The 72,089-nt window shown below is 36.7% G+C and overlaps 1 pseudogene across 1 annotated transcript; it reads left to right on the top strand.

The window, feature by feature from the left end:
- The first annotated feature begins 27,115 nt into the window (after positions 1 to 27,115).
- LOC149196909 (alpha-bisabolene synthase-like) lies at positions 27,116 to 65,045 on the top strand (annotated as a pseudogene). Its single transcript, XR_016255151.1, has 12 exons — positions 27,116 to 27,284; positions 60,107 to 60,293; positions 60,813 to 61,021; positions 61,275 to 61,396; positions 61,464 to 61,576; positions 61,706 to 61,935; positions 62,043 to 62,155; positions 63,035 to 63,133; positions 63,247 to 63,462; positions 63,622 to 63,760; positions 64,207 to 64,464; positions 64,582 to 65,045. The product of XR_016255151.1 is annotated as an alpha-bisabolene synthase-like (transcript).
- Positions 65,046 to 72,089: the final 7,044 nt, after the last annotated feature.

Here is a 72,089-nt window from a genome sequence, read left to right as displayed (position 1 = left end):
GGGAAGCTAAATAAACTATGGTTTTGTTTGTAAGGAAGAAATATGGCACCCTAAGACTTTGCACTGATAATATCCAACTAAATAAACTAACTATTAAGAATAAATACTCGTTGCCTCGAATTGATGATCCATGTAACAACCCTGGTGAAAATTCCATGTAATAAAAGTTAGTAAAGGAAAAATAATAACCATAGTTATGGGACACTTAGTCCAAGCTGAATTTTGGAAAGACATCCTAGTGTGGGTGTTCATTTGGTTTATTATGGCTAAGGGAATTGGCAAAGGCAATGGCAAAGGCTATGGAAAGGAAAAATGACATTTTCGGCAAATTATTTATGAAAATAAAGGAAATTACAAGAAAATGAAGGTGAAAGGTCACATGTTGCATATGACGAGGAAAATGAAGAAAATAGAGGCCTCATTAATAAAAAGGCTTGTGAGGATCAGTTTGTATCTTTTTGGGATCCACCTTGACACCTTCACGACCCACAATGTGGCCCAAATACTCGACTTCTTCCATGCCAAAAGAGCACTTGGACAATTTGACAAATAATTTATGCTTCTGAAGTAGTTGCAAGAGCAGGTCTACATACTGAAGATGTTTTTCCCAGGTGAGGTTGTATATGAGAATGTCATCAAAGAAATCGAGGACAAATTTTCTGAGATATGGTTAGAGCAGGCGATTCATGAGGCTCTAAAAAGTGGATGGGGCATTACAGAGACCGAATGGCATGATCAAGAATTCATAGTGGCCTTCATGAGTTTGAAAAGCAGTCTTGGGAATGTCTACTTCTTTCATGCGTATTTGGTGATAGCCCAAACGAATATCTAGATTAGTAAAGAATTGAGCACCATTTAGTTCATCCAACAAATCATCAACAATCGGGATAGGATATTTATCTTTGACCATGAGCTTGTTGAGGGCCTTGAAGTCTGGACACATGCACCATTCCCCATCTTTCTTTAGCACCATGACCACTGGTGATGAATAAGGATTGATGCTAGGATGAATGACACTGACTTCGAGGAGTTCCTTGATGATTTTTTCAATTTCATTCTTTTGGGGGAAATGATATATATATGGGCACACGTTCGGCGATTGTGCCCCTGGGACCAAAGTGATGCTATGATCATGTTCCCCTCTAGAGGGTGGAAACTCTTTAGGTTTGTCAAAGACCTACTAGTGGAGGTTTAAGACCTGTTGCATCTTAGTATGAATATGAAGAGTAGTGGGCTTGATGGCTTGAATGGCATTTAACTGGGCGATAACTCCATGATGGCCCTTTCTCAAGAACTTTTCCATTCGATGTGAGCTAATGATAGAAGGAGCACTTGCCTGGAGTCCACAGAGGGTATGCAAGTGGTCATTCTGTTTAAAACTCATATATAACTCCTGGAAATCCATTGTGATTGGGCCTCGTGTGTGAAGCCATTCAGCACCCAAGACAATGTCACAACCACCCATGTTGATGGCAAACATGTGGGTCTTTAGGTGGTAATCTCCCATCTGAAGTTTGATATTTTTGCAACGGCCTTCACATTTCATTGTCCCCTCATCAGCAATCTGGACCTGGAAATTAGAGACTACCCTGACAAAACAATGAACAGCTTCAACAACTCTTTGATTGATAAAGTTATGAGTGCTGCCACTATCAATCAATACTACTACAGGGCAATGTTTAATAAAACCTCTGATTTTGAGAGTTTGGGGCGCAGAAATGCCTGCCAAAGCATGTAGCGACATAACTAGTTCTTCTGGCGTAGCTGGGAGCTCATTGTCCTATTGGGTGTCCTCATCTTCCTCCTCTGGTCCCTCAAGGGGTGGGGCTTCCTCAAATGAGCTGTGATCAGTAACATCAATTTGAAAGAATTTGGGTTCCTTGCATTTATGCCCCGGGGAGTATTGGTCATCACAGTAGTAACACAATCATTGTTTTCTTCATTCAACCATTTCTACAGGAAACACCTTTTGAACCTTAAGTGTTTGGGTAGTGCCCTGAGCCTAGGTGGGGCATCCCTTGGCTATGAAATTTGGACGAGGTGACTGGGCAGCTAAAGCACGTTCCACTTCGATAGCCTTTTTTTTGTTTTTTTTTTTTACTCTGGAAGGAGTTTTACTTCTCACTTATCAATACTGCAGTGACCAATTTCTAGAAAACTTAAGCCTGCCCAATGTCCTACAGGAATCACCCTAGGGTATAGGAGCTACAAGCCTCCCTGCACAAATGGTCAAATCTTCTTGTTAAACCCTTACTGCTGAATGTGACTTGGATTGCCGCGGCGATAGAACCCTAGCTGCTAGATCTAAATGGTATTGTGGTGGTAGACCCTCAACTAGTGGATCTGATTGTTGCGGTGGTGATAGAACCCCAACTTCTAGATCTCATCTGGTAAAGAAGATAATGGGCGATCTTTAAAGAGACGAGGGAACTATGGTCTCAAGGAGAGTCAAGTGCTACAGATTACAATATACATAAGTGTCCAACAGTATTACTCGACCCAATCTTTCATGGCACTAACTAAGGAGGATCAACCATACCCTTAGCTGTACTACCCGACTACCCTATCATACATGCAAGTAATCTCCATGAGTGTTGTTCTCAGTGTACTGTAGCAGCAAGACGGTCGACGATTTATCTAAGGCGAGGTTTCAAGTGAGCCTAGGGGGCTTCCAATATACCCAGAGGGTACATGGAAGACAGTCTGTGTGTGGTTCTGTCTAATGTGCTACTACTTGAAGGGTTACCCACAGGGGCTACAAGGGAGTCCAACAAGCATGACCACCTCTTGTATTTCTTGCGTGCATGCCTCCCCAAATCTGTAGGTTTATGCACTCAATGACAGATCCTGTGGTTTAAAGACGTCAAAACACGTCTCTAACCTAAAAGAAAATTCTGCAAAAAATGGAGCTACCACTGGCCCTGGAAAGTGCTCTGATACCACTTTTTATGCTCTTGACTTGCGAGAAGATGCCATAATACCAAATACGAATAAATACAACCCAGAACACTGAACAAAATGAGAAAAACAACAAATATTTTATTATTCAATGATGAAAGCAATGTTCACTTGCCTCTTCGAGGGGGCAACCTCCAACAGAGCAGATCTCGATTACAAAATAAGACACGATGCTCCTCAATGGGGAGTCTCTATCCTTCATATAGGATTCATACATAAAATACCATGGGTCAGTACCATGGTTCTATCAATACCATCTATCTAATACCATGCCCCGTTTCCAACTAATTGTGGTCCCTTTCTTCAAATCCAGATCAACCACTTACAATTATTAATATGAGATTTCTTTACTCTTTAACTAATTATAACTATGACTCAACCCTATTACATAAATAAGGGGGTTAGGGTTGGACCCTAACATGTCACCATTGAACTACAAACTCCTTAGCAACAATAGCAGATTTAAGGCTCTCACCATTGAACTATAAACTCCTTGGCGACAATAGCGGATTTAACATTTGTTTATCTCATTAGCGACTACATTTAACAATATTATGGGATTCAAAAGGAAAAATTTAAAGTATAACAAACCTCATAAAAATTACGACACTTAAGTTACACAAGTATCATCTCGGCTAAAGTGAACTCATTTAAAACAACATATTTTAAACTCAAACAGACCTCAAAAAAATCACCACAATTCACTTCAAATCAGTGTAAGCCAGTCAAAAATAGATGAAATGGAGTTAGCCCCCCTCTCAATTTAAAGTGACATTTTGGAAAGAATTGGGGAGGATGGTTTAGCGAGCAAAAAATTATGTGAAACTTGAGTTTTGTTGTGACATGTCCTGCACATAAAAAAAAAACATAACTAAAATAAACATTATTTTCTAGAAACCTTGGTTGAAAAACAAAAGTAAACATTATTTTCTAGAAACCCTCATTGAAAACTATAGAGCATGGGCTTAAGCAAGAACAACAAACCAGAGGTGGAAGAGACTCAACAACCTGCCTTTTGAGAATAGAGAAGCCCCCGTGAGTGCTTGTGTCTGAGGTAGTGAGAGTCTTGCAAAACAAATGCACATTCGTTTTTGGCTTGAGCAGAGGAGGAGGACCCTCCTGAGAACAGAGAAGCTCCATTGAGTGCTTGTGTCTGAGGTAGTGAGATTCTTGTAGAATGAATGCACATTCATTTTTGGCTTGAGCAGAGGGGGAGGACCCACATCATTGCAAGATACTTGGAACAATGAATCTACACCTAAGATCTAGTTATTACAGATTTTGTATTTTACATATTTTCCTATTTCTAGTGAGAATAAAGCACTCACTCTGATTATTCCAAAAATAAATATTAACAATTAAGAGAAGACAAAATAAACTCATTAACTGGGCAGCTCTTTCATCTCCCAAAGAAGGATTCATAGTTGCCCCAGTGAAAAGTGAAAACATATTAATGACAAAAACTCATTTGTTTGAACCTATGTTAACTAAAATATGAGTGTCATTTTCACAAACCTGCTAAAGTTACAATGCATATTTTGATTTGTAGTAATAGTCCAATTAAAGCATTTCTCTTGAATTTCATCAAAATTTCTTTCCTCACTGAACAGGAAATCCCACTACCCAAATTCCATCCCTTCAAAATTCAAAACATCTTCTTCTCTACAACAGTTGTCTCTAAATTATTCTTGTGCTTTGGTACATGTAGAGTGAGTATATGCAAATGCCCAATGATATTCAAACCCTGCTTGTTGTCTTGAAATGCCATTATTGTCACCATTGAACTACAAACTCCTTGGCAACAATAACAGATTTAATGCTCTCACCATTGAACTATAAACTCCTTGGCGACAATAGTGGATTTAACACCCGTCTATCTCATTAGCGACTACATTTAACAATATTATGGGATTCAAAAGGAAAAAATTTAAGTAGAACAAACCTCATAAAATTACCACACTTAAGTTTACACAAGTATCATCTCGGCTAAAGTGAACTCATTTAAAACAACATATTTTAAACTCAAACAGACCTCAAAAAAATAACCACAATTCACTTCAAATTAGTGTAAGCCAGTCAAAAATAGATGAAATGGAGTTAGCCCCCCTCTCAATTTAAAGTAACATTTTGTAAAGAATTGAGGAGGGTGGTTTAGCAAGCGAAAATTTTTGTGAAACTTGAGTGTTGTTGTGACATGTCCTGCACATAAAAATATAACATAACTAAAATGAACATTATTTTCTAGAAACCTTGGTTGAAAAACAAAAGTAAACTTTATTTTCTAGAAGCCCTCATTGAAAACTATAGAGCATGGGCTTAAGAAAGAACAAAAAACCAGAGGTGGAAGAGCCTCAACAGCCTACCTTCTGAGAACAGAGAAGCCCCCATGAGTGCTTTTGTCTCAGGTAGTGAGAGTCTTACAAAACGAGCACACATTTGTTTTTGGCTTGAGCATAGGACGGGGAACCTCATAAGAATGGAGAAGCCCCATTGAGTGCTTGTGTCTTAGGTAGTTAGCGTCTTGCAAAACGAATGCACATTCATTTTTGGCTTGAGTAGAGGGGGAGGACCCACATCATTGCATGATACCTGGAACAATGAATCTACACTCGAGATCTAGTTTCCAGATTTTATATTTTACATATTTTCCTATTTCTAGTGAGAATAAAGCACTCACTTTAATTGTTCCAAAAATAAATATTAACAATTAAGAGAAGACAAAATAAACTCATTATTTGGGCAGCTCTTTCATCTCCCAAAGAAGGATTCACAGTTGTCTCAGTGAAAAGTGAAAACATATTAATGACAAAAACTCATTTGTTTGAACCTATCTTAACGAAAATATGAGAGTGTCATTTCACAAACCTGCTAATGTTACAATGCATATTTTTTATTTGAGTAATAGTCCAATTAAATCATTTCTCTTGAATTTCATCAAAATTTCTTTCTTCACTAAACATGAAATACGACTACCTAAATTTTATCCCTTCAAAATTCAAAACATCTTCTTCTCTACAACAGGCATCTCTAAATTATGTTTGTGCCTTGGTGCATGCAAAGTGAGTATATGCAAATGCCCAATGGTATTGAAACCCTGCTTGTTGTCTTGAAATGTCATTGTTGTCACCATTGAACTACAAATGCCTTGGCAACAATAACGGATTTAATTCTCTCACCATTGAACTATAAACTCCTTGGCGACAATAACAGATTTAACACTCATCTATCTCTTTAGCGACTACATTTAACAATATTATGGGATTCAAAAGGAAAAATTTAAAGTAGAACATACCTCATAAAAATTACCACACTTAAGTTTACACAAGTATAATCTCGACTAAAGTGAACTCATTTAAAACAACATATTTTAAACTCAAATAGACCTCAAAAAAATCACCACAATTCACTTCAAATCAGTCTAAGCCAGTCAAAAATAGATGAAATGGAGTTATGCCCCCTCTCAGTTTAAAGTGACATTTTGGAAAGAATTGGGGAGGGTGGTTTAGCGAGTGAAAAATTATGTGAAACTTGAGTGTTGTTGTGACATGTCCTGCACATAAAAAGAAAACATAACTAAAATAAACATTATTTTCTAGAAACCTTGGTTGAAAAACAAAAGTAAACATTATTTTTGAGAAACCCTCGTTGAAAAATATAGAGCATGGGCTTAAGCAAGAACAACAAACTAGAGGTGGAAGAGACTCAACAACATGCCTTCTGACAACAGAGAAGCCCCTATGAGTGCTTGTGTCTTAGGTAGTGAGAATCTTGCAAAACAAATGCACATTCGTTTTTGGCTTGAGCAGAGGAGGAGGACCCTCCTAAGAACAGAGAAGCCCATTGAGTGGTTGTGTCTGAGGTAGTGAGAGTCTTGCAGAACGAATGCACATTCTTTTTTGTTTTGAGTAGAGGGCGAGGACCCACATCACTGCACGATGCCTAGAACAATGAATCTACACTCGATATCTAGTTATTCTAGATTTTATATTTTACATATTTTCCTATTTCTAGTGAGAATAAAGAACTCACTTCGATTGTTCCAAAAATAAATACTAACAATTAAGAGAAGAAAACATAAACTCATTATCTAGGCAGCTCTTTCGTCTCCCAAAGAAGGATTCATAGTTGTCTCAGTGAAAAGTGCAAACATATTAATGACAAAAACTCATTTGTTTGAACCTTTGTTAACTAAAATATGAGAGTGGCATTTTCACAAACCTGCTAATGTTACAATGCATATTTGATTTGTTGTAATATTCCAATTAAAGCATTTCTCTTGAATTTCATCAAAAATTCTTTCCTCGCTGAACAAGAAATCCCACTACCCAAATTTCATCCCTTAAAAATTCAAAACCTCTTCTTCTCTACAAGAGTTGTCTCTAAATAATTCTTGTGCTTTGGTACATGCAAAGTGAGGATATGCAAATGCCCAACGATATTGAAACCCTGCTTGTTGTCTTGAAATTCCATTGTTGTCACCATTGAACTACAAACTCCTTGGCAACAATAGCAGATTTAATGCTCTCACCATTGAACTATAAACTCCTTAGAGACAATAGTGGATTTAACACCTATCTATCTCACTAGTGACTACAATTAACAATATTATGGGATTCAAAAAGAAAAATTTTAAGTAGAACGGGCCTCATAAAAATTACCATACTTAAGTTTACACAAGTATCATCTCGGCTAAAGTGAGCTCATTTAAAACAACATATTTTAAACTCAAACAGACCTCAAAAAAATCACCACAATTCACTCGAAGGCCTTCTTTGCAAGGATCCAAAGAAAAGGATGATCTTAGAGGTTGTTGCAAGACATCCATGAGTTATGAAGGATTTCACATCAACTGTGCAAGTTTTGGGGAAATGTAAACAAGGTAGCTTCAGATATCATTCTGATCATCATGCGAAAATTGTAGCAACCTCTGAAGTATTTTCAAAATAAATTTAACATGGATGGTTATGTTTTTTGCTTTTACATATTTCATGGTTGTTCGTTCATGATGGAGAACTTAACGCTGAAAAGCTTGATAATTGGATAAGACAAATTGAAGTATATTTCAGGGTGCAGAAAGTTGTTTAAGAAAGAAAGAAGATCCATTATGCTTACACATGTGCATTATTGGTTCTCTTGCTATCATGGGCATGGGTTTTTCCAGGTGTGACAACGTTTTTCAGCCTAGCATTTCCATTTCTGGATAGACATGGTGTGGTGGGTTCTTTTGTATGTGGTTGAGCTGGATTGCTAGATGGACTCGAAGTTGAGTGGGGTGGTCTCAGGATTATTCACAAGGCCTAGGAATCCTAGGATGGGATACATGGTAATGCCTGAATGTGAACACCTTGATTGAGCATAAGAATCCCTTGAATGATGAATGACGGGATACACGGTAAAGCTCATTGGTGAATACCCTTGATTGGGCCTAGGAATCCCAGGATGAGATGCACGGTAACTTCCCAGAGGGTGGAGACCTCATAGGCCTAAGAATGCCTTGAACAGTAATGGTGAGATACATGATAAAGCCGAGAGGTTGGGACAAACAAATAACTCATGGTGTAGGTGGAGAGATTCGATGGCATCCATTCTCGTTTTTGGCCTAGTGATCTTGTGAGGATTCCGGTAAATCTTGGTATTGTATGTTTATTGTTTATGGCCTAGCAATCTGAAGGAATTTCTTGATCGAGAAGGAAGGATCGTTCAACAGGTTGTCTTTGACAACCCTATAGAAGAACAGTAGAACAATGAGACCCCTTGGACAAGTAGTCCACCAACATCTACCATGTTCCAATACCCTTGGTCCACACCATAATTAGCAAACCCTAGTGGGTACCTATCGAAAATATGGAACATGTAGATGGTGAGGATAGAAACAATGACGAACACCACGAAGAAGTGGAAGGCCCAAGACAGAATGTTAACCTATTTGGAGGAAACCAAGAAGAAGAAGAAGTCACTTTCGGGTTCCCTATCCTGGATGTGACTCGCGACATCAACTTGAAGAACATTCTGATGGCATCTCTACCACTATTCTACGGTAAATCATTCAAAGATCTTGATGTTTTTCTTTTCGAATTAGATATTTTATGTCATAGTTATAATTACTATGAAGATGCACATAAACTCAAATTGTTTCCTGCCACATTAAAAGACATAGCCCTTAGGTGGTTCATGAGTCTAGGACAACATACCATATACACATGGGATGACATGAGGTCAACATTTCTTAAAAAATATCAAGATTTTTGTAAGAGTAGGGACATCAGTGATATCCTTAAGATGTAGCAAACTGAAGACCGAAACCTAGAGGAGTATCTTGAGAGATTCGTGTACAACTTTCATAAATCCCATGGAAGCACCCTAGACCAAAAAATCATTAGAACTGTGTTCCTAAAAGGGATAACAGACGATTGCATAGAAACATTGAACTTGTTTAGTGGTGGGGACATTTACAAGAAATCCTTTGCTGAAATAATTGACCTTTGTTGCACCTACTCTAGAAGGCAAGCTAAAGTAGGTAAAAAGCTTCGTGAACTTTGAGACAATTATCGAGACTATGTGCAAAAGAATACTGCAACTAATGTTGTCACTAGAGTTGAGCTAGGGAACCTATTAGAGAATTTCAAAACTGTCATCTTGAATACAATCAGCAACCAGCGTGACACCATGAAAGTCAACCGAAAGCATGAGGTTGAAAGGGCAGCCATGGGGATCTTTTGTCCCAAGTGTAGGCATAAACATGTAGATAGGGAATGTCCTCTGAATTCCATAGAAGTCTGTGGGATCTGCACTCTAGAGCACCCAACCAAGAAGTACCCATCACTTCTCGGTCTACATTTACAAAGGCAATACCGAAACCCTTGACCAAGCTCAAATAGCCAAAAGACCCACCTGGAAAGGTTAGAGTCAGAGTTCATTCCTATACTTGAATTTTCAAGGATATAGCCAAACCCAGCCTTGGACGTTTCCTACATCCTACCTCCCTTGAGTTGCTCAACAACCACAAGGTATTACTTGGAACCAGAATTGGAGAATGAGTCCTTATGTCACCAGCTATCAATCCCAATCCCAATTCTACGCTCCTTATCCAAATATGTCAAGCAATTCATATAATCCACCCATGCAAACTTATCAATAGCCATATAACCCTAACATGTATCAACAACCTATACAACTACCACCTCGTTTGCATCAATTATTACCAGCGCTTGCCAACACAACACCTCCTATACATCAATTATTACCTGCGCCTACTAACGAACCCCACCCCCCCCCATAGGCACCAGCTAATATAAACCCACCACGACCTACACTGCTGCCTGCACAACCCATACCTAACCCAAATCACAACAGGACACCTCAACCTGTGAAAAACATAGATATCCATCCCTTTCCTACATACATGATCATAGACATTCCTATGAATGAAATCCAATTGTGGTCAGGAAAAATAGTTAATAAAGGGAAATCGACTGTGGTTATTCAAGAAGAGGTGCCCTCCCTGTCATCTGAAAAACATTCACAAAATGAAAACCAACAAACAACGAAAAAAGAGTTGACTGAACCACCATACCCGAAGAGACTAATAGTAAAGAAAGGAGAGGTCCCGCTTGAATATGAGATGGAAAATGAGCTTAGGAATGTCTGTATTAAAATTCCACTTTTACAAGCAATCCGAGACATCCCTATATACACTAAAATTGTCAAGGGTCTCTGCATCAAGAAATCGAGGAGAAAAGGGCATAAAAACCAGAATGTCAAGATTATGAGTCAAATGTCCACGATGATTTCCGATATGCCTGCCAAGTACAGTGACCCTAGGAATCCCATTGTCACTATCGAAATAAATGGAGTACTTAGACTGCCAAATACTCTTGTAGATTTAGGGGCTCCAATAAATGCAATGACTTATGAAACAATGACGTCACTACAGTTGCCTGGATTAAAAACCACCCCTATCCTTTTAGAGATGGAAGATAAATCCATTATCAAACCAATAGGATCCTTGGAAGATATAGTAGTCACTATTTCCTCCTGGCAATATCCTATAGACTTTGTAGTCATTTCTCCAAAAACCTCTAGACTTGGACACCCTGTGGTCCTAGGAAGGCCATGGCTAGCAACTACGGATGCCGTCATCAGATGCAGAAATGGGGAAATGATTATTTCAAATGGTTCTCACAATCAAACGTTGTCGATATTTCCACTTGCTCAAACAACTGTCAAAGTACCATTATGGCTTGAAAATCCTTATGGAGATGCAGACTGCATGTTTCCATTATTAACATTAGATCAGTCTAGAGGTCTCCAGGAATATTCTAATGAGCATTTTTTGCAGCAGTTCCTAGCTGACAGTTCTTGCATCAATTATCCCATCTCGTTTAATGGTTATCAACATGTGTTTAGTGATGAGTTTAAAGAAACCTGCCATCTAGCCATTGTACATGCTATAGGAAATTTTAGACATTATATTGCTGATTACGAGACATTTATTCGTACGGATCATTCAACTGTTAGATTTTTAATGAATAAACCAATTACTAACGGTAGGATAACTGGATGGTTGTTGCTTCTATAAGAATTCAATATAACTATAATTGATAGGCCTGGAAGGGATAATTCGGCAATCGATTTCTTATCTCATTTGAATCTTATGCAGGGAAGCATGCCAACGCGAGTGCCCGATGAATTCCCAGATGAAGCTTTATTTTCCATTTCTACCATTACCCCTTGGTTCGCTGATGTTGCCAATTATTTGGTATTAGGAAAGCTACCTCAAAACATGTCGGCTTGGGAAAGGGATAATATAGTACAACATAGTGTTAATTACTCATGGATTAAGGGAGATCTATTCTATACAGGGCCAGACTTGATTATGAGGCGGTGTGTGTGGGAAGACGAAATGCATGACATACTAAGCGCCGGCCATAATGAGCCTTGCAGTGGCCATTTTTCCGATAAGAGGACAACATATAAAGTTCTCCGCATCGGATACTATTGGCCTACGCTCTTCAAGGACACCAAGAAGTTTGTTTCAAGTTGTGACGTTTGCCAAAGAATGGGGAGACCAGTGGCCTCCGATGAAATGCCCCTTCAACTGCAAATTGCTATTGAGCCCTTTGGGAAGTGGGCATTGGACTTCGTAGGGCCCATCTCCCTAATGTCAAATAAGAAAAAAAATATTTTGATATGCACTGATTACGTCACCAAGTGGGTGGAGGCTAAATCATTGTACACTGCCACAAAAAAGGTAGTACTGGAGTTTTTGTTCGAGGACATTTTTACAAGATTTGGGGTCCCTCATGAAATTGTCACTAACCAGGTGTTATAGACATTTTTGTGCCTCGCGACATGGAGCATGAAATGTCAATAATTACAGGGATCCTCAGTCCCTAAACATGTTGTTCTTACCCCTAAAAGAACAAGGTCATCAAACAACAGCACTTCCAATCAGTTCTCCACCTGAAAACACTTCAAAACAGGCTTATTTTGGATCATGTCAGCTGCTCCACTGAGCATCTGCGCTGGAATGCAACTGCTCCTCCTTGTACCTGCGCTGGAAGTCAAATCTAATGAAGCCTACCTGCGCTGGGCGAGATTGGCCAAGTGGCACAGTCATTCTGCAAGGTGTCAACTGCCCAGGAAGCTTCCAAACTGACACTTGGTTCATGAGATTTGCCCTGTGATGAGTAAGAGGAACTTGATCACCATGTGTAAGCAAGGATCTCCAAGTGGACTCAAGAACTGAAGATTAACTGAAGAGGGAGAGGACACAAGGCAGCTTCATGTCAGTCTCAAGCTGACTCATCCTCTCTTCTTCTCTCCTATATATAGAGCTCTTCTATGAGGTCTAAGGAGGCTGGAATTTTGTGTAAAGCAAGGAGGTGCTGTTGGTTTACAGTTAGAGCTATTGGGTGATTGTTTTACTAGAGGTGAAGAGGAGAGTTCTTGCTGCTGGGGAGGTGCTGCTGGATTGGAGCCATCATTGGTTGTAACCTTCTCAGAACCCTGTTACTTCTATCAATAAAGTTTTGCATGTTCTCCTATATACTTGTATTGCATTGATGTATTGTATTTACATGTATATTTGATTCATCCTAATCCATGCTTCAGTTATGAGTACATGTATCTTGTAGTTTGCTCTCTTGTTTGTGCAGGATCTGTGTGTAGCTGGACCGGCAAAGAGAGCAAGGAGCTGGGAACAAGAGACAAAGAGAGAGGATAAGGATCGACTAAGCGAAAGACACCAGGTTGGTTAATCTTTCTTCATTCTCTCTGTACTTTCATAAAGGAAATCATCAAAACTTTACTTTCAGTTGTTGCTAAAGACTGTCACCTTTAGAGTAGGGATAGGGTCATCCGCATCGGATACTTTTCCCCACAACACCAGGGAACCCAATTTACATCAAAACTGGTCAAGGAACTTACAAAGAAATATCAAGTGAAGCACCGCGAATCGACTCCTTACCACCCCCAAGCTAATGGGCAAGTGGAGTCCATGAACAAGGTGTTGGAATCCATCCTTACAAAGACAATTCAACTACATCACAGAGATTAGGCGGAAAAGTTACTAGAGGCACTTTGGGCTTACTGGATCACTTTGAGGAATGTGACCTGGCATACTCCCTATGAGCTAGTCTATGATAAACAAGTACTTCTACCCATTGAGTTTTAGGTAATAAAATTTATAACAGCTACTCAATTGGGAATGAATTTAAACAAGGCTTACGAGCAAAGATTGATGCAACTAAATGAAATAGATGAAGTCTGACAAGATGCCTACCACCGAACTACATTAGTACGGAACCAAAGAGCCCGATGGAACGATAAATTCATTAATAAGAAAGTCTTCCGTCCAGGTGACTGGGCCTTATTATACGATAGTAATTTTAAGCATTTCAAAGGTAATTTTTCTACCAGATGGTTAGGACCATATGAAGTAATTGAAGTTTTTGATAATGGCTCAATTCGCATCGGTACCATTGATAATGACAGGACTTCTTTTGTGGTAAATTGTCATCAGCTTAAAGTTTATCATAAGCCACTCTCACATGATTAGTCAGAGAACCAACGTGTAAATGAAAATGAAGTTTGGAAATTATACTTCGACGGAGCAAACTCCAAGGAGGGAAATGGAGCTGGAATATTGTTGGTCAAAAGGAAAACACTCCCCTCCTTATACCATAGTTATCAAATTCGGCCGAATCGGGCTGAAGAATTCAAAAATTCGGCAATTCGGTCCGATTCGGCCATTAATACACTGAAATTCAGTTCGGACACATTAGTCTCCCAAATTTATTTTTAAAATTTTCTTTGATTTGTGTTTTTCAATAAGTCTTTCGTACTCCATTTTCCATTTTATGTGCCTTAGTTTCATCATGCAGTTGTAGATATTGAATGGTTGAACGTAATTCTCCGTTTATATAGATGTTTAAAACTATTGAGCCGTTAAAAACTTAATTTTCCTAAATTTGACTTGTTATTAATTTTTACATTGTTTGTTTAATGTTTGTTTAAGTTTTATATTAAAAATAAAAAAGTTCTCTAAAAGTATGTATAAAAATTAAATAAATAGTTTTTATATTAAATTTTTACTTTAACAATAAAATAATTTTTTGTTTTTGTTTTTGTTTTTTTATTTCTTATTTTCACAATAAAATATTTTTTTCTCCTTTTTTTTTTTAATTTTAATCTCTTCCTTATAATTTTTTGATGAGTGAGTAATGTAATTGGAATTATTTATTCATAATAAAATTGGTTGTAATTTAGTTTTTTAAATTGGTTGTAATTTAGTTTTTTTCTTTTAAGAAATTTGTAAAGAAAATATAATATGGTTTCTAAATCTTTTAAACAATTAGGAAAATAGCAAGATAGTTCTAATTTGATGATTCTTGATAATTCTAATTTAATGATTTTTTATCTATATTTTATTCAGTTAGTAATTAGGAAATTGTCTAAATATTCTTCGTTAAAAATTAAAGCATTAGTTACTATCTTTGGTACAATTAGGAAAATAACAAAATATCTCTAATTTGATTATTCTTGATAGTTCTAATTTAATGATTTTTTATCTATATTTTATTTAGTTAGTAATTAGGAAATTGTCTAAATATTGATCATTAAAAATTACAGCATTAGTTACTCTATAACTGAAAAGGTCCAGCCGAGCATTTGTCACTTCGGGCTCGTTAATACATCGAAGGCGACTAGAGTCATCTTTAGCTTTTTCTCGACTCTTAAAACATGAAAAAGCAAAGTTGTGTCTAAAAGCGTCTAATAAAATTCATTCAATACGGAAACATAATCCCCCTTTTTGTATTTTAGTTGATCAAGTAATCCGCAACCGTGGAGGAAAGTCAATTAAAACCCCGTCGTTCAGGGAGGCTTGCGAGTCAACCGCCTTTGTCTCCGGAACCGAGAGTAGTACGGACGAAGCGAACTCGCTTGACCAGGTCAAAATCTCCTTTTAAAGTTAGAACGGAAGTTCCAACAACATCTGAGATTCTGGTCACTCCCAATATTTCTGGAATCCCTGCCTCTATTGAAGAAGTTCAACAGCAACAGAAGGATAGTGGTACTGATCCTAGTCTGAAGACAAGTACTTGCATAACTGAACCAGTTCCATCTGAAACCGGTCCACAGAGTCTTGTTGTTCAAACGACTGTCGCTGTCGAAACAACCCCTTCTTCGGCACCAGAAATCTTTTACGGACCTGACGGTCTTCCTCTTCCTCCTGGTCTGATTGCAATAGAGGAAATCGTAGAGGACCAGCAAGCAAATACTCCAATTCATTTTGGAGTAGGTACCCCTCTTTTTCCTTCTGCATCAGAAGTTTGTCTATCGCCACCAGAAGTTCCTGAAGAATCGTTAGGAAGTTTATTGGATAGACTTAAAATGTCTGAACAACCGTCGACATCTAGAACTGTGCCAAACGACACAGCGACAGCAGAAGCTCCTGCTGCCAATCCGACGATGTTTGCCGGCATACCAGCCGTCCCGACTAGCTCTCATCAGCTAGAAGGAGTCCACCCAGGGACTATTATGACAACTTGGTCTGTTCCAGTTTGTTCTTCCGGTATAATACCCGGTAATTCTTATGTTGAAACGAGACAAATTGATCCCTTTGGGAATCAGTTTGGGCCATCCAGTCCTCAAAGGCCATCTATACCCTTGAGCTCCGGATTGTTACCGTATGGGGGGCAATATGCCCTTTCACTTCCCCTTTCGGGGGGATACCCATACGGCAGTTTTCAACCACATTCAGGTTTGACTGAAGTAACGACGAGTGGTTGGGTACCTATGTTACCCCAACAACCAAGAGTTGTATATTCCATGCAACAATGTGTACCTATGTCTAGTATCCCGACGACGCCAGCAATTGTAACCGTGTCGCAAGTTCAATCGATGCCTGTTGTATGTCAACCCCAAGTTGTAATGCAACAGCCTATTGACCCTGCAACACAACCACAATCGCCAACTGCCGGGACGACACAGATACAAACGGGAACCATAACCCCGCGTCTTGGTCCGTCGGTTAGTGTCGCACAACAAAACATGGCTTCACAACCATGGATGGTGCAATACCAACAACCTCAGTTTCAACAGGTGTACCAGGGGTCTGAGCAACAGATCTTTGCAAATAGTGGGCAACCCTATATTCAGAATGGGTTAAACCAACCACTTTACAGTGGCCAAGCCCACCAACCATATCAGTCATATCAACATCAGTTGCATTATACTGGTGTGCAAAGACCTACTGCTCAGGCGATTCCATCATATCCTGGGTACGGCTCGCCAAACCTGAATCAGCAGTTGCCATTCGTGGCGACCTTAGAATTACCAGATTTACATCGATTGACGAACGATCCAATCGCCTATGCCCATTGGTGGCCAGCGATTCCTCACAAACTTCCTTCGGACATTCCTAAATTGAATGGAAATCCGGGCGAAGACCCGTCGAATCATGTGATGACATTCCATCTGTGGTGTTCGTCGAATACCTTGAATGATGATTCGATAAGGCTTCGTCTTTTCCAGAGGACATTGACTGGTCCGGCGGCTAAATGGTATATTGAATTACCTAGAGCCTCTTTCGACAATTTTAGTTCCCTAGCCACGACTTTCTTAACACACTTTCAGTTACCTATAAAGTACGAAACTGGGACAGAGATCTTGACCAATTTCAAGCAGACAACTGCCACACATATATCTGATCATATACATGAGTGGCGTCGTCGTCGCAGAATGGTAAAAACCTATGTTCCAGATCAGCTATTAGCTGAGTGGTTTATAAAGTCGCTTCTGCCGGCAATAACAGAAGATGTGGCCAAGGGAGGTGTCGTAACAGAAGAGCAAGTGATTGCTCGTGCTCAATATTTGGACTTAGTGTATACTCAGTCGGGCACGCTCTATGATAAGATACCTGATGCCCCCAGACCGGAATTTTCAATCCCTCCTCCTCCCGGATCGAATAGTGACTCTCATGCCGGTGATGGCGTGATTGGAACTGCAAACGCTAAGTCGACAAGGGATTCAAATAAGAAAGCCCGTAAGACTTCGAATCAAAAAGCAAATCAAGAGATTCTTGCTTCGGAGGTAAATGCTGTATCTACGGATAAAGACAAAAACTCCAATCAACCAGGAAGCAAGAAGAAACAAAACAAAGGGAAGAAGAAGAAACAAGGTGGGTCATCCCCTCAAAAAACTTCTTCAAACCCTCCTGGGCAAGGGAAACAATTTCCTCCATGTCAAATATGCGATGAAAATCATTCAACAAAGAACTGTCCGTTCAAAGCTGAGTTAAAGAGGTTCTTTAAAAGTTCCCAAACTTCAGCTGTGTTGACTGATCCATTTCCCACCCCAGGTCAAAATATGGTTGATAGTGGAAATGCTTCTCCGTCTCAAGTGCTTATGTTGTCGGTTTCTAAGCAAAATGATGCTTTGATCTCGACTAGGAATAAAGATTATGGGAATCCGCCGGTGTCGAACGACAAAGGGAAAGATCAACCCAGCAGTTCGACAACAACTTCGGCAGAAGTTGTACCCCCCATCACACATGAATTAACAATAAAACCGCCAAAGGGAGTAGTACACAAGTCGACATTTAATCCTCGTGCCAGAGCGGCACAACATTATAATATAGTGGAAGATTTGGCGCAATCGCCATCTGCTATGTCGACTCTTGAGGTACTACAACATTGCCCATCCCAAAGGCAGACATTGTTATCAGCAATTGGTGGGGTGGATCCTAAAGATTCCAATCTTGTATCCTTTGATCACAAAGGATATGATCCTCAGTTACCAGCTCAACTAGCTTTCCTCATCCAAGTGAAAGCCCTCAACAAAACTGTTCATCGAACAATTATTGATGAGGGGGCATCGACATGTATTATGTCGATGAGTTGCTGGAAAACTTTAGGATCTCCAACCTTGACGCGATCATCAACAACATTAAAAGCATTCGACGGAAGGACATATACCCCTTACGGTATCCTTAGTAACTTGAGAGTTGAACTAGGGGGCAAAACAGTAGAAATAGATGTTGAAGTCATCGATGGCAATCTTGACTATAACATCCTACTGGGAAGACCATGGATTTATGCCATGGAAGCTGTTGTGTCGACCTATTTTAGGAAAATCGCATTCCCCTTTCAAGGAGGGATTACGATCATTGACCAACAAAATTTCCTCCCTAATGGTTCACAAGTTACGGGAAGCTTTCCTCTGATCCATGGAAGCGACCATTCGTTTCAAAATATCGGAGTAGGTCTCCTAAAAGACCCTGTCTTAATGGGTACTTTCGCCCTACCACCTCCAATTAATCCGGCGGGAGTGGCCACGGTGGAAACCTACAAAATGAAATCTAATCCAATCTTCTGGTTGGATTCGGAAGATTCCTAGATATTTGGTCGATTTCGAGGATAGTTCCTATCTCAGGTCAACCTCGTTAAAAAATGAACAACCATGAGGATAGTTCTTTTACTATGTCAACCTCATTAAAAAATGAAACAATCCTCTTTCCAGATCTCAATGGTAAACCTTCATTCCAATCAACAAAGTTGAATGCAATGAAGCTTGGGGGACATGCACCTCGATTGCATTGTTATGCTGGGGGCATGATTAGCATTATCGAGCAGTTTTAGCACATAGTTCATGCTCGTTAAAAAATAAACGCAAGATCCGAGCAGTTTTAGCACATAGTTCATGCTCGTTAAAAAATAAACATAAGTTTATGAGCAGGCTTTCCTTCAGAGTTCAAGCTCATTCAGAAAAAACGAACCGGTAAATAACCTTTTGAGATCATAAATTCATCAGCCATAAAAGCCTTGGTCGTGTTTGTGCACTGTCACCTCCACTGTTCATTTGGCCGATCATTCACCTCCATTTGTGTGTTTACCTCTTTTGAGAAACAGCTGCGAAGAGTGATTTCACCTAGCCATCCTTGTGACACTGCCATGATTGGAAAATTCCAACTTGTACCTGGAATCTGTAGCTATCCCTGTTTATCACTCGTTCCTCAAAAGACGAGTCTTCTTTCAGCTCTTTTCACTGACTCGTAAAATATGAAAAGTTTGCCGAGTTTTGGCCTTCCAGCTCGTTAAATGACCGGAACGCTATCCCTCCTCTAAATTTTAATCATTTTGGACCTGAGGGATTATTGCACAAAAGGATCGAGCGCTTGTCTTGTTCGGCTCGTTAAAAGTACCGAACAACCATCCCTTCTGTATCGTTTTATACTTTTTCGGACTTAAGGGATTAGCTGACGAAAAAGGAATCATGGAGTTAACTTTCTGTACCTTTTCAGACTCTCTAAAAATGAAAAGGACCGAGTTTTCCTTGTCGTTAGACTCGTTAAAATGATTAAATAGCGACAAACTTGTCTTTAGACGAGAACGAGTTTCCCTATCGCTAAGCTCGTTAAATCATAGCGATGGGCTTGCCCGAAGGGCAGGTTATAGAACAAGCATATGTTATCCTCCTCAAGCTTGACAAAAATAAAGAGGTACTGGTCAGAAATGACTGGGGAAAAATTGGGAGAACATCAAAGTTTAATGGTAGCAAGTCACTCTTGAACATGACACTTTTCCTCCGTACCACATTGGGTTGGGTTGTTTCATTCACCGGTCTCATCGCCATGGTCCTCGCCAAACCATCCACATTTGGGGTAATGCTACCGATCCATCGCATCAGTGTCGTTATATGTTCAAGAGGGGTCATTCTGAAAGTGTCAACCGTGTCCCATCCACTGCCATACATTATCCTTCATCCATTCATGATCGTCACCCTGAATCATATATCACAGTTTGTTTTCACCTCCACTAAAATCATTAGCTCCGTTCCGTGTCATTGATGTGGGATTCATTAAGGCCCTCCTTTGACGGATCGCTTCTTGTCGACTTCAGCTCATTATCCAAGAAGTTGATCTAGGAACAACCCCATCAGTACTTTGAAGCTTGCATGCCTCAATGGCAAGTTTCTCACTTCCGGCGACAGGTATACATCAATGACCTTCGACCAGAAGATTTTGCGTGGCGTTCGACGCCAAGTCCTTTATTCACGCCACGTGAATTGTACTGCAGTACCTTGAGGGTCATTATCATTATCGGTGATTCCTCTCGCGCTTGTTAACGGTTTTCATCATTGACCGGTAATCAAGCGATGTCTTTCCATGTTCGACTTCAGCGAAATTCTCACATGGATCGACTTGTACTTAGAGTGAAGATCGAACGAGTTTGAAGACCCCGGATCTAGTTTCATCCATCCGGGCTGCGATACATATTCAGGAAATATAAAAGCATTTGTCATGTACATCATTGCAGCAGATGATCATCCTACTCAAAGGATGATAATTTCAGCAGAGAATTATCAGTCTACTATCAGACGATCGTCTGTTCTATGTACCAAAATGTATTTATAAAGCTGAGCATGGGAATGCCCGCCTCAGCTAGATCATGAAAACAGAATGAAAAATAATGTATTGTATTGTATTGTATTACAGGGCGCCTCCTCAGCACTGGAATGAACTTCGGACCCTCTAGATAAAGCATTTCACCCGATAAACGGCCTCATACTTTAGGGGGCAACTGTTATAGACATTTTTGTGCCTCGCGACATGGAGCATGAAATGTCAATAATTACAGGGATCCTCAGTCCCTAAACATGTTGTTCTTACCCCTAAAAGAACAAGGTCATCAAACAACAGCACTTCCAATCAGTTCTCCACCTGAAAACACTTCAAAACAGGCTTATTTTGGATCATGTCAGCTGCTCCACTGAGCATCTGCGCTGGAATGCAACTGCTCCTCCTTGTACCTGCGCTGGAAGTCAAATCTAATGAAGGCTACCTGCGCTGGGCGAGATTGGCCAAGTGGCACAGTCATTCTGCAAGGTGTCAACTGCCCAGGAAGCTTCCAAACTGACACTTGGTTCATGAGATTCGCCCTGTGATGAGTAAGAGGAACTTGATCACCATGTGTAAGCAAGGATCTCCAAGTGGACTCAAGAACTGAAGATTAACTGAAGAGGGAGAGGACACAAGGCAGCTTCATGTCAATCTCAAGCTGACTCATCCTCTCTTCTTCTCTCCTATATATAGAGCTCTTCTATGAGGTCTAAGGAGGCTGGAATTTTGTGTAAAGCAAGGAGGTGCTGTTGGTTTACAGTTAGAGCTATTGGGTGATTGTTTTACTAGAGGTGAAGAGGAGAGTTCTTGCTGCTGGGGAGGTGCTGCTGGATTGGAGCCATCATTGGTTGTAACCTTCTCAGAACCCTGTTACTTCTATCAATAAAGTTTTGCATGTTCTCCTATATACTTGTATTGCATTGATGTATTGTATTTACATGTATATTTGATTCATCCTAATCCATGCTTCAGTTATGAGTACATGTATCTTGTAGTTTGCTCTCTTGTTTGTGCAGGATCTGTGTGTAGCTGGACCGGCAAAGAGAGCAAGGAGCTGGGAACAAGAGACAAAGAGAGAGGATAAGGATCGACTAAGCGAAAGACACCAGGTTGGTTAATCTTTCTTCATTCTCTCTGTACTTTCATAAAGGAAATCATCAAAACTTTACTTTCAGTTGTTGCTAAAGACTGTCACCTTTAGAGTAGGGATAGGGTCATCCGCATCGGATACTTTTCCCCACAACACCAGGGAACCCAATTTACATCAAAACTGGTCAAGGAACTTACAAAGCAATATCAAGTGAAGCACCGCGAATCGACTCCTTACCACCCCCAAGCTAATGGGCAAGTGGAGTCCATGAACAAGGTGTTGGAATCCATCCTTACAAAGACAATTCAACTACATCACAGAGATTAGGCGGAAAAGTTACTAGAGGCACTTTGGGCTTACTGGATCACTTTGAGGAATGTGACCTGGCATACTCCCTATGAGCTAGTCTATGATAAACAAGTACTTCTACCCATTGAGTTTTAGGTAATAAAATTTATAACAGCTACTCAATTGGGAATGAATTTAAACAAGGCTTACGAGCAAAGATTGATGCAACTAAATGAAATAGATGAAGTCTGACAAGATGCCTACCACCGAACTACATTAGTACGGAACCAAAGAGCCCGATGGAACGATAAATTCATTAATAAGAAAGTCTTCCGTCCAGGTGACTGGGCCTTATTATACGATAGTAATTTTAAGCATTTCAAAGGTAATTTTTCTACCAGATGGTTAGGACCATATGAAGTAATTGAAGTTTTTGATAATGGCTCAATTCGCATCGGTACCATTGATAATGACAGGACTTCTTTTGTGGTAAATTGTCATCAGCTTAAAGTTTATCATAAGCCACTCTCACGTGATTAGTCAGAGAACCAACGTGTAAATGAAAATGAAGTTTGGAAATTATACTTCGACGGAGCAAACTCCAAGGAGGGAAATGGAGCTGGAATATTGTTGGTCAAAAGGAAAACACTCCCCTCCTTATACCATAGTTATCAAATTCGGCCGAATCGGGCTGAAGAATTCAAAAATTCGGCAATTCGGTCCGATTCGGCCATTAATACACTGAAATTCAGTTCGGACACATTAGTCTCCCAAATTTATTTTTAAAATTTTCTTTGATTTGTGTTTTTCAATAAGTCTTTCGTACTCCATTTTCCATTTTATGTGCCTTAGTTTCATCATGCAGTTGTAGATATTGAATGGTTGAACGTAATTCTCCGTTTATATAGATGTTTAAAACTATTGAGCCGTTAAAAACTTAATTTTCCTTAATTTGACTTGTTATTAATTTTTACATTGTTTGTTTAATGTTTGTTTAAGTTTTATATTAAAAATAAAAAAGTTCTCTAAAAGTATATATAAAAATTAAATAAATAGTTTTTATATTAAATTTTTACTTTAACAATAAAATAATTTTTTGTTTTTGTTTTTGTTTTTTTATTTCTTATTTTCACAATAAAATATTTTTTTCTCCTTTTTTTTTTTTTAATTTTAATCTCTTTCTTATAATTTTTTGATGAGTGAGTAATGTAATTGGAATTATTTATTCATAATAAAATTGGTTGTAATTTAGTTTTTTAAATTGGTTGTAATTTAGTTTTTTTCTTTTAAGAAATTTGTAAAGAAAATATAATATGGTTTCTAAATCTTTTAAACAATTAGGAAAACAGCAAGATAGTTCTAATTTGATGATTCTTGATAATTCTAATTTAATGATTTTTTATCTATATTTTATTCAGTTAGTAATTAGGAAATTGTCTAAATATTCTTCATTAAAAATTAAAGCATTAGTTACTATCTTTTGGTACAATTAGGAAAATAGCAAAATATTTCTAATTTGATGATTCTTGATAGTTCTAATTTAATGATTTTTTATCTATATTTTATTTAGTTAGTAATTAGGAAATTGTCTAAATATTGATCATTAAAAATTACAGCATTAGTTACTATCTTTTGATTGACCAAGAGGAATTGTTTCTACTAATTCCAATATCTCATTCACTTCTATTTGAACAATTAGGAAAAAAACAAGAATTCTAATTTGATGATTCTTGATAGTTCTAATTTGATGATTTTTTATTTATATTTTACTTTAGTAATTAAGAAATTGCCTAAATATTTATCATTAAAAACTACAACATTAGTTACTATCTTTTGATTGACCAACTTACAACTTTAAGGGTTTCTTTTTTTTAATGTTAAAGAGTTTGTTCTCCCCGTTGTATCTTATTCACTTCCATTGAAGAGGAGTTGTTTCTACTAATTTCAATGTTTCATTCACTTCCATGGAAGAATAATTGTTTCTACTAATTTCAATGTCTAATTTTATTTGCAACTTCTATAATACAATTAAAATTTTGTTAATTTAGATTATTCAAAATTTAAGAAAAAATGTTATTAATAATGGTGTAAGATGTATATTGGCTAATAGTATAAGATGTATATTGGCAAATTTTTTCAGTATTGAATTTTAGAGAGTCAAATTTTTTTTCCGTATCTAGTCGAATTCGAATTTGAACTGGTTAACTATGCCTTATACTCTAGGAAAACGAAGGTGGTATGACAGACAACCAACACGTAAACAAGATGGGTGTGGGCCAATGATAGATGAGGAAGAAATGATGAGTATTGAGAGTGTAAATGTGTCATGCCGAAAGAAGTGAGACGTGTCCACAATCATGCGCCCCCTCCATGAATACGCAGAAATAATTGGTCATTGCGACGGCCCAACCAGAGCGCACATACTGGAAGCTCGGGAGATTAAAAAACAGCTATAAGAAAAGTAGAAATGTGTCACGCCGGTAAATAAAAGAACGTGTCCCTCAACATGTAACCCCTACATGAGACCTTTGGTATTATTGGCCCTTACGACGGCCCAAACAGAGCGCATATACTGGTCTTCGTGGCTCCTGAAGGAGGTCTCGGCATCGTGGCTCCTGAAGGAGGTCTCGGCATCTCGGCAGCAAATTATCGTATTTCTCTGCTTTAAATATCGGACTTCTCGTAATTGTTTAATTTATTGTACTTATATTGGATTATTATCGTTAAATATCTATTTTAACTTTCGATTTATTCTATTCATATTAAATTATTATTGTTAAATATCTATTTTAATTTTTTATTTATTTTATTCATATTAAATTATTATTAAATATCTATTTTATTTTTTGATGTATTTTATTCATATTAAATTATTATTGTTAAATATCTTTTGTAACTTTTGATTTATTTACTTAAAAAACTATTTTAGCTTTAGATTTACTTCACTTAAATTTGATTATTAAAATTAAAAACTTATTTTCAAGTCATTTTGATTCAAATAATTTTCTAATAATATTTTTTTTCCAAATCAAATAATTTTTAATAATAATATTTATTTTTTAATTTGAAAAATTATTATAGTTAAAAATCTATTTTAACTTTAGATTTACTTCATTTAGATTAGATTATTAAAGTTAAAAACTTATTTTCAAGCCATTTTGATTTAAATAATTTTTAAATAATATTATTTATTTTTTAATTTGAAAAATAATAAACATTGAATGCCATTTATATAGAATTTAATTAATTAATTAATTAAGCTATCTCTTATCATATATATTAGATTCGTTTTAGTTTAGGATTTGTAAAGTGGAAAAGCTAAAATTCACTGAACTTAATTCTAATAAAAAATATAATTTAGTAGGTTTATTAATGTTAGTTATTATTATAAAATTATAATTGAGATTTTTTATTATAGATAATGCTGGTATTAACCTTTATTAAAATTATAATTGAGACAATTTATAGATGATGTTCGTATTAACATTTATTAAAATTATATTTAATATATCTGAATTTTAAAAATAATGAATAATTTTTCATACAAATATGAGAAAGAATAAAAAATATATATATAAAAATTACTATTGATCGATAAAGATCACAGAATTGTATAAAAATGACCTAAGTGAAATTCAAAAAGACATTTGTTTTTGTGTGAATATGGCCTTTTATAGAGAGAGCTTCTAATATAATAATAATCAAAATGGCTAAGATGTCAAGATCTCATTAAAAAATTTTAATATCTTAATTATTAAATAGAACGTGCATTAAAGGTGTCAAAGTTCACCCACTATTTCTTTACTTATTCCAATTGCATCCTTGGTGTCCATTGGAAAGCTTCTTTTCTTCCTCCAATTATAGCCTTTGTGTCTATTGGAAAAGGCTAAGTGAAAGGACCTTTTTCTTCTTCTAGTTATAGCCTTGGTGTCTATTGGAAAAGGTTAAGTGAAAGGACCCTTGTGTTGTAGGCAATATTGAACATTTGTCCCAAGAATCAATTGTATCTAGTGGTGAACAACTTCAGATATCATGGAGTGGGAATCGACTCAAGTCATTGTGGTAGGCTAGGGTTATTGTTGACAAAAATATTTGACAACCAATTCATGATTGCTTCTATGTTGAAGCAAAGTTTCCATAAAGGTTTCCACCTTTAAATGATTTTTGGTTTCTTGCTAACTTGACTGATCTATGAAGGATTTAATGAATATCTTCGAATTTTTTATAGAATGCTCATGTCTCTATAAGGCAAGGCAAGTTTCACACATATTTTTATAGTCCATGTTCCCAAGACAATGAACCATAGGTTTGAGATTGTCTCCTCTCTGAGCACACGAAGCACTCCCAAACCTTGAGCAAACCACATCTGTATCGCTCTATGACCACCTCAGGGGGGGGGGGGGCGGTTCGGCCCCCCAGCCTTCGGCCCTTTTGTCTTTGGCAGTCTTCCTTCTAATCCATCCAACACCCCATTCAGCTCCCGATCCAGGGTCAATAGCAAAGCCTCAGCTGCAAACCACAACCCTAGAGCCAATGGCTCTGCATCCGCGGGGAACATTCCCAGTCAGAACAGTATGACAGGCCCATCCCCTTGCAAAGCACTCTCAGAGAAGACACCCACATTGATCATCAAAGATCCTTGGATCGACGAATACAGAGATCACATGAGTAAACATGCCCTAATCTGCCGATTCATGGGAGTTTGACTCAATGAAAAGGCTCTCTGCTGGTGGATAAACCAGAAGTGGAAGACTAAAGGGGACTATGAACTTCAGCTGGGGTCAAGGAGCTTTTTCACTATCATCTTCACTCATAGGGATGACAGAGAATGCATTTTCGAAGGAGGCCCATACTTTTACAACTCTGCAGGACTCTACATGACGTACTGGAGACCCAACTTTGCTCCAGAACAAGAAGATTTCAAAAAAGTTCCAGTATGGATCAGACTCTACTCTCTACCTGTTGACTACTGGAATAAGCGCATCTTGGAAGCCATCGGGAATCAGCTGGGAGTCTTCGTCAAAACCTCAGATCTCACATCTCAAGGTAAGTACACTTCCTACACTAGAATTTGTGTTTACATGGATGTATCAGGACCCCTCCCAGGCCACATTGATATGGTCCATAGGGGAGTTCATTGGAAGCAATCCATTAACTATGAAAACATCCCATTCAGATGTCGGAAATGCTGACAACATGGACATCTTAGTCATGGTTGCCCCCTTAATCAACCCCCACCACAACCCCAAGCGGAAAAGGTGAATAATCCACCCCCAGGATTCATCCCAGTATCAAGGAAGAACAAAGGGCAGAAGGGCAAAAATCCTCTGAAGCCCTCCACTAACCCGACCCCCACCCAGCATAATAGCTTTGAAGCACTTGGCAACCTTGCTCCAAATCAGAACCCTTTGGAATCTCCCACCCTCACTGTTCAAGATCTATCCATGGTTGTTCAGTTATCAAACCCATCAAACACTTCCATCCCAAACCCTAACTCACACCAAGCCCAGCCACAACAACAAAACCCACAGCCCCTTCCCATCCAGAACAATACAAGCCCGACCTTATTGCAACCCCCTCCCTACACAGAAACCTATTCAGGCCAGCCATCCTCAACCACTCCTACTAATCCTCTGGAGGAGATCATAGGCGACCTAGATCTCCAAAAGGCCAATGAGCAATGGTCCAAACTGGGAGTGGATGCCATTCCCCAGGAGCATTTGGACAAAATAGAAATGGCATACCTACAGTTGGAATATCTCAACCAGAATGCAGCCAAAAAGCAATGGGGAAACAACAGCTAATCAGGCATTCAAGCCAACCTGGATCTGGACCAATACAGGTTGAAAGGTTTGGGAAGAAAGAGGGGGCGAAAATCCACAAAACAACAAATACAAGAACTCGGCAGGTGCCTAATCAATGAAGGAAAAGTCAGGACCTTGGTCCTATCCACTCCAAAGGTTACTCAATGAAGATCACAACCTGGAACATCAGGGGGCTAAATGGTACCTCCAAAAGATGAATCCTAAAAAACCGTCTTTTCTCGCAATCCCCGGACCTTATTCTTCTCCAAGAATCCAAATGCTCATCCAACGTCATAGAGACGCTTAAAAAACTCTTTTCAAAAGGCTATCATTGCATAAGCACAGAAGCCATTGGGCAAGAAGGAGGGCTACTCATGTTTTGGAATAAAAGCAAGTTATTTATGCAGAATGCTTTGTCCACTAAGCATTCGTTATTAGTCATATTCAACATGCTAGAATCAACGCATACAATATGCATCGCCAATGTGTACGGACCTCAGCGGATCCAGGAAAAGTTCAAGATGCTGGAAGACTTGGATGAGGTCCGACAACACCATGGGGCAAATCACTGGATCTTAGGTGGTGACTTCAACATGATCACCACCCTAGAGGAAAAGAAGGGAGGCTTAAGAAGACTGGATAAAGACTTGGAAGCATTCAACACCTTCATAGCTGCATCCAAACTCATTGATGTCCCCACAATCAATGGTTTGCATACTTGGAACAATAAGCAAGGGGGAAATAGGCAAATTGCATCGAGGCTCGACAGGTTCCTTTTCTCAGAATCCATCATGCTCCAAAATATAGATATGGAGGCTAGCATTTTGCCTATTTGGGGATCTAATCACTGGCCAGTGCAGATTCACTTCACCAATATGGATAGGCCTCACAATAGACCTTTCAAATTCGAGTCTTTTTGGATAGATCACCCAACATTCATGCAAAATATATAGAGCTGGTGGACTCAAACCACCATAGAGGGCAATAATATCATGTACATGTTCTAGCAAAAGCTCAAGATCATCAAAGCCAATCTCAAACACTAGAACAAGAACACCCTTGGCAACATTTTTCAAGCCAAGAGAGAGCTCGAGGAAAAAATGGCGGGCCTCCAGCAAACAATGATCAAGGAAGGGCCCACTGATGAAAGGTTGGCTCAGGAATCAAACCTACAAAGGCAATGGGAAGAAAGGCTAAGACAAGAAGAGCTGCTTTGGAAACAAAAATCGAGGGTGCAATGGTTAAAACATGGAGAACGCAACACAAGTTTATTTCATAAGTCAACCATTTAGCACAGAGGCAACAATCATATTCTATCCCTCAAAAAAGCTGACGGCGCTAAAGTTTATACCACGGAGCAAATAGGAACTGAACTTAACTCATACTTCAATTCACTTCTCAAAGATCCCTTTCATGGTAGAACCCAAGCCATCAGTGAAGTCATGGTTCTATCCTCCCCTTAGTTACGGAAGAGCAAAACTCCCTTCTTTTAAGAGAGTTCATTGAGCAAGAGATTGAAGCAGCCGTCTTCACCATGGCTACTGACAAAGTCCCCGGACCAGATGGCTTTACAATTGAATTCTTTAAAGCTTGCTGGCCCATTATCAAGGCCGACCTTTTCAACCTTATAAACTTTCACAGAACCAAGAGAGTGTTGCCTGCCATCAATGCCACCTTCCTCACCCTAATTTCAAAATCTGATCAAGCTAACTCACCCGACAAGTTCTGTCCCATAGCTCTTTGCAATGCCATATATAAAATCCTATCCAAACTGATGGCTAACAGACTTAAACCCATCGTCCCCTCAATCATATCTCCAGAGCAATCAGGATATGTTGAAGGCAGGCAGATCACCGACAGCATAATCCTCACTCAGGAGGTTCTGCATTCTATCAAAACACAGAGGATTCCAGGTATGCTCATCCAGCTTGACCTTTCAAAGGCCTTTGATAAAATTAGTTGGATCTACATAAGAGCAATCCTCCAGGCTTTCGGCTTCAATCAGATTTGGATAAATTGGATAATGGAATTGGTCTCGGGAGCATTCTTTCCAATCATGCTGAATGGAGGGCCCCTGCAACCCTTCCTTCTGTCCAGAGGTATAAGACAAGGAGATCCCCTGTCTCCTTTTCTTTTTGTTATTATGGTAGAGGGTCTAGGAAGATCTCTATCCAAAGCAAACCAGAAGAATCAACTCAAAGGCATCAAACCTGCACCTCATGGCCCCATAGTAATGCATCAACAATTTGTAGATGATATAATGCTAATGGGATCCCCCACAATGTAGGAAGCTCGAACCATCAGCAAGGTGCTAAAGACCTTCTTGGAGGCCTCTGGTATGGAAATCAATCTCACAAAATCCAAACTGTTTTTCTTCAATACTTCCGTTCCTATGCAGAGAAATCTTAGCAGAATTCTTAATATTCAGAAGAACTCCCTTCCAACCAAATACCTTGGCATTCCACTCTCAGAATATGCCCCCAAATCTATAAACTGGGAAGCCCTCCTTAACAAAATGAAGGCCAAGTTAAGTAGTTGGACTCACAGAGCCCTAAACATGGCTAGCAGACTGCTTTTGGTCAAATCAGTTCTTCAAACTATGCCAGCCTATCTGTTCTCAGCCCTCGCGGCTCCTAAAGCTGTTTATAAATCCATTCGAAACATCTAGCAGTCCTTGAGCTTCTAAGAAATCAAAGTGGGCTCTCCTCAAGTGGACAGACAACTGTAAACCAAAATTGGTGGGAGGACTAGGCCTAAGAGATCCTGAAATCCTAAGCAAGGTTGTAGTAGCGAAAATCTAGTGGAGATGGGTGGAAAATCCTAATTCCCTCTGGGGCACCTTGTGGAAAGCGAAGTACACGAATCAAGTCAGGGACAAAGACCTCATCAGGCTCACTGGTAACACTCAAGGATCCCCCCTCTCGAACAAAGCATGGGAAAATAGACATATTGTTCAGAGGCACAGCTTCTGGGAAGTGCACCAAGGCAACACCGCCCTCTTCTGGGGGGATGCCTGGCAGCAACTCCCCCCCTAGACCACCTAGATTGGACTACTCTTAAAAGGGCATGCAAGAAGTAGGGTTGGTAACTGTAGCAGACTACTGGAAATGTATGAACGCGGCTACTACATGGCAAAAATGGCTATCAAAAGAGCAATGGCTCACCCAAGGCTGCCAGTTGAATATAGACCCTCTTTTACAAGACCTAGATCAGCGGAGAATCCTCACATCAAATAAAGAGGATATCCTTCGGTGGGGAAGTAACCCTAAAGGAACCTTCAACCTCAAAGAAGCCTACAAGATCATGGCTGCCTCTCCTAACTCGTAACCGGACCCAAAATGGCACGCTCTATGGAACAGAGGAACCTAGCCCAAAATCACCCTTTTCTCCTGGCTGGTCTTGCATAACAGAGCACTCACATGGGACAATATTTAGAAACGGGGTTTCATAGGGCCTTCCCACCGTGTCCTCTGTGAGAATGATTAGGAAACTCTCAATCATATTCTCAAAACTTGCCCCACTACCTGCTCTCTTTGGGATGACATGGCCATCGTCTTCAGACAATCCAATAGAAGCAGGAACTCTATTTGTCATTCACTAAGCAACTGGAGATCCTCCATATCCTCCAACCCTCTGGTCAACAGAGCTTAGAATCTCATTCCCGGAGCCATAGCATGGATCCTTTGGAAAGAGCGCAATGCAAGAATCTTCAAGAATTCAGCGATGGCAGTGGACATGTTAAAAGGAAAGATGCGATAACTCATCACAAAGTCGATCAATGCCATGGGTATATTACAGCCAGAGGGAAGCACATCTCCGAGTGACCAAAGAATAATCCAGATCCTAAATCTCAAAGCCACGACCATTCCTATTGGAAGGAACTAGGCTTCAGTTGCTATGTCGCAGGACAAGTGGTGTCTGCCTCCATTTCAAACATTCAAGCTGAATTTTGACAGGGCGTCAAAGGAAAACTCGGGAAACGTTGGTTACGGTGGAGCAGTCAGGGATCATGCTGGTACCATCCATCTCATCTATCATGGCAATCTTGGCGTGATCACCAATAATGCTGCAGAGCTAATCACTCTCATCCGAGGCATCACCCTAGCTGATCGCTATAGACTTCTACGTCTGGTGGTGGAAGGAGATTCAGATATTGTCATCATGTTGTTGCAAAAACTCCAGACTGGCACCCAGGTGGACAAGATAACCCCAAGTTGGAGGCTCTCGACAATCCTAAGGGACCTACAAGGCCACCTCAGCAATATTCAAGGTGTCACCTTTCAAGTGGTTTGAAAAACAGCCAACAAGTTGGTCGATGCCATGGCCAATGCTGGCGTTCAATCCAATCTTGAAGACTATCACATCCTTTGGCAAGATTTGGAGGATGGGGAAATCAAAGCTACATGCAATACCATTAACAACTTGGACCTTCGGGCCATGTAAACATGCAGAGCATGACTGTCACTGTTTTTCCTTGTTTCTTCTATGTATTCATCTATATCGATAACTCTACCGAATGTAAGTGTACTGTTAGAAAACAAACACAGAGTATTCGCTGGGTTCTCAGAATAGGCCCAGATAGTTTTGTAAAGGCAGACATAGGGAGGTCCCCTCGACTCCCACTCTGCATTTTGTATTTTACTGTATTCTATTAATATAAAGTCTCGCTTAACCTTTACAAAAAAAAAATGAACCATAGGTTTGAGATGGATATCATGAAGGGCGAGAGGAAGAGGCTCAATCTGCACAAGAAAATTGAAATGCACAAATTTAGGCTTGTGAAATTATGCACTTGAATTCACTAGGCATTTTTGGGAAAGAAAATTCTATTCTAGAATATCTCATTCACATACAAAATATAGAGATAATAAAGGAATTACCTCCTCTCAAGGGAGGGAATCAAGCCTTGAATCATACCAACAAGAGGGGAGCTGAATGCTAGAAGCCATCGTTCTCGTTACACCAATGTCACACAACCCTAGATAGAGCTTGAAAAAAATAAATTTGTTCTTGTCTAGTCGAGAAGCATCCTAATAATCCTACTTTAATAATAGAGTATCATGAATAGAGCACTCATTAGAATCCATGTAAGGAAAAACAATCATGTATTAGTGGTGGGAATGTATTATTCTTGGTTTCCCTTCTTCGTGGGGTGTGAATGTCTCTTAATTCACCATATGTGATGTTAATGAACCATCATGTGGTTGATATATTGAATTAAGGGATGGTTTGTGTATAAGCCTTGTTGTTGATAATTGATCCCTGCCAATTTTTCCTTACGAACCAAATTGGTTGGAGAGTCAACCATAGAGTTTTTTTCCCATAGAATATGAAATAGCAAGGCATAAGCTTCTATCGTGTTAAGTAATGAATCCAAGGATCCATGTGAGGAAAAATAAGCATGTATTAGTGGTGGGAAGGCATTATTGTTGGTTTGCTTTTGTGGGGTGTGAATGTCTTTTAATTCACCATATGCGATGTTAATGAACCATCATGTGGTTGATATATTGAATTAAGGGATGGTTTGTGCATAACGATTGTTGTTGATAATTGATCCCAAATTGGTTGGAGAGTCAACCATAGAGTTGTTTTCCCATAGAATATGAAAATAGCAAGGCATAAGCTTCTATGGTGTTAAGTAATTAATCCAAGGATCCATGTGTAGGTATATATAATTGTCCATTTATGGTTGTGGATAGCCCTACCTATACATGTCACCCCTAAAAATTTTATTTGTATGTTAAAAGTATTTAAAAAAACATTTCTAAATAATTATATTTTTGATAAGTTAAAATGTTATAAATGTAGGTATTCCAACCAACATTTGATACTTTCAATGTGGATGTACTTAGGAAATTTTAAGAAAAAACATTTTTCATATTTAAACTAATGATGGTCACAAATATGTCAATTTCTTTCCACCCACTAGAATTTAGGAATTTTTTAATGCTTTGTTTCACTATGTAGCTCATGATATTTTGTTCTTATTTTATCAATGTTGATTTCCTTATTTATGCTAGTCAAAACAAGGATACTTTTGGTATTCTAGAATAAGGTTGATCAACTCCTTATAGAATTTTTTATTTGCTATTTTTTTTTTCTACACAAATTTGAATGTAACTAGTATAAATCTATCTTAACTCCAAATATATCATGCGTTGAGAGGGATCAATGCAAACCTTTTTTATAATGTAAAACATATAGAAGACTACACCTTGAGGGATCTCAGCCCATTATAGATTTGAAAGTTTAGGAAACTTAGAAGTGGTAGTTGAAAGTAATATAGAATTTTCTTTCGGTAAAGTATACAAAGACGGTTTTGAACATGTGGCCCTTTGTGAGGTAGCACATCTTATTAACCATTAGACCTACTCAAACTACACACACAGTTTAAATGATAGGATTTGACTCCATTTTGAGGGTGTTTTGTTGACTAGTATGCCATCTTTTTTTAATTTCTTTAAATACTTTTTTCTAATTACAATGTGTAAACTCCTCGTTCATCATTATCATCATCTCATATAAAGCTTCTCTTGAAATATTTTTATCTTTGACCAATGTTTCCATATATTTATATATATAGTTATTTCTCTCTCTGTACCTTTTTATTTCCTCTAGGAAAAATCGTAATTTTCATTATGAAAAAAAAATACACATTGTACAGGATGTATACAAGCCAAAATGTGACTGTTGTGTGATCAATAATCATCTAATAGTCTATAATAATTGCCATGATATATATATATATATATATATATATATATATATATATATATATATATATATATATATATATATATATATATATATATATATATATATAGATATATATATATATATATACATATACATATACATATACATATACATATATAGATATACATATATATATATATATATATATATATATATACATATATATATATATATATATATATATATATATATATATATATATATATATATATATATATATATATATATATATATATATATATATATATATATATATATATATATATGAAAATAGATCTGGTATCTGTGATGTCTCCATCTGCTGAGAAAAGTCTAAAATTATCATATACATATGATATTTTGTCTGATAGTGCAAAAAGGAAAAATATATCAAAAAGGCCCTTGTCATGATGTGTTGTCCTGTGCTATCTCAGTAAATGAATGGTAATAGCATTGATAACGATCATGCCCATACTTCTCTTTCACATTCCAAGTACCAAACACCTGCTGCGAGCCCTCTTTGGATAGCTTGATGGAAAGTGTATTCCTTTCCCTGTAAATATGTTGGCAAGATATGAAGTCACAAAATGAGATTTAAGCATCATGATTTCATCCAATATGTTGCGAAGAGTGTGTGTGTGTGTGTGTGTGTGTGTGACATATAGACCGTTGATTAAACTAATCCACAACCAAATTTGAATCACCAAAAACCTGTAGATTTCGACAATTCTTTTCAATAGAAAATAATAGGAGCAACTTGAGACCGTATAGTTCAACAAAGTTATTAGTGTCATGTCCCAGTCCTGCTTTGAGTTCAAAATGATGAGATTCTGATAGATGAAGAGTTGCTCCTCCACCACATCTTCCATGCTATGAAGCTCTGTCAAAATATGCTGATGGTTTTGAGTGGTCAATGGATTCCTCAGTGATAGTACGAGGACATTGTTATAGATCTTCGTCGTGGAGGAGACTATAAGTGGTAACAATATGTGCACTGATGGCTTTAGATATGAAACCATTGTCTTGGAATATTTTACGATTTCTCCCTATCCATATACCTCAACAAGTGAGGGGTGGAATGTTCCACAATTTTTTGGAGGTGGCATCATTCCACGATTTCTACTAGGCCTGACTGATATTTCCCCCCTAGCATTTGATAGTAGTAGAAAGACCTTGATATACCAAATTCCAGACTCGGTTGGCTACTTGACATGATAAAAATAAGTGTCCAATGAATTCCTCAACTTCTCTGCAAATAAGACACCAAGATGGGCCTTGGGAGGATCGGTTTTTCAAATTTTCACCCATGGCAATTTTATCTTCTAGAATGCACCATAGTAACGTCCTGGATTTGGCAGGGATCCTTAGTTTCCAGAGATGTTGGACCACCACCAAGGTTTGATTTCAAGTTATTTTGCAGGACTGATATATAGGTTGTTAGTGTCAGTCCTTGAAGCCTTCAACCAGTGATCAAGCATGCTCTTACAAAGTGTTCTTAGGGCGTCAAAGTCAAATTTTGTCATTTCAGTGATTCTTCAAGTAAAATTTGGTCACTAGGTATTAGGTCTAGGATTGTTTTCACTCCTTCGAAAGTTTTCAAGTGTCGGTCCATGTCACCATTCAGCTGAGTGTACCATCATTCAAAGGGTTTTCATCATCATTTCAGGTTCCAATAGGTCATTTTACACTTTGTTTGTGTTTCAGTTGTACTTGGGTAAGGCTCATTTCCCTTTCTTAGGGTTTTGAAGGTAATTTCTCTTGGATGGTCAAGTCATCAACAAAACTTGTATCCTGATGTTCATATACCTTCCCCTATCCTTAATATACCTTCTTAAGTACTTCCAATTACTAATATCCCTCAAATTCATCATTTTCCCACAAACCCTAGCTTCTTGCCACAATTTGACAATTTTCTAGGCTAGGCCTGTGTTTTGCCCTTTTGGACCCCTTCCCCTCACTCAATATTTGAAATTTCACCTTCCCCTACTTCTTAACATCCCTCCCTACTTCCCAAAATTTTCCCAAGAATTTAGAAGCCCCTTATCCCCTTCATTTCACTTCATTTTGACAAATCCCCTGTTCCACACATTGGGATAGGTTTTACTCAAATGATGTTTCTAAGCAAGAAAATATGAATTTGGAAAAAGTGAGAGAGGTTTTTGTCCATAATAGGCCAAGTACAAAAAATCTCCTTCATTTTTTACACAGGTGTCATGGTTTTAGAGAAATGTCAAAAAGTACAGTTTTCTCAGGAGGGTTGTTGCACTTCTAGAATGACCTTGGAAAAATCAAGAGTTCTCCTAGCCTGGTTGGCCAAATGACTTACTTGATGAGTCAAATGACAACTAGACACAAAGTGATTTCTAATGAGCTATCATGAGCTCAATTTGGAGTTGAGGAAGACCTTCACAAGTTTACTGCAACAACACTCTGCATTTAGGCAACCTCATTTTGCACATTTTGACCAGTCTTGGGAGATTTGACTTTCGACAGGGCAAATGAACTCCAAATTGAAAAATTCAAGATGTTCTGGAAAGTAGCCTTGATAAGCTTTCCAACGCACTATCACACGCCCAATTTGGACACTAGGAAGGCCTCCAAAACTGGCCCTGAAAAGGCGTTGCACATTAAATTTTTGGCGCCGCGCATTAAATTGATTTTGCCAGTTTTGCCTAAATTTCCAGTTTTTTCCTAGTTTTCTTGAAAATCGACTTTTTCCTCATTCCTTGGTAAATGTATGCATGGTAAATGTTGAAATTGATGTAAATATGGATGAAAAATACCTCATAGGGTAGATACATCAAGTTTCAAGTGGTTTTGATGATGAATGAATTGGTTTCCTAAGTTTTAGAGCCAAGCTGTTCCACTGCCTATATTCCTGCTCCTTGTTTAGAATTAGTTGAAACCACTCCTCTCTTCATGGATTCGACCCCTAATGGCTAGCACAGGTGGTTTTGTGCCTATATTATGTACTTTCTTAGTCATTTGTAAAGGTTGGACTTTGGCAAAAGTGTTGGCACTCATTGAACATTTGTATCAGTAGTTTGGCAAGGAATAAAACCAGGTTTCATAGCTATTTTTGTGGGATTCTTGTGACAGTGAGTTTATGTATTGTTTCTTCTTTGTAATGAGTTTTTCTGATGTTTATATGTATCCAAATCTCTCTCTCTCTCTCTTCTAAACTAAATGAATCAAGGTGAATAGACAAAATACACTAATTTATGGTGCTTTGTCTTGGGAATACATTTGGTTTTCAATGTTTTCAACTGTTTGAAGAGGATTCATAGTTTCTTTATGCCCTCCTCAACTCCTCAGCTATCTTAATATACCATCTTAATCCATTTCTAATACATAAACCCTTGTCTACCTCGCCCCACACGACATGACTGTATCCCTGAGTTGATTTCCCGGACCCAATCTGCCTTCTCCAATTGATCCAGCAACCAAAACCTAAAAATCAAACCAGAAACCCTGAGCTACTATACCTAGCCTAAAATCTACATTAAATTCAGTCATCTCAAGTCCTAATTTCCAATATCCTAATTGAGATTGACAAGGAGAGAGCCCTCTCCTGACCTGGTAGGGCTAGCTACTAGGTTAAGCGTGGTTTGATGTTACCCTAGACTTGCCTTCCTTCAGCCTGAGGTAGATCCAGGCACTAACATAGGTATCCTGATTTTGGTGTATAAGTGTCATGCTTTGAGTGTACCCAAAATAATTCATCCTCCCGATCAAGTATACTAATATGAGATGCAAACAATGTGCTTATGTAACCTTCCTAGGTCTGTTGCCATTGTACTGGAATATTCAGTGCTCTGGCAGATAACCAACGCTAACCCTAGATAGACATTTGATCCGTGTCCGCAATTTGATTTAAGTATTTGATAATCCGCGAAGAAAAGAATGTGATCACCTCTTGGGGAACTAAATGTTGGTTGATGCATCCCATGGGTCCATCCTGATTCTAACTTGACAGCTAGATATGACCCACCAAGCAAGGCTTGATTCTATGATGATGAAGGATTTCCGGACAACCTTCCAGAATGTAGAGATGTTGGGACGATATTTATTTTGTAGCCTAATCCAATTAGCTGTAGAGAGGGAAAAATGTATTTTCTTGTTACCACTTTAGACCAAAGACTATGACTTGTGATTAATCTCCAATCCACCATTGTTGCCAAAGCTTGTGAAAAGCAAGATAAATATTTGATGCCCCAACCACCCCACTGTTTAGGTAGGTCAATAATGTCCCATTTGACCCAGGCAAAATTCTAGCCTTCTTTAGATCCATGCCAGAGGAATCCACAACGTAATCTCTAAATGATATTTGGTATTCTTTTGGGGATCCATGCTAAAGACATCCAAAAAATTGGTATGGTTTTGAGGACGAATTTGACGAGGACTAGTCGACCTGCCCAGGATAACCATTTGTGACTCCAAATTTTTATTCTTTTCTCAATTTTAGCTACAAGCCACATCCAATCATATTTTCTGTAGTCATTGGTTTCAGATGGAAACCGAGGCATTTTATACCATCATCTAGGGGATTAATTTGAAAGGGAAACAATATGCAAGCATGTATAATTTCATCTTCAGTGCATTCAATAGCTATAAGAGTGGATTTTTGGTTATTAGACACCATACCCATCACCTTACAAAATAAATCCAGTAGTGCTTTGAATTCCGTCGAGTTATTACGTGATCCATAAAGAAAGTTAAAAAATCATCTACGGATAATAGATGAGTGAGGAACATCTCCCCTGCTATGTGAGCACCTTTTAAGGTACCTCTTATTTTCACATTAGAAATCAATTTGCTTAATCCTTCCATAATAAACAAAAATAATAGAGGGGATAAAGGGCAGCCTCGACTAAGTCCCCTCTTAGCATGTGTTTAGTCAATTTAGTGTCCTAAATTGCTTGCATGAATTATCAACTGAGGTTTGTAGACTGATGAAGTGTGATGCACTACTTCTTTGTTTTGTATTTTATGTTTGTTTTGGGGGGTATCTATTCTTTGATGTCTAAGAATACACAGTCTATGAGAGATTTACATCGATCTAATGATTTTTTAAAGAAAGGATAGGTTCCTAAGTTAGTCTAAACTCCTAAAATGGACTAAGAATCATTTTTAACCAGTTAGGACCTAATAAGAGAAACAGAGCATCTAGCTTATCTACCATTTAGTCTTAATCTACCATTTAGTCATAATCTACCATTTAGTCCTATTCCATGGATCTAATTCTTACAACCAAAAGTAATACTGATGTAGAAGGTAATTCAACAATTGCATTCATTACCCTTTCAACCATTCAATTTTGGAACATGATAGAATCAATCTCCTTGAAATGATCTTTTGGAATGTCAAGTGATGCAACTAAGTAATGACCTAAAAACATAAAAGAAAAGATGACAGCTTGTGAAACTAACAATGTGCTAAGTAAGTTCAATCACTGCATCCATTAGATATTCAACCAATTAAGTTAGAATTGTCATTATTTCGAAATGGTTGTGAGAACATCTATTAATACAAATAATTGACAGTTCTATGCTAAAATGAGTAATCAAAAACAGTGAGAAGCTAAGCAACTTTGTATTCTCATTTCTCCATTTTTCATTCATTCATTTCTCATACAATATCTCAGAGGAATAAGACTTGCACGATTGTGATTTTCATCCTCACACTTTTGGTTACAAACTGAAATGAAACAAAAGTAAAGAAAATGGACTTGCAGAAAAAACATAGTAGTAGAAATTAAAATGAAAACAATAAGTGAAAAACCTCCTTCAGTGCAGGGGCCCTATACAACTAATGTGGCTGGATAACAGCTAACTAAAGATGCACTTTTAAACCACCATTGACAAAATAGAGTTTGTATTATCAGCAAAACGAAGTCTGAACAGATTTTTTAACAAAAAGCCTGTAATCCTTCCTTAGCTTCTAACTACTTCTCAGTTTCATCTAACCGATATTTATAGAAAAAGAACATAACTGTCTAAGAAAAAATCTTGTTACAGGTGGCTTGATCCAAATCTATCATGACTGTTTATGGAAATACATGCTACAAATGGCTTAATTCGAATTGTAATGAGACTGTTAAACTTCTTGAACAACTATAGGTGGCCTGATATGCATTAACTCCTCAACTCCTGATCAGCTACAAGTGACTACTTCGCATTAACTCTTCAATGGAACCGTTAGACTCCTGATCAACTACGAAGTATCAAGAGTCCTACGCTACTAGATAACGTATTTGACTCCATCTTTGACCAAGACTTTAGGCATTCTTTTCTGTCGATCTGGATCGAGTGAGTAGGATATAATCCATGTAGAGATGATTCTGGAGATGCCCATGTGGCCTAGTTCTTCATTTGACACCTGTAACTTGCCAAACCATGAGAGTAGCTACAAAACCCACAGTTAGCTGCAAAATAGGATGCGTTCTGTAGCTAATTTGCAAAAATCTATTAAAATAGCAAGAACATGAAAATATAATATGGTGATCATTTTAATGCTTTCCTAAGACAAAATCTAGCATTTATCATTGATTGGATCTATAGTCTTGTGAGAAATCAAGAAAAAAAGGTGAGAACAAATGTCAAGGGGAAGATAATTCTGAGGTTCAACATACCCCCACTGCAAAATCATTACATGTCCTCATGAAATTTTCCAAAAATGTGAATTCTTCTTCTCTAATGCATTTGCTCAGACACTTCTACTAGTACATCCAATTTTCTTCTTTTTCTCTTCTTTGAAGTGACTGTCATTCTGGGTTTCCTCATAAGATGCTTGTATTTGAGGTTGATGACTGTTATGTTCAGACTTCTATTCTTCCTCTTCAACTTCCTATTTTTCTTATACCATAGTCCTAAATGCATAATGGTATTATCATGAATAGCCTTGTCCAATTTACTTTGTTCCCTCAAGGTTTCATTCTCTTTCTTGATATGTCCGTTCAATATCTCTAATTCATAAATTTCTTGTTTGAGAGAGTCAATTTGAGGTTCTTGTGGGTTGACAGAGGGTTCTGGATTCATTGAGGCACTTTTCTTCTCCATTGATTCTATATAATCATATATTTGTTGTTGTACCGGGTCTATGCCTGGAGATCTTCTGCTTGGGCTACCTTCAAAATGATGGTCAGGAGAATTTTGAGGATTGTGTGCAAAAGGGATGTTAACAGGAGAAGTTTCTGGGGTTTCCTCTTCTAAGTTTATGAACTCTGTCCCTTTTGACGGTGTTTTCTTTGCCAACCCTCAGAGTCTAGAGCTTCTTCTAGGTTGTGGATGATTTATATTCTCTTTCTCTGTGACCTTTTTCTCTTTTCTTATCTTTCCTCTTGCTCTGATTTGTTTCCTGATTTCTATTAGTTCTTCATATATTAATTTTTCATCATCTTTCTGTGATGAAGACTCAGGTTTGTCTTCAATGACTATACCAATCTTCTTTCTTCTGTTTTTTCTAACATTATCTTCTTTGGGTGACTCTGGTGCTTCTTGAAAATGATTTCTAATGAGGAAATCCTCCCAGGTATCTCCTATGCCTTTTAAATGAAACTCAAACAGTATCTTTACTAACCCATGATGGTACATGGTTGTGTCTATGAATTCTATTTTCTTCTGCACATTTGAAGCCATCTTTCTTAAACTATTTAGTAGGAAGAAAGGAGGATTGATTTCTCCATTTTTTAGAAAATTCATCAATAAACGTATATGGTAGACATACATGCACCCGAATCTCCCCTCACAGGTGATAAATTTCTGTAATATCAAAAGCATGCTTCTCCATTTACTTTTAAGAGCTGAAATGGGAATTCCTTTTCTAAAAATAGAGACATCCATACCTGGGTTCCTGAGGATTACTTTCCATGATTCACTATGGAATTCCTTGTTTTTGAACCATCTTTCACCATGTCTTGGAAGTTCTGTAGCCTCTGTTATGAAGGATTCTGTTACTACAAACTTAATATCTCCAATTTCTACCTTTGTACCATCAAAAGATCTAGCAAAAGATTTTGTGATCTCTTTATGAAAACCATCAAATGTTTCGATGAATTTGAGCCATCCAGCCTTCTGCAACATTTCCTTGAGTTGTGGGTATCCTTCCATATATTTTGCTCCTACTGGTTCTGACTTGACAATGAGTCCCATGTCTTTTGTTTCGTAAGATTCCTTAACCTTCAGAATTACCCTTGTGGTTTATGAAATGGATTGACTGCGAGTATGGTGAAAAAAACTGCGGGCTTGTGTGAAATAAGTAGATGGTAAGGGTTTTGGAGAGACGTGGACAAATATGTCACGTCGTAGTATGACCATTAAAAATAATGAGGGAGTTAATTATGGACCGTTATGTGACGGAAAACAGATGGTGTGGTGGATATGCAGTACGATGGAGATGGGAATCAAATCAAATGATGATTTGTCATGGAGACATATGAATGCCCATATTATACATATTCTATGTTCTAACCTTGCTATTTTAAAATAATTTTTTCACTTTTACCTCTTGGAAATTAACCTTCTTGTTTGTTGTTTTTCTTTGATGTTGATCTGTAGATCCCCTTCTTAACATATCAGTCTTCAAAAAAAAAGATTCTTCAATTCCCTGCAATCAACATTTATTTGGAACAGAGCCGCGGAATGGAGTTATGGCTGTAGAATCAAACTGGCTGTGGAATGGAGTTAGCGGCAGAACATGACAAAGATGAAATATGGCTATGGAACATGGATATGAAATAAAATGAAAACAAAGTGTAATGAAAGGAAAATGGAATATAACAGTGAAATGGAATGAAAGTGAAGTGAGATGAAATGAAATGAAATGAATTTGCAGATTAGGCACTACAAATGAATGTAGCTTTATGTCACTACTTATTACAGAAAGAGAAATAGGAAATATAGGATGTCTGAAATCTTTGAATTTCACCCTGTATTTCTTGTATAAGTAAGCCAATGAACAATTGGTTTTCAAACTTATACATTTTATTTATATTTTCATTTTATGTTATATATATATATATATATATATATATATATATATATATATATATATATATATATATATATATATATATATATATATATATATATCTGTGTGTGTGTACAGGAAAACTAAGTTAGTGGAGAAGAAGAATTCTTCTTCACCAACTTCATCTCAGTGTTATCTTGGAAAATTCTAACAAAATCCTCCCTTGAAATTGGCTTATGATATATCTTTAACCGATGACCATTTACAAGAAGAGGTACCCTTTTCTCATCTATTGTCCTGATTCTCACCGCTCCATTGTTAAAGACTTCTTCAATATCATATGGCCCAAGCCAATGGGTCTAAAACTTCCCTTGAAAATATTTGAATTCTAAATTGAACAAAAGTGCCCAATCTCCTGCTTGAAACTTCTTCTCCTTGATATACTTATTATGCCATTTAGCCCTTTGCTGTTGGACTAAACTGGTTCTTTGAACTGCATCTTGCGTGATTTCATCAAGCTCATTGAGTTGCTCCTATCTATGTTTCTATGCTTCTGATAAATCTAGTCGCAATTGGACTGCCATCTTGAAGGTTTTGATTTGAAACTCTATAGGGGATAGGACTTGCTTCCCATAAACAAGCTCATAGGGAGTATGTCCTGTTGTGTTCCTCCATGTATTTCTGTAGGCCCATAAGGCTTCAGGAATCCTTTCTGCCCAATCTCTTATGTGTAGATGTACAACCTTAGTGAGAATTCCTTCTATCACTTTATTGGTAGATTCAACTTGACCATTTGCTTATGGATGGTAAGGAGTAGACTTCCCATGTTTTATCTTGTATTCTGCTACAAGTCTTTCCACCATTTTAGATGTAAATTGAGATCTTTGATTTGTCACTATTTCTCTTGGAACACCAAAACGAGTGAAGATGTCCTCAAAAAGAAAATTAATTACAGATTTCCCATTAGCAAAAGGTAATGCTTTAGCTTTTACCCATTTGTGACATAATTAGTGCATACCAAAATATACTTCTTTTGTTTAGATGGAGGATTAATTGGTCCAACAAAATCCAAGGCCCATTTTTCAAAAGGCTTAATGAGTACCTGAGTTTGTAATGGCATTTCATCTGAGGGAGCAGGTTTCCCCATCCTTTGACGACTGTCACACCTTTTGACATACTCTTTTGCATCTCGGAAGATAGAGGGCCAATAATATCCTAAATGAATGATTTTGTAGGCTGTCATTTTGTCAGCAAAGTGTCCACCACAAGGTTCATCATGGCATGCCTTAAGAATTTCAGACATTTCATCTTCTCGAACACATCTTCTTATCATGAGATCTGGACCTGTTTTATACAATTCATTAGTAATCCATGAGTAATTTGCACTTGTTTGAATGATTTTTCTTTTCTCCTTACGAAACATATGTGAAGGTAATTTTCCTGTGACTAAGTAGTTAGCAATATCTACAAACCAGGGAGTTTGAGTAGTTACTGCAAAAAGATATTCATCAGGAAATTTATCTTCAACTGGAGTGTTATATTTGATATTTTGAATTCTAGACAAGAAATCAACAACTGTATTTTGTTTTCCAAGTCTATCTAACATAGTGATGTTGAACTCTTGCAGGAGTAATAACCATCTTGTAACTCTTCCATTAGTAATCAGTTTATTCATTAAGTATCTAACTGCAAAGTGATCTGTATGAACAAATGTTTCATAGCCTATTATATAATGTCTGAACTTGTTGATAGCATGAACAACAGCTAAGAATTCCTTTTCAGTTATAGTGTAATTTAACTCAGTGGGAGTCAAATTCTTGCTTGTGTAGTAGATGGCATAAAGGATCAAATATTTTTGTCCTAATATAGCTCCCAGAGCTGTATCTGAAGCATTGTTGAAATATGAAAAGGTAGTTTCCAATTTGGACCTCTTATGATGGGTGCCTCATAAATTTTTTCTTTCAAGGTATCAAATGCCAACTGGCAATCAGGATTCTATTTGAATTCACAATCCTTGGTGAGCAATTTGAAGAGTGGTGATGCTAGATTAGTGAAATTTTCTATAAACCTTCTATAATATCCTGTGAATCCTAGAAAACTTCTAAAATCCTTTTGACAACTTGGAATTGATAATTTAGAGATGACTTCAACTTTAGATTTATCAACCTGAATATATTCCATCTCCTGAAATGTGATGTCCTAAAACAATCCCTTCTATAAACATCATAAAACATTTCTCATGGCTTAGTGAAAGGTTTGCTTCCTTACATCATTTAAGAACTTTTTCCAAATTTTCTAATGCTTCCTCAAATGTATTCCCATAAACTATAAAGTCATCCATATATACCTCTACACAATCATGTATCAGATCAGAAAAAATTCCTAGTACTGCTCTTTGAAATGTTGCAGGTGCATTGCATAATCCAAAAGGGAGTACTTGGTAGGCATAAGTTCCCCATGGGTAGGTGAATGTGGTTTTATCTTGATCTTCAGGTGCTACCTGAATCTGATTGTAACCACTAAAACCATCCAAGAATGAGAAGTACTTTTTACCTGCTAATGTATCTAACACTTGATCTATAAAGGGCAAAGGAAAATGATCTTTCAGGGTAGCTTTATTTAATTCTCGACAATCAATACATACCCTCCATTTACCATTCTTTTAGGCACAATCACTAGAGGAGAAACCCACTGACTATCTGAAATTGGGTAGATAAAATTTACATTTAGCAATTTTTGCAACTCTTCTTTCACAATTTCCCTAAGATTTGGATTCATCCTTCTTTGAGGTTGTCTGATAGGTTTAAAATTTTCCTCAATGTAGATGTGATGTATACAAGTCTTAGGACTAATTCCTTTCATGTCAGTGTATTCCCATGCATATGCAGAAGAATGTTGTTGTAAAGTTTTGATTAGCTTTTCCTGTTGTAATTTTTCCAAGTTATTGTTTATGTTCAATGTTTTCCCTGGAAAGATTTCAACTGTAGAGCTACCAAATTCTTCCATAGAATAAAGAGACATCTGCCTAGATGACAAATATTCAATATTAGATCTTTCTTGAAACTGATCATGTTCATATTCTGGAGATGATTCAAAATTTTCCATTGTATTCAAGATTTGACTATTTTCACTAATGGTTGAAATAGTAAAGAGTGGTTGAACATCGTTTTCATCATCAATCCATTCTTTGTCATCTATCTCTGTGATTGTTCTTGCTCGAGGATATAAAGTGAATTTCTTAGTTGAATTACCATTAGAGATATACATATCACCAGATCTACAGCTAATGAATGCATCAGTTGTGGCCAACCAAGGTCTTCCTAATATAAGTGGATGTCCTCCTAGATTTCTCATTAGGGTTAGGATCATAAAATCAACAGGGTACTCCCAAGAGTCTAAGGACACTAAAATATCTTCTAACACACCATCTGGTTTGATTACAGATCTATCTGTTAATTGCAGTAATGTAGATGTATAAAGAAGATTGGGAAGTTTGAGCTGTTCCATGGTTTGTTTGCTCATAATGTTTATTGCTGCTCCTAAGTCAATCAGTGTATTTGGGATTTCCACTCCATTGATATGTGTTTTTACAACTAGACTTCCTAGATCTACATATTTTTGTATGGAAATTTTTCCCATCATTATGTCTGCTATTTTTCCGGCTAGGTGAATTCTTTTTACTTCTTTTGTTTTTCTTCCTGTTTTCTTCATGCTCAACTATTTTATTGTTTTAGCTAGAATTGGAATATCCTTAATGGCTTGTAACAAAGGGATTTTGATACAAACATTTTTCAATTCATCTAGAAAATCATAATTAGGCAACATATTATGATTTTTTACCCCTCTATCAACTTGTAATCTTTCTGGAAAAGGAGGTGTAGAAGTAGATACTGGTTGTTGCTCTATGATAGGATTTGAGTTTATTGGTTCTTTCTGTTTTTTATTTTCAGTGTTCTGGTTTTGGGGAGATGTTCCTTCAAAACTTTTATTTTGCTATAGAGAATCTTCCTGAGAATTGTCTTGTTCTTGAATAACCGCAGAAGGTTTTCTCTTTTCTAATATCCTACCAGATCTCAATTGGATATCATTGAGATCTAATAGAGTGATCATGTAAGTTGGAAATTGCTATCCTTCTACCATGTAGGTATTCTGAGGATTTTTATTGTTGGGGTTAGGTAATGGTTGGGCAGGTAACTGATTTGGTCTTTGTGGAAATGGTAGTGAAAGTTGAGGGTTTTGGTTTTGAAGTTGGGATTGTTGATTTTGTTGAGGAATTTGTTGGGGAGGATAGTTTGGATATGATGGATGATATTGATAGTATGGAGAAAATCTTCCATAAGGATTCTGCATTCCTTGAGCCCAAGGTTGAGTTTGAGATTGAGATTGAGGCCAAGGTTGTTGCCAAGAATTCCAATTTGGAGGGGGTTGCATATACATTTGGTTGTTAAAACCCTCATTTTGCTGTCCTTGCCAAGGTCTTCTAGAGACAAAGCAAAGAGACTTTGTTGGATTTGAAACTATTTTTTCTTGAAAAACAACCTTAAGACCAGGGATTGAAGGAAAAATTTTCGTCTCATGGTTTTCTGAACAAATCACACAAGTATCTATGACTTTTGCATCTAAAGGGCATTCTCTTAAAGCATGCTTCTTTTTGCGTTTGGGACAGAAAATAGCCAGAGCATCTGTTTCGGTTTTTTGCTTGTTTTGTAACTTAAGGGTGTCTATTTGTTCACTAAGGCTCCCTAGAATATCTGTTTTAAATTCATCAAACATGTTTCCAATTTCTGCCCTACTCACTAATCCAATTGCAAATTTATCACCCTAACAAGAGAAGGATCTCTTGGACCTTTCCCAGTTTAGGATTTTCCTCTTGAGAGATGAACACATAATTTTCCTATGTCACTTAATGGGAGTTGAGAGATATCTCCCTTCCCCATCATGTTAAGGATATCTATCCACTCATCTCTAATGGCTTTTAATAGAAGAGCTTTTAAAGTATCTTGGTCTAGGTTATCCATTTTTGCTCTTTTTAAGTTATAGTTGAATCTCTCAATTAAATCCTCTAAATTTTCATCCTCTCTTTGCATCATTTTGAACACTTCATCCTTGTGATTGATAGGCATGCAATAATCCAAATATCTATCCAAAAATACTTTCTTCATGTCATTCCATGTTCTAATGGACTGAGTGACCAACCCCATGAACCACTTTAAAGCAGCTCCTTTCAATGTTGAAGGGAACAATTTGAGTTTTTGAGAGTCTTGTAAATAATCATAAGTTCTGCACAAGACTTAAAATTAAAATAAGAAGGTTTCAGGGTCTTCACTTTTTAATCCATGAAAGTTTGGGAGGACAAAAGGTGAGATATTTTTCATTGTGGCATGTGTTTCTTCATCAACTATAGGGAATCCAAAAGAATTATCAACTTCCCTATTTCCTCTACCTCCTCCATTATTTCCTCTACCTTCTCCATTATTTTCTCTACCTCTTCCTGTACCTCCTCCTCCTCCAAACAGTGTGAATTCTCCATCCTCTCCTTCTTCTACCATTATAGTTTCTTCAGAGTCAATATAAGATTCAACCTGCAAGGTTGATTGCTCTCCCTCTGGTTCCTCTATTAATGGTATGCAGGAGAGAGGTTCTACTTCTTCTTCCTCACTAGGTGTTCTTAATTCTTCAACTAAAATATGTTCCCCTGTGGAGGTGAAAAAGGCTACTCCTTTTGTTGGAGATCCAAGATTTTCCTCCTCTAGAACTGCCTCAATATATGAAGTAGGAGATCCTCTTGATTGAATTTCTGACCTTAGAACTTCAGGAGGTCTATGGATAGGAATATAAGCTTGAGATGGAGGTGTATCTCTTCTTAGTCTTGGTAGAGTAGGTGGTGTTGTAGGAATTGAACTCCTGCCTCTAGCTACAAATCTACCCCTAGAGTCTCTTTCTCTACGCATATCATTTTTTTTTAATGTAAGAGATAATATTACCTAATTACACTTCCTCGACAACGATGCCAAGATGTTTAGTCAATTTAGTGCCCTAAATTGCTTGCATTAATTATCAACCGAGGTTTGTAGACTAATGAAGTGTGATGCACTATATGTGCTTAGTTAACTCTTCTCTTACTTCATTGTTTTGTATTTTATGTTTGTTTTGGGGGGTTTCTATTCTTTGATGTCTAAGAATATACAGTCTATGAGAGATTTACATGGATCTAACGAGTTTTTAAAGAAAAGATAGGTTCCTAAGTTAGTCTAAAGTCCTAAAATGGACTAAGAATCATTTTTAACCAGTTAGGACCTAATAAGAGAAACAGAGCATCTAGCTTATCTACCATTTAGTCCTAATCCATGGATCTAATTCTTACAACCAAAGGTAATACTGATGCAGAAGGTAATTCAATAATCGCATTCATTAGCCATTCAACCATTCAATTTTGGAACATGATAGAATCAATCTCCTTGAAATGATCTTTTGGAATGTCAAGTGATGCAACTAAGTAATGACCTGAAAACAAAAAAGAAAAGATGACAATTTGTGAAACTAACAATGTGTTGAGTAAGTTCAATCACTGCATGCATTAGATATTCAACCAATTAAGTTAGAATTTTCATTATTTCAAAATGGTTGTGATAACATCTATTAATACAGTTAATTGACATTTCTATGCTAAAATGAGTAATAAAAAACAGTGAGAAGCTAAGAAACTGTATATTCTCATTTCTCCATTTTTTCATTCAATCATTTCTCATACAATATCTCAAAAGAATAAGACTTGCACAGTTGTGATTTTTATCCTCACACTTTTGGTTACAAACTGAAATGAAACAAAACTAAAGAAAATGGACTTGCAGAAAAAACATAGTAGTAGAAATTAAAATGAAAACAATAAGTAAAAAACCTCCTTCAGTGCAAGGGCCCTCTACAACTGATGTGGCTAGATAACAGCTAACTAAAGATGCACTTTTAAACCACCATTGACAAAACAGAGTTTGTATTATCAACAAAACGAAGTCTGAACAGAGTTTTTAATAAAAAGCCTGTAATCCTTCCTTAGCTTCTAACTACTTCTCGGTTTCATCTAACCGATATTTATAGAAAAAAACATAACTGTCTATGAAAAAATCTTGTTACAGGTGGCTTGATCCAAATCTATCATGTTTGTTTATGGAAATACATGCTACAAATGGCTTAATTCGAATTGTAATGAGATTGTTAAACTTCTTGAACAGCTACAGGTGGCCTGATATGCATTAACTCCTCAACTCCTGATCAGCTACAAGTGACTTACTCCGCATTAACTCTTCAACTAAACCGTTAGACTCCTGATCAACTACGAAGTATCAAGAGTCCTACTACTACTAGATAATGTATTTGACTCCATCTTTGACCAAGACTTTAGGCATGCTTTTCTGTCGATCTGGATCGAGTGAGTAGGATAGAATCCATGTAGAGATAATTTTGGAGATGCCCATGTGGCCCAGTTCTTCATTTGACACCTGTAACCTGCCAAACCATGAGAGTAGCTATGGAACCCACAGTTAGCTGCAGAATAGGCTGCGTTCTGTAGCTAATTTGCAAAAATCTATTAAAATAGAAAGAACATGAAAATATAATATGGTGATCATTTTAATGTTTTCCTAAGACAAAATCTAGCATTTATCATTGATTGGAACTGTAGTCTTGTGAGAAATCAAGAGAAAAATGTGAGAACAAATGTCAAGGGGAAGGTAATTTTGAGGTTCAACAGCATGAAATAAATATAAAGCAACACCATTGATCATAACTACAAAATATGCAAAGGTAATACGACACATAATCCAATTAATAAAAGAAATGTGAAAACCCAGATGTGTAAGTAACAATTTGACGTAAAGCCGACTTTCCCTATCAGAGGCTTTTGAGAGGCCTCTTTTAATGATCAAGCCATTCAATTTTTTGGTTTTTAAGATATGTAGTCCCTCCTGAGCTACACCAATGGCTTCCTGGATCTATCAGTCCTCTAGGAAAGCAAACTGATCCTTTGATATGTGGTGAGATAGAATCAATTTGATTATGTTGGCAATTGTCTTTGCCATGATCTTGTATATGACATTACAAAGTGATATATGCCTATATTCTTCAAACATATTTTTATTGTCAGTTTTTGAGATGAGTGCGATGAATGTGGAATTAAAGGCTTAGTACATCTGACCAGTAGTCCGACATTCCTCAACAAATTTTAACAAGTCATGACCGAGAAGCTCACAAAAATTGGTAAATAATTCGACAGTCCACCCGTTAGGACCTCGAATTTTTTCCTTCTTGAACCAGTGTTAGATTTCCTCTAATTCACCTGAAGATACTGGCTTGACAATTCCTCGTTATGCTCCTCATTGACAAAACTAGGAAATATTTGAGTGATGTTCATAATTTCCCCTAATGATGCATGTCTGGGTGTAGTGAAGAGGGATTGAAAGTATTGTACACCCATCCTAGCGAGGCCCTTGAAATTGGAAACCCTATGGTTAGATGCATCTTCGAGGGATGAGATGGTGTTGATAGCTTTCCTTCCTTTCGCATATTGTTGAAATAATTTAGTGTTCTCTTCCTCGGCTTGTAGCCATAACACCCGACTTTTAAGCCTCGAGGTTTCTTCATTTTCTTCCAATATTCTTCTTTTGGCCATTTCTAATTATATGATGTGTTTCTTTGGTTCATTAGACACATAACTCTTGCCTCTAGGTTTTTCCAGCTATTCCACTTTTGCTTCAATCTTCTTCAGATCTTCCTCATCTCTTAGTCATTTACCCCTTATTCATTCCAATGTATTCCTTTTTATTTTATTTAGATTATCATTAAATTGAGATGACATCGATTGATTGTCCCTTTATTTGCAAAGCACCAGTTTTCAGCGACTAGATTCTTGAAATATTCTTCCATTAACCAAGTCGCATTGAATTTGAAGGGGGTGCTTGGCCTATTGATATGACTTGCCAATTGCATGTATATGGGGTGATGATTAGAAAACCCTCTACTCCTATCCATTGCTTGAACAAAGGGAGGTGGTCCAGCAGGGTTTCCCGAATAAAGAAGCAATGCAACTTTTCAGCGATCATGTCGTCCCCTACCTGACAATTTCTCTAGGTGGGTTAATACCTTTCCAGATCAATGTCAATAAGGGGATGTGTTTCAAGTAATTGTGAGAAAAATCTGAGAGGGTGTCCACTTGTGCATGAATTCCCCAACATTGAGCTCTTCCTAGGGAGAAATTTAGGTCCCTTATGATGATCAGGTGATCTAACTTCATAAAGGATTTGTTCATGAGATCACTCCAGAATATAGCTCGATCATGGCAAGGTCCATATATATTGACAATTCTAAATTGAAACCCAAATTATTCTGAGAGAATATCCACTGTAACATAATTTTGGTGGCCCCAAACATTGATTAATTTTACATTTTTGCAGTTTATACCCATTGCTTCCCCCCTGAGCGCCCCTTCACATCAATAGAAAAAATAATCCATTTTTTGCATAATCCTTCCATTAAATGTTCGACATCCATGCTTGAGCCCAAAGATTCCTTTAGGAAGATAATATCAAGGTTGTCTGATAAGATCATTTATTTCAAAACTAGCCTCTTGGAGGGGCTAGCTAACCCTCTGCAACTGAAGGATAACCACTTCACAAGTGATCGATAGATGCGGTGTTCCTTTCTCTAAGAACCCATTCTAAGGATAATTGTCTCCCAGTAGCGATGTCAAGGCATGCCCTATTCATGGCTTTGGATATGAGGAATTGTCGCCCTCGAGGGATTTTGGAAATCTTATGAGGGGAGAGGGGACCCAAACCTGCCCCAAGACCTATAGGGAGTGCATACACGCAAGATTATTTTGATAGATATCAGAGGTTGTATTTATGTCCCTTATACGATCCCGAATAGTCACTACTAGGGGCAGGGAAGGATGGGTATGGGGCCAGGAAACATGCAGGAATGGTGCTTACAGGACAAGATAAGACCCCTAATCCATGTGATGGAGTAGATATACTAGATGCAAAAGCATCAGAAGATAAGGGAAGACACTAAGAAACCATAGATACACTGATACAAGTATGAGGGGGATGGGAGATAGAAGTACATGTGTCAGAAGCAACAATAAATCCCCTCCTCGAAGCTTCCACACCTGAGTGTAGCCGAGACCCAAGATGTTGTGACCTTGTTCCTCATGTAGACCCATCTCTCACAGGAGATCCTAGTTTATTCAGTTGAGGCTATCCTGGGGTACCCTTCTCAGCTGACACCAAACACCCTTGAGACTAATTGCCCTCTAAATTTACACCTACATCCTGATCATTCTTCTGAAGCAAGGGAAAGTCCTTGTATACATTCCTGACCTCGTGACAATGTCGACATCTGAAAAGTATGCCCTCATAGTCCAATATTTGATTTCAAATATGGCCTCTATAATGTAGGATCAAGTTCACTACTAGGCCCTCACTTATGTCAAGATATACCAATACTCTAGAGAAATTCATCCTCCTAGTTTCTAGATAAGATCTATCATAATCTAGGTACATGCCAAGATCATCTCTAATGAACTGAAAAATATCCTTCATCCATAGTTGTAGAGGCAGACCTTAAAGTATAACCCAAATTGGTCTTGCCCCCAAATGCTCACTTTTCGAGTCAAATAGTGGAGTCCAATACTTCAATAGAACCAATGCCATTTCTATGTTTAAATGACGATATAATACATAGGTCTCATGTTCATCTGACTTGAATCTAAGAGAAAACTAAACTTTTAACAGAGCACAAACCGATGGCTGGACATTCAAGACCTAGCCCCAAATTTTTTGTGCCTGTTTATTTAGGCGAGAGGAAAAATAAATTCTTCCCCTAGTTCTTCCAACCAAAACTTGACCATATGTATCCATAATTTCATCCAATCTGATACCCTCTCCTAGGACTAGGGCATGATCTTTTTTCTTAATCTTGGGACATTTATTTTCTTTGATTTCTTCTTGGAGGCCACCTCTTGCTCATCACTAGATAGAATATTTCCATCAAGGGCGTGTTGTTCAGTGTGTGCTATGAGACTCTGTGGACAAAGGGAGGGAGTGTCGTAGATAGGTATTGGACAATTGCTCGAGCTTGTAACTTATTGATTCACAACTCCTCTGTAGGCTTTGTATCTTCCAATGGAAATCTAGTGGAACCCAACTGATTCATGATCATAGAAGGTCGACCTGAGACACAACCATCGACACTGATAAAGGGCTTCCAAGATGTGGATGGTTCAATTCTTTCGGAGTTGCAAGCATGGTGCCACGCTCACTTTGTAATTCCCTAACAAAAAACAAACTACTAGGGTTTAAGCATGTTTCATAAAAATTTAGGCCTTCAATCGAAAAACCAGTTGAGCTGACAAATTGATCCAGTGAATTTGACCATCCTACCTCGAGCAATACAGGGAGCACCGCTTTAGTTGAAAGGGAGAGAGATGTTCCCACCTATCTAAAAGGCTAATGAGGGGAAAAGGGGATCCCTTCTAAAATTTTAAATAATGAGTTAAATATTCCCAAATTGGGAGTTCTAGGTGTCTCCTCCATCTCCATCCCCGGATGCTGAGGTGGAGAGTTTGTCCAGATGGAGATATTCTCAGTGGGATCTTCAGAAAAATCAATCATCTCTTCTTCCATGACAATAATCCACCTTGTCATGGTATAAATAAAACTAGAAAAAATATTTAAGCCAAACTTTACCACTGATTGTTGCAAAGACTAGTCCCACCTACAGTTATAGAACCTAAAACCACCCTTCAGAGTGTGAAAGAGAACCGTCCTCGATATCCAAGTGAGATTTGCGAACTAGGGGCGACAGTGGATGACCAAATGAATTAGTTGAGTCAGGTTAGGTTGAGCAGATAAAACCCTAAAGCGATTTCTCAACTAGCCATAAACACGATATCATCGACCGCAGAGCCCATCTCATTTTTTTAAGAGCTTTCTCTCTCTGTACCTTTTATCGATATGGAAATAACCATTATATTCATGAGTCAGAATACAATTTTTAGTACAAAAAAATTAAACCCTACTAGGAGTTAATTTTTGCACATGTTATTTTTATCTTTTTAAATGTTATATGTCAAATTCATATTCAGCACTGAAGGAATTACGCATCTCCCTGATACTAAGCTATAGAAAGCCCCTTTAAGTGCAACAATAATTTTCATCTTATTCGATAACCTTTTTCACCTTTGATTTAATTTCCATAACCTTTATTCTACCAATCTTAATAGTCATACAAATATAAAACAAAATCCTTGTGAATTTTAGCTTGTTCATATTATAGGGACTCATCATTACTTATCATCATAAGAACAATATAATTAAGAAGAGTGACTACCGTGACTAGCTAAATTCCAGTAGAGACAATCTTTATCACCTATATTACAATCAGTGCTTTCCAAACCAAATCTACCAATACTACCAATGTAAACATTAATCTACCAACTCTACCAATGTTAATAGTCATACCCATAACAAGAAAAAATCCTTCAGAATTTTTACTCTTTGAGACCATAGGGACTTATTACTACTATCATCAAAAGAACAATATCATTAAGAAGAGTGACTAATTTACTAGCTATATTAGAGTAGAGACACTCTTCTCTATCACTTATATTACAATTAGTGCTTTCCAACCAACTCTCTGTTAGGATTAATGCTTACATTGGTATATTTGATTTCTTAGGTTGGAGATTTTTGAGATATCCTCTCAACCACAATTTCCAAAACTGGAATTAGTTAGATTTAGTTCGAACTATATAAATATCACATATTTGAGTTTCAAATAGTGAAAAACAATTTATTGTGTGTGCAGTTGCATCTTTTGTCATGTTATTTGAGCTAATTTTGGCTTAACTTCCTCACGGGAGGTATGAGAAGATGTGAGAGCCATGATAGTTAATCCTCTATAAATAAGTAAGCTAGCATAGAAGAATGATTGATTAGCCATGAGTGCTCATTATGTTGTTTGTTTTTGTAGTTAATTTTGTGTGTCTATTAATTGTTTTGCTATGTGAGAGGCACTAATCACTTCCATTTGAAGAAATCACACTTATACTATGGTATTAGGATAGAATGTCATCAATTGGCAATTTGGATGGTGCTTGTTTCACGAGGAGTTTCAGTTCCGCTGCATCAATGCTAATTACACTGGATTACAAAAATTTGATAACATCATTGTTTCTATAGAAACACTGAGTATGTTGTTTTAAACATTTGGAATAGAAAAAAATAAAGGTCCATCCGGTTTTGAGTTAATTCTTATTAGTGTTGGTAGAGTATTGCATATATGTTTAATTAGAACGTATGAGACTGATGATCCCTTTATCTCCATGAATGAGTTGAGGACCCTCCAAAAAGGAATGTATCCCTGGGGAACAATGTTGTGGGTATTAGCGAGGAAATATGTTGGTGAAAGTTTGTTTCTTAGAAATATTCGTGACAACTTCAACAAAATCTTGTATATAGATGTTGATAATTCAAGTATGTACTCAATGTAAGCTCTGTGCCCACTTGCTTAAACAATACCAAAAACCTTGTTTCAAATGCTGTCGTCCTGATGGCATGGGTTATAGATGTGGACTACTTTGCAATCACTCTAAGGACAATCTCGAATCAAAACACACTACTAGTGTTTTATTTTGCAGATTCAAAGTAAGAAACCTAGTGACCAACAACTTTATCTACAAATATGACCCGTTGTCAAGATTTATGGCATTGTCCAACTTGCATGCCAAACGAGACACCTTCATTTCAAAATAATTTATATTCCTGTCTTGGAGGGACCTACATGTGGGGACTTGTGTGGAAAGGTCAACCATTTGAAATTTTAAATGCATGATGGATCAGAGGTCAAATTCCTAGTGCTAGAAATTTTAAGTGTAATGCTCACTCATTCAAAGATCCACACATGTGAGGTGCCATATATTTCATGGAAGTCATTCAAGATCCCTTAATGAAGTTGTGATTCATTCTTAATGGTGAATATGGATGTTCATAATGCAAGAACTAGGACCTTTTCATGTAAACCCAGATGGAAAAATCGCTTTACTACAAACCCTACACATAGAACCAAGTGGTGTTATTATTTTTGGAGTCTCCCGTTAGTTCAAGATTCTCATCCATATATATGGCATGTACTAGAGCATTCACGAAGGATACACTCAATAGCAACAGAGGGAAATAATCATGAGCAAAGTTTGGAGAATAATGGCTTCATTTGATATTAAAAATTTCGATTTTGTTTGCTCAAAAAAATATGGATTGAGGTGGGTGTAGATGGTATACTGAAGGAAAACTATTAGTTTTTTCATCATGAGTTCATCAACTATGTTGGGTTAGTTTTTTCTTTTCTATTGTTTAGTTAAATTGTTGTGTTAAATGAATATGTAGATTCAATTATTGAGCACAGAATCATAGTTCAAGTTAATGGATCTTGACATTATTCGATGCCAAGAGAACATATCATTGATTTGGTTATGTTTATGCTTTGTTATATGCTGGTGGTTTGGTTGTTCTTCGATGCTTCAATATTCACAGTTACAGGTTATCTTTGTGTAAGTTTGTGTATGTGAAAAAGAAGAAGAATGTCAAGTTGTATTGTTGACCTCTGAATACACTCAGTACCTAGACCACTTGTAACTACCAAAATTGTAATTTTCCACATTTTGATAGATGGAAGTAAGTCGATAGAGTGATTCGGTATTAAGAAAAAATTTCAGGGTAGTAAAGAATCATTGATCCTACAAATACATCAATGATGGTCTGAAGCAATCATGTCTTAAATGGATCAAGTGGTAGCTCGAAGATGGTGGTTGAAGAAAGAGTGTTGTTTATGAGATTCCTGAGTGGATGGACGTGCTAATGAAGACCAATCCTAACAAAATTATCAATGTGACTTCAATATTGTTGTTTTTAATGTATGCATTATGCCTGGAAGGTGTTAGGCTTAATGCTTACATTGGATATTTAGTAGATTTGGTTTGTTGGAGATTGTTGAAATATTCTATCAACCACAATGTCCGAAATTAGAATTATTTAGATTTAGTTATAACCATATAAATTTAACATATTTAAATTTAAAGCAATGATTTTTTGTTATTGTGTATACAATTGCATATTCTGTCACTCTCTCAATTTTTTAAACTTAACACAAGAAATCAGTTTTATTATTGTCACACCCCTTTTCAATATTCAAAAGTGTAACAATGTGGTTCATAGTTAAATAATTATAACTACTAATTCTCATTAAAGCTAACATATAAATTATATTAAATAATAATTATTATAAAAATATACATATAAATAATATCTAATAATTTATAAATTATTAATATTGAAATTAATTTTCTCACGCTTTTTAATTAAATAATAATAAATAAAATATAAATAATGGTGTAAACACAAGATGATGTGATGTCATGTTAAAAATAATAAATAAATTTAAAAATAAAAAATAAAAACAATACTAACCATTTGAAAAAAAAAATATAATTTAATTTTAAGGTATAAGTCAATTTTATAATAGAAAATATATAAATCAATTTTAAAATTTAAATTTATGTATGTGGATTTAAATTTAAAAATAAAAAGAAATATTTCTATAAATAATAGTACTAATAACGATTTACTTTCACTTTTAAAAACAAAAATTAAAAATATTTTATCTAATTATTTTGTAATTAAAAAGAGTAATAAAGTATTCACTTTGATTTTTAAAAACAAAAATTAAAAATATTTTATTTAATTATTTTGTAATTAAAAAGAGTAATGAAGTAGATTTTATTTAATTATTTTGTAATTAAAAAAGTAATGAAGTAATTAAAAAAATAGAAAAATGATTGTATTTTAATAATTGACAGTTAAAAAATGATGAAACTTTATTCATGGTATAATGACATTTTGAGGATGTTGTCAATTAACATGTATTACATTATATTAAGTAAAGATACCAAAAAATAAATAAGTATGTACATATTGGCTATTGCAACATCTAAAATCAAATTAGATCCATCTAATTCACGATCCATCATTTTAAAAGAATAGATTTTCGCTTTTGATTCTTGTTGGTGCTTTATAGATCTTTAGTTAAGATGAATATATGTATATAGGCATTTAAGAAAACAATCCATCACTTTAAAAGAGGTTTTCACTCTAAGAGATCTGTTTCCTTTTAGTGTTTTATAGACTTTTAATTAAGATAAATCTAAATGTAATATTGTGTTTGAAAATGTGTGCTAGCCATTAAATTCATAAAAAACAATATAGAATTTTAGAAATAAATGTATCTAATATTGTGTTTGAAAATCTGTGGTAGGCATCGAATTCATAAAGAGCAATATAGAGTCACTGAAGGCCGAAAGTGATCAAGACACTCTCGTAACGGACTTTCAACTCATCTTTCCATCGTTGTTAAAAGAGGCTCAATCTCTCACCCTCCCACTTCCGTACGACTTGCCATTTGTGAATCTGATGAGGACTAGGTGGCAGGACACATTAACGAAGTAAGAACTCTGAGAATTTCTATTATGTGATTTTAATTGAAAGACTCTTTTAAAATCATTTTATATTATTCATTTTTTTGTTATTAAAAAGATGTCATTACATATATTTTTTTTGTTGTTAAAAAGATGTCATTACATATATTTTTTTTGTTGTTAAAAAGATGTCATTACATATATTTTGAAATAGTTTTGGAAAATGTTGATTGCGAATTTCCAAAATATTCAGGGATTTGATGGAGATATATTTTGGAATGGTTTTGGGTATTTTTATGATATCCATTGAGAGTTTCCAAAATATTCCGGGATTGATGGAGATGAGAGAGTTAAACTATTTGATTTGTTCATATGTTTGTTGGATCCTAAAATATTTTTAAAATCTTCGATTAAAATCAGATTTTTTTATTAGAAATTTGATTTAAGCATGAAAACATCAATAGTACAAACTATTTTATTTATTTTAAATACCATTTAGTTTAATTTATAGAACTGATCATTTTATAGTTATCTCGGCTTCAACAGGGAGGAAATTCCACATGGTCCATCATCGTTGAAGTACCCGCTGGAAAGCATGCAGGACATTGTGGACTGGAAAAAAATAATGGAACTTCAAAGCCAGGATGGGTCTTTCTTAGGCTCACCTGCCTCTACTGCCTGCGTCTTCTTGCACACAGGAGACATGAGATGCCTTGAATACCTGAAAAGCGTGTTGGCAAAATTTGGCAGCTTTGGTATCGACACGTTAATCTTAAAGCTTTTTACTGGCCTCTGTGTAGAAGTAATTTATTATTTGCGCCCTGCGTTTTTTCTTTGGTTGTTGTCAGACTTTTGGTTTAGAGATTTTTTCTGTTGGTTGTTGTCAGACTTTCGGGTTAGGTGTGGTTGATTCAATTCAGCAGTGTGAATTTAAAATTAAATAAAAAGCAATGATTAATGAATACATCCCTGTGGATATAATAAGTAATGATTAATGAATACATCCAGTGCCTTGTATGTATCCTGTGGATATAATTGAACGTCTTCTGGTCGTCGACAATATTGAACGCCTTGGTATCTGATCTTTCTGGTCAAAAGGAAATCAACGAATTTCTTGATTTCGTTTACAGGTAATTGAACAAAATCCATACACAACAAAAGTGTAATTCGATTGCATTTTAACTTCTTTCATTGCAGCCACTGGAATGAAAGAGGAATAGGGTATAACAGTTTCAACTCCGTAGCTGATCTTGAAATCACTGCCATGGCCTTTCGATTGCTTCGGTTGCATCTATACAATGTAACTCCAGGTATACATCATACGATACTAGTTTTCTGCTTCTCTCTCTGTCTACAGAGTAGCCAGTAATTTAGGTGGATACTCTACAAATCATTTCTCGTGTTGGTTTATTGTGACATTTATACACTTTCATAAACAGTGGCTTTCAAGAACTTCAAGGAGGACAATGGGCACTTCCTTGGCTCGGAAGGTCAATTTAACAAACAAGTAGGAAGCATGCTGAACCTTTATAAAGCTTCGGAAGTTGCATTCCCTGGAGAAAATATTCTGGATGAAGCTAAAGGCTACGCTACTAAATATTTAAGAGAAGCCTTAACAAGAAACGAAACTTTCAGCGCGTGGAACTGCAAACAGAATCTTAGCCGAGAGGTAAACAGGAAACATATCATTTCTCAGTGAACTGAATTTTATTTATTTGATAGTAAATTTATTTTTCTGAATACCACGAAATTCAATTCATTCTTTTCCATTGTTAGATTGAATACACGCTGGAGACTTCTTGGCACACCAGTCTTCCAAGAGTCGAAACAAGGAGATATTGTGAAGTGTATCGACCAGATTCTGTACGGTTAGCCAAAGGGATTTACAGGTGACACCTCCAGCTTTTTGCTTTTCATCCCCACACCCTGGGAGACCTTCAGATCATTTTTTTCCAATGTTGTTTCTTCCTGTTATTTGAACAGAAATTTATCTTAGGTAGTGATTGTATTTTCTGGGTTTTATTTAGTGATATTTTTATATATCAATTGAGTTTTGGGGTATTATATAATATTTTTAATTTCATTACAAATTAGAAAATATCTTTAAAAGTAGTATTATTTAATTTTTTAACAATATGAACCCAATACAATTTTCTAATTTAAAAAACATTTTTTTTGTAGGTATTTAATTTTTCATTAACATTTTTTATTATCTTTATATTTTTCATTAACTTTGAACTCTATTTTTTATACATGTCAATATAAAAACTTTTTACATCATATATATCTTCCAATATATTGTGTCATTTTTTCTTTAATATATATTCCCAGATATGAATCTATCTCATATATATCTCTCAATATATTAGATCATTTTTTCCTTAATATATATCCCCAATATAAATCCACCTATTATAATTCTGACGCAGTGAAACCCTGTATTTATGAACTTATATTATTTTAAATGAAAACTACCGATATCAATTTTTGTAATAGTAAAAAACTATACTCCATGCTCTTCTATTATATTCTATATGTTGATTTTTACTATGAAGTATAAATATGTGCTGCCATACTGGACTGACTTATGACAGTTACCACTCCTACCCACAGTGACAAGGGATGACACATACTTCCTTAATAGAGTTTTAACTAGTTTATTATTACTGCTATGCTTATAACCACTTGTGTCTTCACTGATAATATTTTGGGTCTGGGTATGCCCCTTATTTCATTGGGTACTGCTCGTCTGATTGTTTTTCTTTCAGGCTGCCTTCTGTAGAAAATGAAAAGCTTTTAGAGCTGGCAAAATTGGACTTCAACATTATCCAATGCATTCACCAGGAAGAGACGAAGAATATTATGAGGTAATGAATTGTGTCTAACAGTTCAAAACTATGTGACTTAAATTCTGAAATGAATTCATATAAATGGTAACCAGCAGTTGTTGTTCCGACAATAACGTTATATTCCTCCACAGTTGGTTTAGAGTTTCAGGGTTAAGCCAGTTCACATTTGCCAGGGAGAGGCCCATGGAATATTATTTGACAATAGCGGCGGGGACGTATGAACCCCAACACGCCAAATGCCGAGCCATCTTTACCAAGCTGGCGTGCTTGCAGACTGTTCTGGACGACATGTATGATGCTTACGGAACCCTTGAAGATTTGAGGCTGTTCACAGAAGCTGTCCGAAGGTACATATGATTGCAGCTAAACAAAAGCTGTTTGGAATATCAGCATGTTGATAATGTAACATTTATTATATAACAGATAAAATAGGTTATACAAGAGTTCTTTGCAGTATTAAGATGTTGATATTGTAAATGTTATTATAAACATTTATTTGGTTTCAGATGGGACCTCGCATTCGCAGAAAATCTTCCAGATTATATGAATGCCTGTTACAAAATCTTTTACAACATGATTCATGAAGTGGCCCGGGAGTTGGAGAAGGAACAAGGGGGCGAATGGCTTACCTATTTTCGGAATCTAGTGAGTAATCTTATTTAAACCAGGCAACAACAACACCCACACGCATACCCATAGGTTTTGGACAAACAAAGATAATCAGCAAGAGGATTGCAAATTTTGAACTGAAAAATGGGTAGGAATGATTTGTGGGTAAGAGCAATTAGAGTAGAAATTGAAAAATGGGTAGGAATGATTGGTGGGTAAGAGCAAATTGAATTTAGATTTTGGAAATATTTAGAATTTGATAAATAAAAGTTAAATTCTTAAAACTCCAAAATATTTTCATATGTAACAACAATTTTTTTTGGTTTCAAATCTACCATCTAGTTTTTTTTAATAATCGCAAGCTTTTAAATTTAATTTAAGAGTATGCAACCAAACTCTTGGAGTTAGTAGTTCCGATTAAGCCTTTCCTACGGGTGCATAATCAATTAATATCTAATCGTAAATTTCTTCAAATTGAACAGCAAGTGGATTACCTCCTGAGTTATTTGCAAGAATCGGAATGGCAAGCGGCCAAGCATGTGCCCAGCTTCGATGAGTACATGAAGAACGGGATTATTTCCAGCGCCATGCGCCCATTGCTGCTGACCGGAGTGTTGTTGTTGGGCCAACACCTTCCGCGACAGGTTTTAGAACAAATCGACAATCCTGGATCAAAAAATGCATTCATAGAGCAGACTTGCTACTTCACCCGGCTAATCGACGACATCATGACATATAAGGTAGGTTGACTTGCGTATTATAATTATGTTTATCTGCTTATTTCTTTTCTCTAGCTTCGGTTACTGGTACTACGAGTCATTTTGGAGAACCGATCAATTAATTTTCGATGAATGCAGAGTGAGAAGGATCGTGGAGAATTGACATCCAGTATCGAATGTTATATGAGAGAGCATCTTCCTGAATGTACAGAGGAAGAAGCCCTGAATCACATTGAATGTCTCATGAATGCCAAATTGAAGGAGCTGACGAGGGAGTTTCTGAAGCCGGACAGCAGCAGTAACCACGTCCTTTTCACCTGCAAGAAGATGATTTTCGAGGTGGTCAAAGGCATGCTGGGCATGTACAAATATGGAGATACATTCTCCACTCCCAATATCCAAGAAACCATGGATTATGTTAAGGAATCTCTCATCCAGCCTCTGCCACTGGAATAGCCATGCTGGAGAGCGGTAAAGACGCGCATAATTAACAGGCGCGGATAGGCTAAGACGTTTAATTGAAGTTTTATTTCATGTGAACTTAAGATTACTGCCGCATAATAACGTGTTTGGTAAATGCGTTGACCTTAATTTTTTTTAATTTGAGCAACAAATTAAAGATGTAATTTTAAGGTTAACTTTATAACTAAAACATAATTTAGTCTTAACCTTATAACCAAAAAATAATTTATTGGTCGTCTCAGTTCCCGTCTTATTCAGCCATGATTGTAAGCTTCATATTTGCCCAAATATATGCGTGCAAGTTAACGCGATAACACAGGAGCGGGCAATTTCGGCATTAAATAATATTTGCCTGCTCCCGTGTCATCGGGCTAACTTGCGCGCATATATTTCGGCATTAAATACCCAATATATGGCTGGTTAGCTCTTTCCGTCCTCAACCGGAAAGAGCTAACCAGCCATATATTGGGTATTTAATGCCGAAATATATGCGTGCAAGTTAACGCGATAACACAGGAGCGGGCAATTTCGGCATTAAATAATATTTGCCCGCTCCCGTGTTATCGGGCTAACCTGCGCGCATATATTTCGGCATTAAATACCCAATATATGGCTGGTTAGCTATTTCCGTCCTCACCGGAAAGAGCTAACCAGCCATATATTGGGTATTTAATGCCGAAATATATGCGTGCAAGTTAACGCGATAACACAGGAGCGGGCAATTTCGGCATTAAATAATATTTGCCCGCTCCCGTGTTATCGGGCTAACTTGCGCGCATATATTTCAGCATTAAATACCCAATATATAGCTGGTTAGCTCTTTCCGTCCTCAACCGGAAAGAGCTAACCAGCCATATATTGGGTATTTAATGCCGAAATATATGCGTGCAAGTTAACGCGATAACACAGGAGCGGGCAATTTTGGCATTAAATAATATTTGCCCGCTCCCGTGTTATCGGGCTAACTTGCGCGCATATATTTCGGCATTAAATACCCAATATATGGCTGGTTAGCTCTTTCTGTCCTCAACCGGAAAGAGCTAACCAGCGATATATTGGGTATTTAATGCCGAAATATATGCATGCAAGTTAACGCGATAACACAGGAGTGGGCAATTTCGGCATTAAATAATATTTGCCCGCTCCCGTGTTATCGGGCTAACTTGCGCGCATATATTTCGGCATTAAATACCCAATATATGGCTGGTTAGCTCTTTCCGTCCTCAACCAGAAAGAGCTAACCAGCCATATATTGGGTATTTAATGCCGAAATATATGCGTGCAAGTTAACGCGATAACACAGGAGTGGGCAATTTCGGCATTAAATAATATTTGCCCGCTCTCGTGTTATCGGGCTAACTTGTGCGCATATATTTCGGCATTAAATACCCAATATATGGCTGGTTAGCTCTTTCCGTCCTCAACCGGAAAGAGCTAACCAGCCATATATTGAGTATTTAATGCCGAAATATATGCGTGCAAGTTAACGCGATAACACAAGAGCGGGCAATTTCGGCATTAAATAATATTTTCCCGCTCCCGTGTTATCGGGCTAACTTGCGCGCATATATTTCGGCATTAAATACCCAATATATGGCTGGTTAGCTCTTTCCGTCCTCAACCTGCCAGCTCGTACTGCTGACTCCAGCATTCATGAACGATGGTACGATTATTTTGATATTTTACTTACACCACGGAACCAGATTAATCCTGCTATTCCTGGTTTTCTTGAACTTTTCTGTACGCATGATGTATTTAGTCTTTCCATGCTTTGTGATGCAACAAGTTAATGTTAAGGGCTAACTAGTCTGCCATAGGGCATTAAATGCCCAGGTATATGCATGCTCTATAACAAAATATAACACAACCCTTATTTTTAATTTATGTAGCCACCAAACACTGTGTGTTATTTTATTATAGAGCATGCATATACCTGGGCATTTAATGCCCTATGACAAATTGGTTAGCCCAAGTTAATTACCTAGATTATTAAATGTAATGTAATTTAAATTTTCCCTACCATGTGATGCGACAAGCTAATAAATGTACAGCTCTCTCGTATATATTCTATTAAGATTTAATACCTAGTTAATCTAATACTTTTTATTGGTGGGCAAGCGAAATTTGATTTCAGTGCTCATACGGTTGGAGCTTTCGTATTATTAAATTAATGGAAGTGTATTAATTATTTTATTTAGTATATTTAGTGATTTTTGGGTTGAATATATATAACGAAAATATGGTGGCAATATCACTAAGTTTGCTCATGTGACTTGTTTTTGTTTTTGTAATTTGTTGTTTTTTTGGAAATATAACACTAGAAAATTGATACAAATCATATATTTAGAATTAGTAGCAAGTTTATATCTTTCGGAAATGTTTAATTATCATTAAATAAATATAAGTGGAGATTTTGCAAGGTACTTAGCATTGATAGCACACATATATATGAGATGAAATAGAGACTTTGGCTTTGTGGTTCCCATTAGCCTCACCCAAAGCACAGACCTCTACAAAAGTTAACAAATTTATTTCAACACGCCGAAGCTAATGATTATATTCCACAAAGAAAAATGTGGGACCCACAATGGAAGCTTTTTATTCATAAATTAAAGTACGTTCCCATCGTCATATTGAGACTAGTAACACAACCATCACATAGAGCTCAACAACTGAATCAAACTCCTACTCCCACTCAAAATATTTTATAGATGATAAAATATTAAAAAATGGGAATGGGGTGAGTTGACCTACTTGTCTGGTGCACTTCTAGTTACTTTAAACTCACTTGTCATTAGCATGGACATGAATAGGAGACTTTCTGCCAACTGACAAAAATGTCACTTATTGGAGCCCCTGTCTTCTGTCAATCACTCTGCGTTTCGCCAAAACACCACTCCATGTGTGGGAGCTCCTTTGGAATTGGCGGCTTGGGCAATAAAAGTCTAATAGCTGTAATTGACCTTAACTTTGTCATCAAATATGTTTATGTCGGATTACAGAGATTTGGATTGCAACACTCCTTAAACGAGCTTTTGTTTTTATTTTTGAAATATTTTCATATTTTGCTCTTTATTCCGACCACCCATCAAAACTGTACTCAAGTGTCTCCAAATTTGCTCCAATTCTTATTTGCTACATTCAACACAAGATTGACCACATATATATGTAAATTTTATGATTGTTTGGGATAACTTTTGGTTGTTTATTGTTTTTCCTTTAAACCCATCTTCATAGCGAAGCCTTTTTTATTATTATGAATTGAACAACATCAACTACACCAGCGAATTCCTTATAAGATGAACTTGATTACTACATCTTATCGGGACATATTCTACAACAGAGACACTAAACTTGTTTGCTACAACCTTACCAACACATAATCTACAACTTATACACAAAGATCTTGTATAATTCCCCTAGACCTAGTGAAGTACTTGAACATTAGCCACCATGTCATGTTATTCTTGATTATCATTTGCATGGTTATAACTATTAAATAATATTCCTTTGAGGTCCCAATTGCATTAGAAGGAAGTCAAATTAAAGCATTCCATTGAATATCTAAAGTCATACATGAAGATACAATGTACAAACATCATAGAACAACTCAATATAAATACAATGAGCAAAGGAACCCCCTCTTTTGAAGAACCACAATGTCTCTTCCATGAACGAACAACCATGAAATATGTAAAAGTAAAAACCATAACCATCCTTGTTAAATTGATTTTGAAAATACTTCAGAGGTAGCTACAGTTTTCTCATGATGATCAAAATAATATCTGAAGCTACCCTGTTCACATTTCCCCAAAACTTGCACAGTTGACGTGAAATCCTTCATAACTCATGGATGTCTTGCAACAACCTCTAAGATCATCCTTTTCTTTGGATCCTTACAAAGAAGGCCTTTAAGTAAGTTTGCAAGTGTTGGATTCAAATCCTCTGGATCATTAACACCGGAAGATTGCGCATCTGAAATATAGCACAAACATACGTAGGTCCTTGCATTTTTAAGCATGTTCAGAAGAAAAGGAAATTGTAACACTCGAAGATTACGCACTTGAAATATAACACGAACGTAGCTTTAAGTTTAGCTCCAGAGCGAATTTGTGCATGAAGAATGTAGATGATACATTGATACTAAGGAAAATAGTGCGTTTGGTGAGTATTATGGTAACACTAAAGGGGAAACTGGTTTAGCATTAATTCAAAGTCATCACTGACACCATACATCAGGCTTTGGAGCCTTGGTGACGGCGGCGCACTGATGTCACCTCCAGGAAAATCCAAAACCCAAAGTTAAAGCATGTAAAAGAATGTTTTATAATTTTTTTGTTACGGAGGAGATTGATAGTAAAATATGGTCACTATAGATAACTGCTAATGTAGTGATATAATAATCCCAACAAATCCAGACTTTTGCATCCCTCAAATTGCTTACTTGCGGCTTAATAATTGTAAGGCGATATGAATATTTATTAGAATTTATATGACTCTATAGTCACTGAAAGAGGCTTCTAGTTGACTTTGGCACTATTCGCAGAAGTACCACAAGCCCACTCATATTTTGCATAGCATAAATTAATGGCAAAAATCATCCTTCTTAATAATTATTTTTCATTTTAAAATTTATATTCAATTTCATTTTTTAAAGTAATACAATTATAAAATTACCATATAAACTATCAAATAACATATTACATCATATAAAAAATAAATTATCAAATAACAAATTACATCATATAAAATAATAAATTACTTCATATAAAAAATAACATCAATTAAAATATATTAACTACATTTCACTAGTAGAAAATGACGAAATTAGTGACTAGGTGACAAAAAACGTTAGTCACCTCAATTATTTCAATTGAATTACTACTAAATTTGAGCAATTTTAAGAGACCAGACTAAAAATGACTAACTTAAATGACTAATTTAGTTTAGATATAAAATATATGACTAGATAATAAGTGACCAAACTAAAAGCGACTAATTAAAATGACTAATTTAGTCCAGGACTAAAATATATGACTAGATAATAAGCGACAAAATTAATAATGATTAATGTAAATTACTACTATAGTGCAAGAATAAAAATATGACCAAATAATAAGTGGAACAAGTATATGAATTAGTCATTTATGTTAGTAATTTTTAATTGTCTCACTCTCGAAATGGGCAGATGGATTCAGATATTCTCAACATTAGTTTGACATTCCTTTTTCATTGAGGCAAGGCTCTCCTTCACCAGTTCATCAAGGAGCGCAAGGCCTATGACACTTGAGATGAAAGATAAGCAAAAAAACAAACTGGAGAAAGTCATAACTTCTGAAACTTCTGAAAACCCTAAGAAAGTCATAATACATTGCATGTATTTCTTTGATCTCTAGGATGAAAGGGAAACCAAACTCAAAGCTAGATAATCCTAAGTAGAGTCTTGCAGTCCCTCATAAATGGCCTCAAGCCCTAGGCTGGCCAAAAATAGAAGACCCAAACAATGTACAATTGGAGTAGGGGTTAGGGCCTCTGAATCGCTAGATGGCTGCCCTATCAAGTTATTAACTTTTATTTTAAAGATTTGGTAGACCCAAAAACTGAGGCATGGTGATCTTCCGATCTAACTTTCAAATGTGAATGGATAAAATCCTTGCATTAGCCCAAATTTGTTGAAAACCCCCTCCTCCAATGCATAATCCACCAACTCCTCCTCCTTCATGTGGGTTTGATAGTAAGAAACCAACATCTCATCTGGAAAAACATATTTGATGAGTAGTTGTGTGTCTTCAAAGGGTTTATCACGACGACGATCTCTGTAATTAAAAAATATACATCATGTGAATAAAAATCTTATGATTATCATTTATTCTTATTTTGCATTTTGACAAAGATATCAGAGTCTGACATTGTCCAAAGCCCATTCACTCTTCTTCAAAACAATGTCTCGCTCTAGTAAGAAACTCTACACTCCTTTCTTCACATGTAATTTTTTCGTGGACCTATAGGGTTTCTCTATAATTATTGAATTCCTCTCCAATGGTAGAGATGTTGTCATGTCATCTTTAACATTTTGTCTCCATAATATGACATGACAACATAAATGTCTATGACGTGCAGATATTACTCATTACAACAGTCTTGTTCATCATCATCTAGGTTTTTATACTTACCCATTTCTTAAATCTCTATCCTGCAAATGTTCAAAAAATTTTGAATTTATAGATCATAAAACATTAGGTCCAATGATCTCAGAAAATGTTTATTTTAGATTGAATTTTGGCCATACAGTTGTTAAAGGTTTGACTTAGGGAAATTTTCTGACTCACAAACCAAGGTTTCTTTTGCATTACTTCACAAAATAAGGTTGAAGCCTATTTAGCAACATTTAGATAATTCCTCCATCTCATTTGTATACCTCTGTTTATATGTATATTGACCGGATATCAGTTATAAACGCATCAATCAATCTACTAAAATTATTCATTGCCTTTCAAAGTCCACTTCTGCTAACATCTGTGTTGAGCTAAGTTTTGACAGCTTGGAATCACGTGAAGTACATTTGCCAAGGGTTTTATGTCTGTTATTGAAACAATGGATCATTTTTTCTCCTTTCCCATTTAGTTAATTTAGTTTGGAAATAAATATCACAGTTGACTACTCATGAAAAAATCAATCGGATAAGGATTTCTTGGGGAAGTGTTTTGAACATTGGTGTCATGACAATTCTATTGTGAGTCACAAGTCCTTGCTTTGTTTTGTGGGGGATCTGGCTAGCAAGGGACAAAGCACTATTATAGGGAATAGATACACATCCAAGCAAGTGGCCCATCAAATCAGCAATGCTTATGGCGAAATAGGAAAATTTCAACTTGCAAAGCTACAAGGGTTTTAATTGAACCTTTGATATAATATTTAAGGGCCTTGGTCTATTTTAATGGGGCTTAAAAAGGGACCCCGTATCATTTTTGTTATGGCTGCATTTTATTTCTATCACTTTACCATTAAATTAATATAAAATATTAGGTTGGACATGGAACTAAGAATCGAGTTGAGCTCTATGCCTTGTTCCTTTTGATGAAATATGTTGCAAATAGGGGAATTCTCAAACTTCAATTATTGGGAGGCTCTAAATTATTAATAGATTGGGCTAATGGGAAAAATATGATAGAAAATTTGGTTTT

The sequence above is a fragment of the Pinus tabuliformis genome, chromosome 2_2 (assembly GCF_031772625.1).
Source record: "Pinus tabuliformis cultivar Carrire ecotype Pingquan chromosome 2_2, CPIR1, whole genome shotgun sequence".
Lineage (NCBI taxonomy): Eukaryota > Viridiplantae > Streptophyta > Pinopsida > Pinales > Pinaceae > Pinus > Pinus tabuliformis.
This window is presented reverse-complemented; position numbering and strand designations above follow the sequence as displayed.